At 31.1% G+C, this 72089-nt stretch overlaps 5 protein-coding genes and 1 pseudogene across 8 annotated transcripts in view; 2 read left to right on the top strand and 4 right to left on the bottom strand.

Annotated features, from left to right (window-relative positions):
• The window catches only part of LOC129306127 (succinate--CoA ligase [ADP-forming] subunit alpha-2, mitochondrial), a 5809-nt gene extending 353 nt beyond the window's left edge, over positions 1-5456 (bottom strand). The window contains exons 1-7 of the mRNA XM_054946511.1: positions 5117-5456; positions 3839-4048; positions 3154-3324; positions 2508-2631; positions 1428-1489; positions 842-923; positions 1-224 (exon numbers count right to left, since the gene is read on the bottom strand). The exon at positions 1-224 is cut by the window's left edge and continues 353 nt beyond it. Coding sequence (XP_054802486.1) covers positions 85-224; positions 842-923; positions 1428-1489; positions 2508-2631; positions 3154-3324; positions 3839-4048; positions 5117-5338 — 1011 coding nt within the window. The 5' untranslated portion in view covers positions 5339-5456 and the 3' untranslated portion in view covers positions 1-84. The remainder of the gene's footprint in view (positions 225-841; positions 924-1427; positions 1490-2507; positions 2632-3153; positions 3325-3838; positions 4049-5116) is intronic.
• Positions 5457-17896: 12440 nt separating this feature from the next.
• Positions 17897-20101, top strand: LOC129318495 (polyubiquitin). Its single transcript, XM_054963305.1, has 2 exons — positions 17897-18053; positions 18810-20101. The coding sequence occupies exon 2, from the start codon at positions 18810-18812 to the stop codon at positions 19953-19955; it is 1146 nt and encodes a 381-aa protein (XP_054819280.1). The 5' UTR covers positions 17897-18053; the 3' UTR covers positions 19956-20101.
• A 1878-nt stretch (positions 20102-21979) lies between these two features.
• LOC129318481 (plastid division protein CDP1, chloroplastic) lies at positions 21980-29042 on the bottom strand. 3 transcript variants are annotated; one of them, XM_054963283.1, is made up of 13 exons: positions 28485-29040; positions 27654-27767; positions 27382-27519; positions 27167-27271; positions 26950-27072; positions 25505-25873; positions 24699-24794; positions 24272-24385; positions 23936-24001; positions 23075-23851; positions 22577-22767; positions 22361-22422; positions 21980-22077 (listed from the first exon to the last, which is right to left on the bottom strand). In XM_054963283.1, exons 1-13 carry the CDS (start codon positions 28758-28760, stop codon positions 22064-22066), a joined length of 2445 nt encoding a protein of 814 aa, XP_054819258.1. In that variant the 5' UTR covers positions 28761-29040; the 3' UTR covers positions 21980-22063. The 3 variants fall into 3 exon arrangements, with proteins under 3 accessions (XP_054819258.1, XP_054819249.1, XP_054819268.1); XM_054963274.1 differs by having other exon boundaries at positions 21980-22422; XM_054963293.1 differs by lacking the exons at positions 21980-22077; positions 22361-22422 and having other exon boundaries at positions 22640-22776; positions 28485-29042.
• Positions 29043-37502: 8460 nt separating this feature from the next.
• Positions 37503-42725, top strand: LOC129307709 (DNA-binding protein RHL1-like). The gene is made up of 9 exons (XM_054948578.1): positions 37503-37928; positions 38410-38520; positions 39052-39138; positions 39281-39486; positions 40020-40118; positions 40282-40501; positions 40875-40916; positions 41074-41147; positions 42562-42725. The coding sequence occupies exons 1-8, from the start codon at positions 37602-37604 to the stop codon at positions 41107-41109; spliced, it is 1128 nt and encodes a 375-aa protein (XP_054804553.1). The 5' UTR covers positions 37503-37601; the 3' UTR covers positions 41110-41147; positions 42562-42725.
• On the bottom strand, positions 42304-44701 carry LOC129307700 (probable metal-nicotianamine transporter YSL7). 2 transcript variants are annotated; one of them, XM_054948563.1, is made up of 5 exons: positions 44638-44701; positions 44364-44461; positions 44118-44252; positions 43803-43992; positions 42304-43715 (listed from the first exon to the last, which is right to left on the bottom strand). In XM_054948563.1, exons 2-5 carry the CDS (start codon positions 44456-44458, stop codon positions 42612-42614), a joined length of 1524 nt encoding a protein of 507 aa, XP_054804538.1. In that variant the 5' UTR covers positions 44459-44461; positions 44638-44701; the 3' UTR covers positions 42304-42611. The 2 variants fall into 2 exon arrangements, with proteins under 2 accessions (XP_054804538.1, XP_054804542.1); XM_054948567.1 differs by lacking the exon at positions 44638-44701 and adding an exon at positions 44519-44633.
• A 7274-nt stretch (positions 44702-51975) lies between these two features.
• Positions 51976-55895, bottom strand: LOC129308212 (probable metal-nicotianamine transporter YSL5; annotated as a pseudogene).
• Between the last annotated feature and the right edge of the window lie 16194 nt (positions 55896-72089).

Genomic DNA, 72089 nt, shown 5'->3' with positions numbered 1-72089 from the left:
TTCACAAGAATCAAGTGTTTGAAACTTGCAGAAAAACCAAAGGTTTTGATGAAAGTAAATGAAGTTAGATGTCCAACAATTGAACTACTCAGCTAGGCCCCTCTGCTTGAAAATGTCTAGCATGGCAGCCCCAATTTTTGCAGGAGACTCTACCACTGTGACCCCAGCTTCCCTGAGAGTCTTAATCTTGTCTTGTGCAGTGCCCTTACCACCTGACACAATAGCTGCAAAAGGAAGCAAATTGTTGAAGTACAGTTACTATCGAACAGATACCAGCATAATTAAGAGCTGATGAAATTAATTTTGATCTGATAACTCTTTTCTAATACTCCTAATTTTGAACTGATAACTAAATTGTTTGCCTACATGGGTTCTGTTTGTCATGGCATGCCTTGTAAGTTCAACCACCAATTCAATCTATGACAATTGCAGAATGTTACCCAGTATAAGGGTTTGACAGTTTTGAATATTGCCTGTTTCCAAGAAAAAGTTTGACAAATTTAACCTTCATTGACCAAAGGTAAACCCCCAAAAAAACCAAAGAAAAATATAAAGGAGATTTAAATGAAGATAATGTAAAAATGGTTAGCAAAAATTGTGTAAGCTACACAAGTAGCATGTTTATGCAACTAAGGTTGCCTCATTTAAGAATAACCATAATTATAATTATCAGAAGGATGGTTAGTTAGGCTAGGCCAAATCTCTTCTTACAGACCAAAACAAAAAAGAAAAGGAAATATATATGAACTCGCTCATCACATATTTATCATGGCAAACAACATGCAGCAATGATATTTTGTATCAGATGTCATGAGAAACAAAACTTCACAAGAGAAATTACCTCCAGCATGACCCATACGACGACCAGGTGGAGCAGTTAATCCAGCAATGAATGCAACAATAGGCTTCTCAGTACCGCTTTCCTGTATTGTCATTCATAAAATCAATTTAAGAACTCATGTACCAATAATAAAATGACTATTTGATCAAAAAAATAATAAAAATAATGACTATGAGCAATGTGATGCTCTAACCTCTGAGTTAAGCAGGCTCACATAACAAATTGTGCATGCATAGGAATTTAATAAATTACTCTTCATTATTAACCATCTATTCTTAGCTATTTTATTCCTAGCTCTCTTTTCCAATAGAATAAAATGTAGAGCCATGTAGATCATCAAGTAACCCTCCAACCAAAGGAACATTTAAATTCTTGTCCAGAAGGAAGGGGGGGGGGAAAGCACATTTACAACATCGTTTCTGCTTCATAATTATATTTACAACCTTCACCAACAAAATTACATGTATCTCCAGAAGCATGATAGATGACTTATTTTCCTTTCATACAAGAAAGCTACGATATTTAAAACTTGTAAATTATGTTACACATCAAGAACACTTTATGCGCCAATGTAGTAAAATCAAACCTTAATTAACGCAGCAGCATCCTCTTCTGCAGTCCCTCCTATCTCTCCTATGAGAACGATACCTGAATAGAGGTAAAAAAAAGTAAATATGTCAAAAAAAAAAAAAAGTACAAACGGTAATACTTACAAAAAAAAAAACTGTTAAATTTGTTAGCATATTTACAAGGCATACTTACCATAGATAATCCAGTTGAAACAAGCTAAAAAAACTTACTCTTTCAAACAGTCATCAGCTTGAAAAGCATTACTGCCCAACCTTATTCCATATATATAAAAAAATTTCAATGCGATGAACATGGCCTTAAGTCGCCAGGCAAAATATGATTGATGTCCTTTCTCTTTTCCTATTTCCCAAAAGACAGTATATTTTTTTTGCCTTGATAAAAGATTGACTTCCAATCCAATGTAGTCTTTGGCAACAAGTTATCAAGAGGGATAAAATAAGATAATTTAACTGTCGACATGGCATAAGGGAAAATAAGAGTGGACAGCTGTCCTAAAATATTTGCCTTGGCTTTTGCAAGGAAGAACAAAAAGACTACTAGCCACTTCAGGGCACCATTTCTCCATGCATTTGCACATAAAATAGCTACAATTCAACACATGATCCTAAATACAAAAATCAAATATTTATAGTTAGATTTAGTAAACTATCATCCAAGCAGATCAAATTTTTACTACGCTTCCAAACCGCACTTCAATATTCAAATTAATATACCTTCAGTTAGTCACCTTCAATGGTCAAATTGTTCCTCCATTTGATTTTTTATAACAAATAAATAATTTGGAAAATCATCTCAGCCCAGGTTTTACAAGGGTGTGCTTTATTTACGTTTCTCAAGGCAATAACACATATAAAAAACTTATAACACTTGGGGATAAAGGACCACTTTTATGCATTATAACACCCCAAATCCTTATCAAATGGACTTATTTCATAAACAACAACAACAAGCCATTATCCCACTAGGTGGGGTCAGTTACATGGATTGCAAAACGTCATTGTGCTCTATCATAAAATGGACTTATTTCATACTCCATTTCAATTCATCACACAGCCAGCAACAAGTGACAAAGTACCTTCTGTCTGAGGATCTGCTAGGAACTTCTCCATGCAGTCAACAAAGTTTGTTCCATTGAAGGGATCTCCCCCGATACCCACACACGTGGATTGTCCAAGGCCAACAGCAGTCGTTTGGAAAACCTTAAAATTAAGAAAAAAATTACATGGTTGATGGTTTATGTTATTATCTATGGAAAACAGCATCACTGTAAGCATGCTAAGGTAAAAATGATAATAAAAAATCTAGGGAATAAGCCTATTATAGGATAACAAACAAGCATTCTTTGTTTTGGAAAAAGTTATATGATAGTTTGATTTTTCTTTTCAGGTGCACAATGTTCAGCAAGTAAAATAATCCAGTGAAGCCTAACATGTGAATTTTTATGCTTTAACTCTGCTGTCAGAGAAGCACGGCCAGATGTTAATAACAGAGCATTTTTTTAGCCTCCATAATACAGAACTGACTATTATAAAATGTGCTAATATCTTTAGCGTTAGATATAAGTGATTCGCCATCATCCATTAAAAAGAAAATCTACTAGAACCACCACAGGAAAACCATTCTCACAAAGTACTCCCACATCAATCTCTAAAGTACTGCAATGAAAACATCAGCTCCCTTAACTAGTAATCACAATTCCTGTAAACAAAAAAAGGGCTCACCGCTTCATATGTCAAGGTACCAGAGCGAGAAACAATTCCAACCCGTCCAGGCTTATGAATATAACCAGGCATAATTCCAATTTTACAATGCCCAGGCTTGATTATACCAGGGCAGTTTGGTCCTATCAATCGAGTTTTGGACTGCTTGTTAAGAGCAGCTTTTACTCGTACCTGAAATTACAAAGACATTTAGTTCAGTGCCACTCACATAAAGAACAGAAAGGATAAACTACAGTGCACTGTTCACCAAGTCTATGTAAAAGTTATAAAGATGCAACACATTAGTTGGTTATATAGATCAAATCAATCAAAAAATAAATAGAATCTCACCACAACTATGCAGTGGCCATCTAATCTCACATCACAACTCAAAAGACAGACTAATACACAAAAATATGCCCACCCAACCAGAATCATCCGAATGGAAAGATTGCAGGACCATACTTAAACATCAATTACATTAACAATTGTAATAATAAAAAATCACCAGAAAGAAGAAAAGATAAAACAATCAAAACTCCAAGTATGTGGTTTTCTTTTAACAAGCACCAAATAAAGTTTGCAGATGGATTCTTCACCCCCCCCCCCACAAAAAAGTTTTGCAGATGGATTCAGATATAATAATTCTCAATGCCATATGAAACTCAAACCCAAAATTTAACTTTTCATAACAAAAAGAAATTACCATATCATGCTGAGGAATTCCTTCGGTAATGCAGACAACAAGATCCAACTCTGCTTCCATTGCCTCCATAATGGCAGCTGCAGCAAATGGTGGAGGAACATAGATAACTGAAGCATTGGCCTTGGTTTCAGCTTTTGCTTCAGCAACAGTATTAAACACAGGAAGTCCCAAGTGTTCCGTTCCACCTTTCTTTGGTGTTACACCACCGACCTATTCAAGCAAAATTGCATCAATCCAATGATAGATGCCTGCTTATCCACAAGAAGACATGCAGCCAATAGATACATTATTTACACAACATCAACTTCTGAATTTGTTTGTGCCCAAAGTTGCAAGTGCAAGAAGAAAAAACCCAAGAATCTAATTATAGTAGTACAATAACTACATGTACATTCAGCAAGTTGGATCATTAGTTAAGAACAGATTCATACCTACACGACCCCAAATATCTTAGTGCTATACTGCTGTCCCAATGATGAAATTATTTCGACAATGTAACAAGGGTTGAAACTTGAAAGTTCCAGCATGCTAGCTATGTTCTTGTTGTGATCCGTTAGATTTGAGCTCCTTAGAGTCTTCTACAGAGCTAAAGCGATTATCTTTGTTTATTACTAGCATGTGACCCACTCCAATTTATATAGAAGAACAGATCAACCATATTAGGAAATAAGTAAAGGCACATCAATGTGTTCCTAAGAGTTCAAAATCAATAAGGTCCAAAACTAGAACTTGTGAGCAATGTCACAAATTTATGTTCATTGAAAACGTGGTGAAATTGAGTAACCAAGAAAGGTCCTAAACGTTCACACACAAAAAGGTATTTGAACGCTCAGACTTTCATGCCCAGAATCACAGTTTGATGCAAACGGGCTTTCTATTTGAGTCGTGATATAACGACTTATTCAGCTAAAGCCAAGCCACTAAACTTTTTAGAAAGTTCTGAAACGAGCTGGCTGCAATTACAATCAGATTCAGCAAGGGCTTGCATTTTACTCGAGCAAATAAACCATAATATTATATGGCAAAATTACTTAAGCCCAATGGAATAAAATGCATAGCAGTTCAATTTCCACGTAGAAATTGAGAAGGTCTTCGAATTCAGTAATGTGCTGAGCAGACATAACTAACAAACAGTAATTTTCCAAACGCAATAAATTCTATTAAAAGAACGACCTACATAGCCTACCAGACACAGGGGACAAGCAACCATAGGTCACAAGAATATTGAAACCGAACATAACGTAAAAGCTACACAAACATTCAGAGGAATTAAGGTACCATCTTGGTTCCGTATTCGATGGCTTGTTCGGTGTGGAAGGTTCCATTTTTTCCGGTGATGCCTTGACAAATGACGCGCGTGTTTTTGTCAACAAAGACGGCTGGAGGGGGTGGCGCAGCCGCCGTGTAATGGCGGATGTGAGACAGAGACAATGGTGGCGATGGAGAGGTTTTACGTGACAAAATGGAGCCGATCAACTGGACTACGGCTTGGCGACCCATCGTCCCCCGTGACGTGATTCGCCGTTTCAACACTTGCTAATGGTAGCTGCTGAAACGCATTAGTCGCCGTTCAAGACTCCATATTTTTCATTTTCTTGGCCAGCTTTTTATTTTAGGGCACACGAATTTTTGCAGAAAGAAAAATTTGGGGAACAAAATTCCAACAGCAAAAGCGAAAATGACATCCAATATTCCAAGTACCCAAAAAATTAAAAAATACATTCATTTTTTTGAACGAAAAAAAAACATTCATTATGTCACTAAAATTATTCTTCTTATTCTTCTTAGTTTTTCCAAAATATCTTCTAAAATTTCAAGAGCAGTTAAAAATGCGAGAAAAACAACAACACCCATAAAATCACTAAAAGGTAAAAAAATTGAAGGGGAAAGGTTGGAAAAATAATTATTAAAACGCCTCCTAAAATTTCAAGAGCATTTAAAAATGCAGGAAAAACTAAAAACACCCATGAAATCACTAAAAGGTAAAAAGATTAAAGGAGAAAGGTTGGAAAAATAACTAGTTATTTAGAGTAGAAATAATAATTACTTTAAATTTAAATACATCCATGAAATTACTAACGAAGTAGAAAGGTTGAAGGAGAAAGGTTAGAAAAATAGCTAGTTATGTGGAATAAAAATGATAATTACTTCAAATGGTTTTTTACCAATTGATCTACTGTAAGAGTCACTCCCTCCATTTAAAAATATAAGACATTTTTAATCAAATTTCACCCTAATAAAGTAGTTATTTACTTTCAAACTAACCTTTTTTTAATATTTACCCTTATTAAATACTCTACAATAAATATAAAATTATTCATCAATAGGGACACTTTTGAAAAAAAATATAATGATTACATGAAACGTTCTCACTCCACTAAACATGTTAACAAATAAAGCTCATAGTAATCGAGGGATTAGCTCCCCATAAAGTGATTACCTAAGTTTAATTCAAAAGGAAAGGATCCCAAGTTTTCTAAATAGAAATGAGTTAAAAATCGATCAAAATCTTTTATATCAGAGTAAAAATAAATTTCAAAAGCATGAGATACCTTAGAGGAGTGAAAGAAGTCAAAAACGGTTGAAAACAAATTATGTAAGCAATGCGTTGTAGCGGACGCACTCTGTGCCACAGCGTGTTGCACTAAATTTTCACTAGTTCTGCTGTCAATTTGATAGCAGAATCGAGAAACTTTCGGCTCGCCCAATTCTCCATCCGATATCCGAATGACATGATTTAGGTGTCTACAGAACGCTCTTTTTCTGTACTAGCTAATAGCATGGGTTTCACTTTTAAAACAAGTCACACTAGGAAGTTAAACACACAAACACAATTTAACCACTTTTCAACACTTTTATACAAAATGGGTGTCCAAAACCCTCAACAAGTGCCAAAAGCTTCTCCTAACACCTGGACCCTGTCTAATGAACCTAGGACTACCAGTACAACATGTCACAAGTACTGAAACATTATTATAATAAAAATTCACTCCTCGACCCCATTTTTACCAAAAATAATGGGGAAGGTAAAATAGTGTTGCATTTCGCTCAAATCATTCAAAACATACTCAAATCTTCATTTCTACACTTGCACTAGTATTTTGGCCCTACACACACACACACACACACATCTCAACATACACAAAAGCTAAGCGCTCAAAATATAATTTTAACATTTCCAATAACCAAAATAGTACAAGTATGGGGGTATGCATCCTAGAATTGGCAATTTATATGCTATTACATAAATACATCAAAACTAGAGGCATACAAGAAGGAATGTATTAATTCCCTGCCTCTTTAGTCTTCTCCCTCTCAACATCAGAACTAGAGCCTAAAAAGTATTAAATAAGAAGGGTGAGTTTAGCCACTCAGTAACCAAGGTTAAACCTACCCTATGTAGTTATATATTAATCATAAAATGAATACATGCACAAGGAAGTCAAATATATAAAACAAGTCCACATATACCACAAATTATCATTTATCACTCTATAGCTTATTTACTCACATAACTAGGTACATTATCACCATATTCTCACGATATGTGACATGACTCATACTTGTGCAACTTGCTGCGACTTAACACGTGTGACACGTTATATAATTACTTAGGCAATAATCAACTAACCTTATATCCTCTTTATTTTCTCAGACCGAAACCGTGGGCTATAACACTAATTAGGACTCCATACGTGTGAGTGGACTACCCAAGCTCACCAATCATGAGTGTGACCCGGTCAAAAATCACAGAACTCACTCTCAGACCACGGCTTCCTCCATTCTCGAATCTCTGGGGTGTCTCATACCTTAGGCTATTCTCCTCATTGAACCGGTGGAGATAGCTAGTTTTTAGTTCCTCGATAAACTATGAGACAATCGCTCGACAAATAGTAGGACAAGGCTATAGCCCTGATGCATTGGAAGGCAGCCTAAATACCGTATGGATTTTTTCTCCATTCCCAATCCTTAGGGTGTATTCTCATGCCATAAACCATATTTACTTGTTCTCACTTTTCACTTTCATATACTCACTATTACAACAATCACATTAGGCTCACGACCTTACGCTACCCAAGTGTGTATTCTCATCTTTTTCTCAAAATTCATTTCTTATTAACACAAAACTATTTCTACACATCATCACATTCATTTCTCAGAAAATATAGGCATATTCATAGTAAAATCTTCTTAACTTTGTACTTGCATTTTCAAGCCCAAAAATAGCTTTTTCATGCACTCAAAGAAGCTAATATATAGTTCTTACTTAAACAACCAATCCCATGCATGTAAGCATTCGCAATTTCACATTCACAACTAATTAACAATCAATTAACATATAACTACTTAAAGTAGAGTTTTTCCCCGGTTACCTCAAACCTTTGAGAGGTCAAAGGTTTACCTCTCAATCAATTAGCTTCCAAGCTTGAATTTCCACTCCAATAAGTTACCAAGAGCCAAAACTACAATCAACCAAGTTGAATTTTATCAACATAACAAACTCAAACATTTGAACCCTCAATCTCTACTTCTAAATTGCCCAACCTTTACTTTACAAGAGGTGGAGCCTAACCATTAGGTTTAATAGTTACCTTTAGCTCCCAATAGCATTAATGAGCCATTAAATCCCCATTAATAGCATCACAAACTTTCAACCACCCATAATAAATGGGATTTTTGGACATTTATGGTGCCCAATAACCCAAGACACCAAAACTCATCATATCTAAGTTTAAATATTATCTACCTGCATTAACTCCATTTGAGTCAACAAATTCAGACCTATAACCTATATGGACTGAAATCCCACTTTCACGATCAAACCTTAACCATAAACTCATAAATGTGGAAGGAAAGGGGAGATTAATGAGTATGATACTTACCTTGGGTGTTTGTAGCCTTCAAAATACTCTCAAAGTGGTTCCCAAGTAAACCCTAGCAGAGTATTAGCGTGCCTCTCCTTTCTCTCTTCTCTCTATTTCTATCTCAATTCGCGTCTGATAAAGTGTAAAAAATGGCCATGCACCGTGGTGCATGGTATAGAGAGGTACTTCTTTGCTTGGAAATGGTTGTGTGCCATGGCGGACAATCTACGCACCGCGATGTATGGCACAACAACTTCAACTTTTTCTTTTCTTCTCCTTTTGATGCTCAGGTGGCCCGCGTCAATATCGAACCCACAACTAGGGCAAAATACTATCAAATATAATTATTAGACCTCTTTAGCCACACACCACTTCAACTTACTTAATCACCCTAATTAGGTTTAGTTAATCAGGGAATTAAAACTTGGGATGTTACATTACATCTCGAAAGACTAAACATACCTCACATTTTTTTAACATTCAACTCTTTAAAAAATACCTTATATTTTTTAATAGAGAAGGTATAACTTATTCTCCCATTTCTTGCCTATTTTTTTAAATGTTTGCATTTGTAGGTTTGGATAGTTACAACCTATAGATATTATCTTTAATTTAAATTTTAAATATCAAGTGCTTATTATTAAAAAATTTAAAAAGTATCACTCATTCTCAAGTTCATTGTATGGTTATAGTTTTATATTGATAAAGACTATTAAAATCATATCCACCCACTCACCCATAGTTTTTAAATAAAGGGAGGAAAGAAACATATATCCTTACTCAAGGTTCCAACATGACATTTCTCTATTTATAGAAAGTGCAGATGGGTCATTGTGGCACTTGAGCCAGTGCCACTATCCATTACATATAGGTATCATTAGAATCTTACATAATTATTTGCTTAAATTGTTTTTAACCTTGTAGAATCAAGTTGAAGGTATCCATATTTTTCAAAAAACACTACTATAAAAATGATAATATTCAATGGCTATTACCTACTGAATAATCAGACGCTGAATATTCTCTAAGCCTTTATTCAACAATTTTTAACCGTTGAATATGTAAATTTTATTTAACGATTTTTTGACAAAAACCATTGAATATGTAAACTTTATTCAATGGTTCTTTTTTGGAAAAGAAAACCATTGATTATGTAAAATATGTTCAACGGTTTTTTTGACAAAAAACCGTTGAATATATGTCTACGGGAATATTTTTTGAATAGCAACAAGGTTAAACAATTTTTTATGAAAACCGTTGCATATTATTAAGATATTCAACAGTTATTGAAAAAAACTGTTGAATATACTATAATATTCAACAATTTCTCAATAAACTGTTGAATATGTCATGAATCATATTCAACAGTTTTATATCAAAATCATTGAATAGTTTAAGTCACTTTTTTACAATACATGCTTTACATTTCTAACAACCTTCTCCATTGAACATTTACAAATATAGTCCAGCACACCTAAAATAGAATTTCAACAGCTAACAATATTATATTATACATAAAATTTACATTATGTATTATTACACAAGCTATATACAATTTAAATTAGCTTAAATTAAATCAATAAGTGGCCAAAATAAAGCTCCAAATCTCAAAAAATTGGCCAAATAGGTATAACTATATGTGTATGTCAACTTTAAATATATATCAATATCATCTATTTCTTCACTGTTACTGGTTGTCATAGCTAAACCATGCTTGAAAAATGTTACGTGCCAACTCTTCAAGGACTTCTTCTATTTAAACCTTAGTAAATATATCACAGTATACGTCCTTATAGTATTGATTGCAAAAACAACAAATTAAAGCCATGTTAATTAATAAAACTATTATATAATAAAGAGAAGGTTGACAACATTTATACATTATCTGTAAGAGTCCTGACAAGAGCGTGTTGAATTATGTCCTTCATGTATTTCATGACAGCATACCCACAATCCTTACCTTTGTCATGTTGTTTCGGGCACTATAATCACACATTGGATAAAAAATCCAATCAGTTAATGACATGACATGACATGACTTCTATTTATGTTGTAAACACACAATTAATGATAAATACATATATCTTCATAATTGTCCATGATGTTGCTTTATCAAGGCAATCGCTACCCATTATTAGCTATCAAGATTGCTATCGACTTTAGTGTGATACATGACAATAGCTCTAATGTGCAACAAAAAAGTTGATGTAAGAAATATCTATACAGAAAGAACGAATTATATATATATATATATATATATGTATGTATGCACAAAACTTAGTGAACTTATTGATTTATCATCTCTACTATATGTGGTCTATTGGTGGGATTGCCACCTTTAATAAGGTTGAGGTACCATACTCTCCTTATAATTAGATTGATCACAAGTATCATCCAATGCCCCCTATGATAATAATTACAATTAGAAAGTGTCATAATTTAATTTCAAAGAAAGTAAAGTATCACAAAATGATTTGCCCTTCGCAATAAGGTGCTATGAATATTTTGTTCTTATTAGCGCCATGTTACTTGAAGTATTTAAAAAGCTTTTGAGCTATTTATAATACTTGCTTAGGACTCATTGTCTAGTGGCCATAAGGAGAGACCAAATAGGGACTAACGAGTATAACCCTCTCTGCTACATTTCTCCCAGCTAGCATGGTGATGTACAGGTTTCTTAAATGTCAACATAAGTTGATCAATAAATGACTAAAACATAGATATTGGTGAATATTTAATATAAAGTTTTAGAAACATACCTCATATATAAGTTACACAAAGTAATGGTCGCCTGTGCATGGTTGAATAAGTCAGTCAAGACCTTATTGTTGACATGATCGATAGACTCTAGATCTCCATACATTGCTACAAGGAAAGGGAGTATTACTCCTCCTTACATCTTTGCATAAGTCTTGAGCAACTTTTAGTGTTTGTCAGGCACAATTAGTTAATGTTGAGGTGTTGATTAAGAGGTTTTAGACATATAGGCTTGAGGGAGAGCCTTTGGTACATTCTTGAAAAATGTGATGGACTCCTTGAATTTGTCGATAGAGTTCTAATCATTTCCCCTATTTCACTTATTATTCGGCGATGCCTTCATAGCCTCTGGTGCTTTCTTGGCCACAGGTTTATCAACATGTTAGTTTTTCACATATATATAATTAGAGATCAACTATAAATAAATTTCAATTATGAGTTTAATTCTTATACTTTTGGATATGGCGCTAAAATACGTATAAGACGAATCAGCCATGCTACAAAACTTCCAATTGCATCTACTGTTGTTCTTACATATTTAGTAGGGTGAGGTAGATCATAATTAGGCTTTCCAACTGTCTTCAAAGAAACCTTGATTGTCCCTTCAAGAAGAATCTCATTGTGAAGCATGATTTGCCTTGTACATTCGTCCCAATGTAACCAAGTTGCTATCTTCTTCCACACAATCAACATCCACCTCACCCTAATAAGAGAAAATCATCATATAGCGTGAATAATATTAACATGAATAAAGCTAGAAAAATCAATAATATTACCTCAAGTAGGAGCTTAGATGGGACCGTGCAGCTGTCATTCACACTAGATTGATTATTTTAAAAATTTAGACAATTTTAGCAGTATAACGACTTAAATTCAGTGTTTGTCAAGCTTTATTCTCTATTTATACTAATTTGTTCAAACTAAATGTTAAACTACTTTAAAAAAAAGCTCAAACTTGTTCTAAATAATCATAAAATAAAAATTCAAAAAAATTTCAGTGGCATAATGGCATGAAATTGAGCACTTCCCAGGCTCAATGCCTTATTTTCACAAATCTAATATTAAAATAATAAAAATTTCAAATTAACATATTCATAGATCAATTTCACGTCAATTCAGAACAAAATACTAATACAACTAAAAGGTTAAGCAACCATGTAACATAATAACTATAAGCTATAAAGAAACAAGTCTAGTTTTCAAGCTCAATAGGGGGAAAAAAGAATCAAATAACTAGAAAAATACAATATTTAAGAACAAATTAAAAAGCATTGGGTAAAAGTGACAAGGAATATGTCTACTAAGTCAAGACATATATCTTTTTGTTAATAGAAAATTAATTTATCTTAATAAATTAAATAATCACAACCTAGCACATATTGAACCAAATATTTAATAATCACAAGCTAACCACATATTGAAAAAAAATTATTTTATTTTAAAAACATGTTTACTAAATTTTCTGCAAAACTAAATATCTTAAAAAATTAGTTTATTTTAATGAAAAACATGTTTACTAAAATTTATTCAAGGTTGCCCCACCACTTATTGAACCGAATTTAAATAATTACAAGCTAACCAAACACTCTAATCTTCTCTCTTGTCTTTCGTAGAAACAAATTATAAGGGGCATGAAACAATAAAATCAATCAACAAAATATCACAATTAAATCTCAATATAGCCCAGTAAATTATCACAAACTCAAACCAATCTAGTCAGCTAATATGAATTTTAAGTTCAAAATTAACATTATTAACCTCAATAGCTTCCTTTACACAATGAAATAGCAAATGAGATAGAGAAATACCTCAAAAATCATAAAGCAATAGTGTGAGGCTGCTCTTGATAAAAGAGAGGATGAGATAGTGGCAACTTCAAGGGTAGATGGCAGACCAGGAGGATAGAGGGCTGGTCGACAGTGAGAGCAAGAATAATGTAGCTCAGCTGCTCTCAAGAAGAGAAATAGGAAGAGTAAGAGGAAGAGCAAGACAAAGAGGACCTCGTGAGGAAGAGGAAGAGGAAGAGGGTTTGGCCAAAAATGGGTCTTAGAGGAAGAGGAAAATGGAGGAAATAGGTGGCAGCTATGACTGATGCTTAAAGGAAATGATTAAAAATGGCTCTCTGACTCTCTTTGCTTGTGATTGTGACTGATGCTCAGAGGAAATAAGTGTTGGCTGGATATAGATCTTGGAAGAAATGGGTTTACTTTGCTCTCGTCTCACTCCCGCATGTGTCCCTATGTGTTTGCTCACTGAGGAAGAAAGGGGTAATTAAAAGAATATATTCAACAGTTAGTAAATCTAATCGTTGAATATAATATACTTAACGATTACAATGAAATAACCATTGAGTATTGAATATTAATACTTAGCGGTTATTTCATATAACTGTTGGGTAATTTAAAACAAAATTAATAAAAAAATTAATTTTTAAATAATATATATAGTCGAATAATATATATATATATATATTATTTTGCTCAAAAAATTATATATATTTGAATAATATATATTTTCAAAAAAATATATATTCAAATATAATATGTATATATATATAATTTTGTTAAAAAATATAAATTCAAATAATATATATATATATATATATATAATATTATTTTTTTATATATATAACATTTAAATCTAGATAAATGTTGAGTATCAAGATATTAAAAAAATAAAAATTAATTGATTCAAATAGTATATATATTCAACTGCTTTAATTTTAGTAACTGTTTAATATTTAAATCAATACTCAATAGTTTTTAAATTTTAACTATTGAGTAAGAGTTTAAGTTTAATTTATTTATATACTCAACGGTTATATTAATAAACCGTTGAATATTATTACACAATATTAAATAATTTTTAAAATAACCATTTAATATGTAATTTTAACTTTTTCACCTCCCAATATATAACATTTTTAATGTTAAAAAATATAAACTCAAATAATATATATAATATATTATTTTTTCATATATATAACATTTAAATCTAGATAAATGTTGAATATCAAGATATTAAAAAAATAAAAATTAATTGATTCAAATAGTATATATATTCAACTGCTTTAATTTTAGTAACTGTTTAGTATTTAAATCAATACTCACTAGTTTTTAAATTTTAACTGTTGAGTAAGAGTTTAAGTTTAATTTGTTTATATACTCAACGGTTATATTAATAAATTGTTAAATATTATTACACAATATTAAATACTTTTTAAAATAACCATTTAATATGTAATTTTAACTTTTCCACCTCCCAATATATAACATTTTTAATTATAATTATTAAATAAATACTGTTATATATCTTAATTTTTATAGTAGTGAAATAAACAACTTTTTTAGAATAATAAAAAGAAGAGTCATTTTGAAAAAGAAAATAAGAAAAATACCACCTCAGAATTGTTGTAGCTTTTTAATAATATGAAAAAGCTTTATAATTCTTCTGAAATATCATTGCATCTCCCTGAAAACCTTACTCAAAATAAGATTAGGAAGAAAAGACATGTTTACCCCTATTAAGTGGACAAAAAAAAACACAACCAAACAAATGTCCACTTGTTATTAATGTATGATTAGTTGTTAATACTTAAATGATTCCTTATTTATTTAGTACTAATATTTATACAATTAAACATGTTTTCATTGTAAATAAATAACTATTTTGGCATTGACAAGTAATATGAGTAACGAGCACCCACTTTTTAATGAACAACTTAGAAAAAACTTTTAAGACATGTTTAACTATTCAAGTGTTAGTCCTAAATAAACAAGCAATCATTTAAATTTTGATAAGTATCTATGCATAAGTAACAAGCATCCATTTATTCATGAACAACTTAAAAAACTGATAGGATAGGTAATAACTATACAAGTGTATGTTGTTCTTAAATAAACAATCAATCTTCTAAATATTGACAAGTAACCATATATTAGTAATAAGTAGACATTTGTTTAGTTATATTTTCTCGTTCTACTCTATTTGTTGTTCACTTAAACAGGATAATCAAGTCTTTTTTTCCCTTAAATCTTATTTTCATGTAAGTCTCAAAAGGTGTAGTAATATTTTAGAATTATAGGGTTCTTATTTGCTATTAAAAAGCTATATGGATTATTAAGTGATATTTGCCAAATAATTTTGATGAGGAGAGTCACCAATAACAACGTTGTGCACTACTTCCTCAATCTTAAATTATAAGATAATTTGAAGGTATTTTATTGTTTTAAAATATAAGATAATTTAAAAAAATTAAAATTTCATTAATGATATTTTTTTAATATTATCTTTCAAGTGGAGAGAAAATAAAAATGATATTGTAGTGTAATGATTAAATTTTTAGGAGTATTTTAAAAATTTATAATTTTATTTTGAAAAACTAAGCTTGTAAAGTATCAATGTTAAGCTTTATTAATACGCATAATTTTATTTTAAATTATTTTATAATTTGGAATGCCGAGAATATTTTTTAACCATTGAAACATGCATGGGAGAAAATTTTTGCAAAATCCAATTCAGATTTTTTTTTCATGATTAGGTATGAGAATTCCTTTTTAGAAATACCCACTTTCACGCACAATTCGTTCGAAAATCTATAAATACTTATATGGTATGAAATTTATAGAAAGCAATATTTTTATAGAAATATTTTTTATACCTCATTCTATATACTTAAAGTAAATCAAAATATATGTATTTTTTATATATTTTTTATTCTATAACAAACTCTTCATATTAATATTATTGACAATTTAAAGCGCACTTGTTATGATTTGATTGAGAAAAAATATATTAAACATATAAAACTGAATACTTAAATATTTTTCTGTGGCAAAAAAAAAAAAGTAACAGCCTTTCTCTTTTTATAAGCAATGAAACATGAATAGAGTAACTTACCATATAAAGCATATAAGTCATAATTTAATTACGTTTAATCAACTTATATATATATATATACACACACATAGAAAGAGAGAAAATCAGTGCATGTGCTAAGAAAAATAAGTAAATTGTAAGTTCATATACATTATCAGTAATTCAGTAATATTCCTTGAATGCTCAAAAGCCGCTTTGAGATTAAAATTTTCAAAGGACAAATTTGGTTTATGGGCCTCTAGATGTCATTTTCCCCTAAGAAAGGGTGACCCTGCATAAATGATTGTCCCACGCAATGCGGAAAGGTTGATTTTCATTTAAAAAAAAATCAGTTCCAAATTAAATAATATGAAATTATATCCTTTTTTTTTTTATAGAATGAATTTATATCCTTTCATCCCAAATGAGATCAGAATTAGAAATATTAAACGGACGGATCTAGAGGTCGGCACCCACAAATATTTATCACTTTGTAAATGTTCGAAGTAATGTTTTAAAAATTAATTATAAAAAAATTCGTAGTTAAATCTTGCTCTTCTGAAGAAAATTTGGCCCCAAAAATATTCCTAGATCAATCATTTGGATGGAATAAAATCCTTGAAAACCTAATTAATAAACCATGCAGTTAAGAAAACGACAAAAAATGCATGAAAAAAAAATTCATTACTTTCTCTGCTCTTGACTTCTTATAATTTGATTTTGATAATTATTTTTATAATTTTTAAAAATTTAAACATTACTATTATTTATTGTTATTACTTTTGTCCTGATTCACATTCTGGAAGATTATGTATCCGTTTGGATAGCATTTTAATTGATTATTTGAGGCAAAAAATTAATTTTTACCAAAACTATTCAAACATCCAAAAAAAGAGGTAATAGATTTTTGGGTAAAAAATTTATTTTTTTTTGAAGTTGAGAAGCTGAGCGTTCTAGTAGAAGCTAGCCAAAAACGTTGGGGAAAATGACAAAGAAAGGCCCAGGTAAAAAATACAAATAAAGCACAAAATTTAATAAAATAAAAAACAAACTCTCTTCTTTCTCTTCTCTCTTTTTTTTCCTTAATAAAATTCAAATTTTGTATCCTCAAAAAATTAATATTTAGTATTTAAGAATTAAATTATATAATAATTTATATAGTTAAAATTGATTTTGATTAAATTATTCAAACATCTTCAATTCTATTAAAATTAATTTTAAAAAAACAGTATCCAAATATATTACATTATAATATAATTAATTATAATTAAAATTTATCACTTAATTAATTATTTTCATAACCTATTATATCTAATTAAAATACAAATAGACCTTAGATAAAGTTATTCAGACTGGACCCAGTCCGATATGATTTTTTATAGCTATAACAAAATATTATTTAAATATAGTGATAAGTGATAATATTTTTTTATATATATTTATTAAACCAAATGGCTAAAGCACCGCCGGTTTTTAAACCTATGACAAAACAGGGTTAAACTATAGATTTGTATTTTCATTTATATTTATTAAGCCAAATGGCTAAGGCAAAGTGCTGTACGTTCTCGAACATTCTAGCACGCGTACTCTCTGATTACGTGTCTGGGCACGAGGGTGCTCCGTCGATGAAGCCAAGTATTTTAGCTCTATAAATTAAGCACCACGATTCTCTTTTCCCATCACTTTTTCATCCGAACGTACTGGTGAAGCAATCAGGTCGTCTATACTCTTTCAAGGTACAACGTGTAGCCTAGGCTTTTTCCTGTTCTGTTCAAGGCCTTCCGTTTTAGTTTTATGTTTTGATATCCCTTCATTCTTTCGTAATTTCTTGATTTCTTGGTTGCTGAACAACGTATATAGTGTTTCTTTCGTGGATTCGCTGATATATTTTATGTTTCCCTCATTTGATTTGTTGTGCTTGTTGTTTTATTGTGAATTTAAATCATAGGATTTACTTCTGAGCAAGGATTTCGTCGAGGCCCCTAGGTCGATTTAGGGCTTTTGTCGTCTTTCATTATCTTGTTGGTTTTTATCTGTTTGGGATTATTCAAAGTTGATCGGAGTTATTAGGGTTTGTTGCTATACGTTCGCGCTGAAATTCTTTGACTTCTGGGTTTCTGGATTTTGTTTTCCTTCGTTGTGGTTTCTGTGTTACCGAATTGCGATCATGATTTGCTTCAAGTTAATAACTATTTCGTATCGTAAAGAGCTGTGTTTAGCTATTATTGATTTAAGTACTAGTTGATATGTTCTTGAAATTGGTTGCCTATTTTAATCGAATTTGAATTGTAAACTTATGGCTCTGTCAGATTCTTAATTTGTTCAGTGTTCATTTTACGTCTCGGTAATAGAAAACTCTTGAGTATTCTGTAGAGTTTGGCTTTGTCCCTAAAGTTCTTATTCTTATATCAGCGTTATGATTTTCATAATAATATTTGTTTTATTGGGATTTTGAGATCATCTTGTTGATTGTTTGCTGCATTTTATGTCAGATGCAAATCTTCGTGAAAACCCTCACAGGCAAGACCATCACCCTTGAAGTTGAAAGTTCCGATACCATAGATAATGTGAAGACAAAGATCCAAGACAAAGAAGGAATCCCGCCTGATCAGCAGCGTCTCATATTCGCTGGAAAGCAGCTTGAGGATGGGCGAACTTTAGCTGACTATAATATCCAGAAGGAGTCTACACTCCACCTTGTTCTTCGGCTTCGTGGGGGTATGCAAATTTTTGTAAAAACCCTTACAGGAAAGACCATTACCCTTGAGGTTGAGAGTTCAGACACCATTGACAATGTCAAGGCCAAGATTCAGGACAAGGAAGGCATTCCTCCGGACCAACAAAGGCTTATTTTTGCTGGTAAGCAGCTTGAAGATGGCCGAACCCTTGCTGACTATAATATTCAGAAGGAGTCTACGCTTCACCTGGTGTTGAGACTCCGTGGTGGGATGCAAATCTTTGTGAAGACCCTCACTGGTAAAACTATCACTTTGGAAGTTGAGAGCTCAGACACTATTGACAATGTTAAGACTAAGATTCAAGACAAAGAGGGAATCCCGCCTGATCAGCAAAGGTTGATATTTGCCGGAAAACAGTTGGAGGATGGAAGGACATTGGCAGATTACAACATTCAGAAGGAATCTACTCTTCACCTTGTGTTGCGTCTCCGTGGTGGGATGCAGATCTTTGTAAAAACCCTCACAGGTAAAACCATCACCTTGGAAGTCGAGAGCTCCGACACTATTGACAATGTAAAGGCAAAGATTCAAGACAAAGAGGGAATCCCACCTGATCAGCAAAGATTGATATTTGCTGGGAAACAGTTGGAGGATGGAAGGACACTGGCGGATTACAATATTCAGAAAGAATCCACTCTTCACCTGGTGCTGCGTCTCCGTGGTGGAATGCAAATCTTTGTGAAGACCCTCACCGGTAAAACAATCACTCTGGAAGTTGAGAGTTCAGACACTATCGACAATGTGAAGGCTAAAATCCAGGACAAAGAAGGGATCCCACCCGATCAGCAGAGGCTGATATTTGCAGGAAAGCAGCTGGAGGACGGCAGGACTCTGGCTGATTATAATATTCAAAAGGAGTCTACCCTTCACCTTGTTCTGCGTCTCCGCGGTGGCTTTTAGAGTTTGGCATTTCCAATTCCTTTTTGATGTTAATCTACGTACTACTACTGTGTGCTGTTTGGTCCTGTTAATGTTCATGTGAACAATTTCGGTAGGAAAGAATAAAAGCTTCATGAGCGTTTTATGCGTTCTGTTTGTTCTTGGGATGTCTATTGCGTTATTGCGTTATTATTGCAAGAAACATCTTTGTCGTAATCGCTGAAATCTGCATTGGGCATGGTATGCTATTATTGGCATCCGTGATTATATTTCTAGTTGTGAAATCTTATTTATATTATGAGTCCCTGGCTTAGTGCTGCTACCTTGATGCATTCGCTTCTGCAATAATGGTTCGCAAATCACAACACAGAATGAAATCGAGATTGATCGTGATTGTTTTCATTTAAAGGGGAAAAAATGTAGCTTTTGGTTTTTGTTAGGGGTGTTCAATATGGACCGTCTTGATTGATTTGGTATTGTTTCGATCATATTAAAACGGGTCTTGTTTCAGTCTGAAAATAATTGGAACGGGACAGGAAAGGAGTTCGAGACGGGATACGGGATTATCATCGGGACGTCCCGTCCCATCTTGAATGTTATATATATTATTTTTTATTTTAAATATATTAATTATATTAATATAATTTATATTTATATTAATTATATCAATTATAATTTTAATACTTACAATTTTTATTTAAAATTAAAGTTTTTTTATATTGATAATTTTAATAGTATGGAGTAAACATGGCGATATTTTTTTATAATATATTATATTAATATAATTTATTTTTATATTTATTTATTTAATAACTTTTATTTATAACATATTTTTTACTTATTTTTAGAAGAGTAATTAACTTAGTACATCTTTACTAAAATAGAAGAATAATTATTTGATGTTGTGTTTGACTTGCCTATTGTTGCTAATCTTATAGCATAAAGATCACTTGTATTTTTTATTATAATATGTAATTGTGATTAATATAATTCAATAATTAATTTTAAATTATTGTTATTTATGTACTTGTGTTATTTTGATTTTAAACTTAATAAATTATATAAATTAAAATTTTAATGAACATTATTATTCAGATTTTTTTTTAATATTATTTCATTTATCGGGACGGCGGGACGTCTTGATCTTGTCCCGGTCCCATCCCGACTCTTAACGGGATGGGACAACTTTTGGGACTGGATGGAACATAGGATCAAAATTCAATCTCGATTTTTTTTTCGGGACGGGGGTGTCCTGGTCCCGTCTTGTGAACACCCCTAGTTTTTGTATTTCGTTCACATTTTGTTTTTTATTTTTATTTTTTTTTGATATTTTAAGTTTTTTATATATTTGTTTTTGTTTTGTTTTTAATTTTTATATTTCTTTTTGATATTTTAAGTCTTTATGTATTTTTTTTTATTACGTTCAGTTCCTTTATAAATGAAGTATAAAAATCTTAAAGGAATTCAAAATAATAAAAAATAAAAATTTAAAAATTTAAAATATTGAAAAAAATTATAAAAACTTAAAAGCCAGCAAAATACAAACATTAAAAATTATGTTTTTTCATTTTAAAAAAATTGATAAAAAGGCATTTTATTTTAATTATTATAAAAGCACAGCAAAACAAGGGAAACATAAACAGATGGGAACGGTTAAATGCCAAACGGGTAGCCTAAATGAGAGCTTCGATGTTCCGTCAGTGTCAGTTACAGGTGAAGCTGGTGGCAATAAAGCCAGCAACTACATTCAAGCGCCCCGTCTTCTAAAGGGGAATTGGACAATAATAAATATAATCTATTATTATAACTTTAGAACGATAAATGAGTTCACGAAACAACGATGAAGTATGAGCATATGACAGATTTCGGTTCAAACTTGCTGGGGTAAATGATTTTTTATGGATATTTCTTACATTTCTCAGAATTATCTGCCTAGAATCAGACCAACGTTTGACATCTTAGCTATTGCCTAGAATCAAAATGCTGAAGATGGAGATCACTATAAACCAGGCTGGCCATAAAAAAAAAAAAAACAGAGAGAGAGAGAGAGGAAAAAAGAATCACTTTAAAGCAGACAATATGCCGAACACCCGGAAGCACAAAACTTCAATCCAATAACTTGTTTGTCATTACTTTGTTAACACTGCAGAAAAAATGAGTAGAAAATGACTCGTTAAACCTATGCAGATATCAATCAGCCCTTTACAATGGACGTTATGGGAAAAAAAGAGCGAGTGAATCAGTTTTCTACATGATATACAGAGGAGAAAAATGAAGATATTATCATCTGACTAAGATTGGATCAACTTCGAATTTTGTTGAAGACTCTATAAGTGACAATTTGGAAAAGAACCACGTTAGAAAAAACATCAACTATCTGGCGTGTCATAGGAATAGGCCTAGATATTAGGGCACTTCTATAGCACCTTCACAGAATTTCCATGTTCCATCATCTTGTCTCTTCAGCACATACTTAACTAGGTAGGTGCTGCAATCAAGAAAAACGGCGACAAAAAGAAACAGAAGGGCAAAATCCAATTAGAGGCACAAAAATTCAAGACATAATAAGAAACGTCCAGCCACAGACTTGGTGTTCAAGATTAATGTTTATCTGGGTATGGTATGATGCTCTTTCATCTTACCTATAGTAGTTAGGGTTATCTTCCTGAGAAGCATCAACAAGCTCGGCCGCTTCTTCTAAGAGGCTTTCAATCGTAGCCACTTCTGCTCCATTCCAATCTGATAAAATGTCAGCTCGCAGGACAGACACTTTAAGCAATATAATCCTCCAATAACAAGATCTTTCTCTTGCTGTATCAGCCAAAGCTTGCCACTGTCAAAGCTAGCAAAAATTAGTATCAACAATCAATTTTCTTCGCCCTTCCTTTCATTCATCTGTATCTCAGCCCTCTACTAAATGAAACAGAAATTTTAAGTATTTCCAAGCATTTTACACATTAGGCATGTCATCCGTTACAGACAAACAAGAAATCAGATGGATAATGAATACCACAAAAATGTAACAACAAAGTTGATCGTAACAAGGAGGGCCTAATCATTAAATAATAACACATTCAATAATGCTGAATATGAAAGGTAGCATCAATCAACTTCACAGTCAAAAGCACAACATGAATTACCTGAGCAAGCATGGATTCATCAAGAACTTGAGTTAGACTATGTACTAGATGGCTAGGTCCCAAAGCTTCAGCTTTGATAGTTTGCCATTGCTTAATTAGCGCTTCTGCTTCTTCGACAGGCATTGGCCTCTTGTGCATATTAAAATGGGGGGTTGGTGAGGTAGAAGCTGGCCATAAATCACGTTGATTTTCACCATCCGACAGATGCATAAACCTTATCATTGCTAGAAGTCTCTTTAGTCCGTCAGTAAATTTACTTTCCTTGACACAAGCAGAACCTACATTGTGGTCTACAGAAGAATCTGCAGTCCACACAATGTTACCACTGGCTCTAGTGGAAGCCCAACGAGAACTAGCTCTTTCCTTGCTTGAGTTCACTCCTAATACCTTGAAGGAAGCAAATACGATGCAACCTAGAACTGTAACATATGTTATTTTTCCAAATATGTGTGATGCATGAGTAGAGTAACTATCCCAAAACCCATTGCGATGATTGCCAAGGTTCCTTTTCAACTGGGCAGGTGCCTCGCTGAGGTTGCTTCCATTGTCCTTTTTGCCAGACAGCAGTGAACTCTGCAAATCAGTAGGAGTCAGCTGCTTAACAGCAAACCCTAGATGAGAAGAGGAGTTTGTATATGAATGAGGTTCTTCGAAGTCTCTGCGTTCTAAAGCTACAGAGGCGGAGAGAGGTCTATGACCTATTGTAGGCAAGGTTTCTGGACCTTCTTTATTTCTCTTGCTTCCAGAAGTTCTCTTTTCAGCATTAAAGAAATTGACCTGCAGAGATATACATCATCCATGAGGAGTCTTGTCAGAACCAAAGCTACTACGTTTTCTGTTGCCTGTGATGTGTGATCTCACCAGTGATGGAGAACAGTCTTGAGTATCTGGAAATGAAGCAAGCACATAACCCTTCAGCCACATTTCCTGGTCAAATTCAGCGTGCAGTGTCAGATTAGAAATACGAAAAACTAAAAGTTTATCACTAAAAGGTAAGAAATGGAGTAAAGGTCTTGAAGCATATAGCTCACCGTTATATCTTTCCTAGTGAAATAAAAACAATTGAACAATCCGAATGCAAGTGTAAATCAACTATGATTAGGAGTTTCATGCATCAAACATCCATACAGCATCAAATATATCCTCGATTGAGGCTAGACCCCACACAGAGAGAGAGACAAAAGGGGAGAGAGATACCAATGATAGATTAGTGGCAGACACATCTACTATAGCCTTCCTCGAGACTGAATTATTAGAATTTGAGTTCAGCTCTAGCTGCTTAAGTTGTTTAACCGCCTCAGCTTCTGTTCCCTAGAGATTAAAAGAACGTTATTAAACTTTTGTGCTGCAGATATTTAGGGAGAACGTGAAATTAAAGATAAAAGTAATCTGTGCTGGAAGTAAGATTCAAAGTGTTCAATTACGAAAAGAGAAGGGCTGCTTATCATTAGAATTAACAAGACACAGTACACCTTTTTTCTTTGCCAACAGAAACAACATTATATTTCAATAGACCTAATGTTTCAACAGAGCAACAAGACAATAAAGATAACAACAAAGTCCAGAAAGAAACCAACCACTAAGAACCAGACTCATCCAACTCCTCTTCCTCAGAAAAAATTACCTGACCAAGAAGGAAGAGGCAAAAAGCTTCTTCAAATTTCAAATCAATGCCTTCAGAAGCTGTTAAACATTCACATATATTTTTTGCTTCATTAATCTGCATGAAAATATTATAAATAATTAATTTACACCAAAACTAAGAAAACGGGAGGGTAAAAAGAATGCAAAATAATCACATACATATAATAGAAATTGTAAAAAAAGGGGGTAAATTACTTTATCCCATAAGGTTTGGGAAATCAATTTGTTCCCTTGCGGTGTAAAGTGTCTCATTCAACTCCCTTGTGGTTTTTAACAATTAACCACCATGGTATTTTCAATCTTAATATTTGAAGAAATGATCACATGAATGGTGAAAAATTACGTTTCATTGTTGGAAGTATGCTTCACTTACACCTTAAATAGTTTTACAGTCTTTTAAGGTTGATAATATATAAGGATGATATTTTGAAAACAAATTTGTCCACTGAATCCCAGCAATATCCCCAACACAATAAAAATGTCCTAGATAAAAGTGAAGAAGACATTTAACAATGAAGTAGTTCATTAGTTTACAATCACATGATTACTTTAGTTAAAACTTGAATTAAAAATACTACAGGGTGGTTAAGTGGCAATTGAACAAATCATAAGGCGCTGAATGGCACACTTTAAACAATAGAGAGCATACTGATTTTTGGCCAAGTTACAAGGGGTAAACTGTAATTCACCCGGGAGATTACTAACAAATGTATCCATGCTAGGATGGAGTAAAAGGGGAAGAGAAAGATATCTGAAGAAACATGAAGTTTCAGAAATGCATATTACCAAATCCTTTTGCTTGCTAGAAAATCCGAGTGCCACATGAGCTATAAAAGCCCTATAGAAACAGTTTGAATCAATTACAACCCTCTGGTTCTGTGATTCAAGTGTCTTCTTATTCTTCCTTGTTGCAGCTAAGTTATGCCAGGGAAGAAGATCAACCATCTCCATAGCCAGCAACCTGCTGAAGGCTTGGTTTAGGAATGAAGGCCAATCCTGAACTTGACACGAAGTTTCAACATCAAGACCCTGTCTAAGCAATTCACGCAAAGCTGCAATTGCTCCTTGTCTGCGGTGAGCATTTTCAGGGGTTTGTGGCATGCCCAGCAGTTCCAGGGTGCAAGCAGGTGCGAGCTCCTCAAGAGATTGTTCAATCTAGAGATTAAGCACAGAAGGGTTTAAAGAGGTAAAGACAACGGAGACCTTTACTAGCAATGAGAGGTGATGTGATTAAATGTTCATAATAATTACTCATAGATTTGTATTGATTTTATGCTCAAAATCATATACATAATGAATTAACTTCAAATATTAATATGAAGTATAAACATCTAACTAATGAATGGTTCGCAAGCACATTAGTACATATCAATTTATGTTCTAATTATATTTTATTTAACAATTAACAATTAAGATAACTAAATAATTTAGTGTTACATATTAAATCTTCTAGGATAAGAAAATAAGGTAATAATTATTTAATAATTTGCAACTTTCCACTGATTAATTCATAATGGTGATTAACATTGACATCATAATTTCTTATTTCTAGCTTTGAAATTTTTTATGGCGATGGATGGATATTCAAATCACACTCTTTTATCCGAACAAAACACCAAACAGCCCTGAACATATTATTATTCACAATCCTGATGATATTTTAAACCCATAATGTGGACAAGAAATGGAAGATCCATATAACAAAAAGAAAATTCTGCGACAAATATATTAACTTCAAATAAAATTAATGAACATTCTATCAGTGTTCGCATTATACATAGAAGCAAGTAGAGTATAGCAGAGAAGATTGACAATGATATGAGGGTAAAGATAATTAACAGCAATACAGTAGCATACAAATTTGAGAAGCACAGTAAAATGATGAATATATAATATATTAGGGATTCATGGAAGTGGCCCAAAGCATCAGGTATCAGACTCTCTTCTTGAATAGTTTTCAGCAAAATAACCCAACTTCAGTGTAAATATGCAATTTCTCTGCCAAGGAAATTATCCTTTTAGAAGTCAATGAATGTTCCACAGTTCCAGAAGCAAGAGCATGATGTCTTACAATTACATCAGAAGAGTCAACGATTGATTTCTTTTTCATCTTTTCTTGGGCATGGTGGTTAAAGCCAAGTCTTCGTCTTGTAATATAATCTTTATGTAGAACAACAAATCAACAGCTAAAAAATTTAAGCAAATAAATTTAACATAAAGAAGTGTCTTACCTGTGATAGCAGTGTCATTTTTGCCAGAGATGGTCTACTTCTTAGAAGACACTGAGCACGAGCAAGAGCTTCAAAACCTTGAGACACTTTGTTCTTCTCAAAGCCAATCTTTGCAATCGCACACTTCAAAAAAGCATATATGATTAGGAAGTGTGCATGACAATACGGCTATAAAATGCCAGAGCAAGTTCCCAACCTCCCTGTTGACATTGATTACCTCAGCTAGAGCCATAGAAAGAAGCAAATCATGTGCATATGGCTTGGCCTCTTGATGTTGGAGACTTACACGTCCAATGTCAAGCACAAGCTTTGATTCTCCAACCTGTATTGAAATAACAGAAAAACTAGCAGTCAAAAATCTTCAGATGGAAAAATTAGTGCACATGAAACATATTTAAGAACTGGACAAACTTGAACATATGTCATGTCTACCTCTTGAAGAAGGCAAAGAGCACCGGGAAACCAAGACCAAGGAATACGTAGCGAAGCTTTAGGGGGGATCTTTTCTTTCAGATTTCCAGCATATTCTGGTTCAAAAAGAAGCTTATCCCTAACATCCATAAGAAGATCCTGCAAATCAATTATAATAGCGTAAGAAGAAAAACAACACAGATGACTTCATACATGAGATTTAAAACTAAAATAGTGCAAAAGAAAAAAAAAAGAAAAAGATCACAAAATATAATTAACATTTATTTATCTACCTGGCGAGATACAACAACATCCATGGTGTAACCTTCTTCAATTTCTGATTTTTTCAAAGCCATAACTGACTTAACAATTTCATCTTTCTCAGCTTTATCAGGAACTCCAATTAGCTGCAACATAATATGAAGCAAGTCGAGTAAGAAACGTCTGAAGAGGAAGAAAGGATTGGCATGAATGGGCATTACAAGGTGGAGATTTGAATATTTAACAAATGCTTTAATTTAACGTTTAAACTTCAAATTTAAACTTGAAATCATACAACTCAACACAGCTATGGAAACCAATCATCCCCTGTACCCAACCCACAATCAATTTTACCATAAATGCAGATAACCATTACAGGGCCTGCAAATCCAATTTGAACAGCGGAATTAGGAACAAGATGAAAAGTCAAGAGATGCCAATGTGCGAAGAAGTATATTCTATTGTCATATTCTCTTACTCAACGAAGATATCTTTGTAGGTCCTGTGTCCAATAAAATCGGAAACTAACTTTCCAAGAAAGATTCCACGCAGGTGAACATGGCATTGGAAGAGGGAATACGATCCTAGTATGAGAACGTTACATAGTATTTACTATTACCATGAAATCGAAACTTCAAAGGTGCAATAACATGTTTGCGACTGCTTAGAGCGTAACAAGTCTTAAACTGGTTAGACAGAAACCGGGTAAGCCTTCTGTTTGCAATAAGTTAAGAATGAAGAAAACCAGAATTACCAAATAGGGGCTCCAAAATATGACTGAGCTAACTTCGTAATTTTATAAGAAAACGGGTCCATCATGAAAACAGAACCGTAAACACAAATAACAGAAAGAGGTTTATCACCTGGTAGCAGGAAACTGGGATTTCAATCGTGGATTTCGTCTGAATATTATCAACAATGCGAGTATCAACTGCATTCGTTCTCCTCTTCCCACTCGAGATATCAGTCCTCTTCGCATGGGACCCTACACAAAAAGTGGAACTGCAAAACCCAGAGCCAGGTTCTGCAGGGAAGCCCGAAAGAAAGACCTTGTGATCTTCTTGGCATCTGATATTACAATTGAATCGAGAAATGCAATACGAAGAGGGAGAAATCAGTGCAGCATTAGCAACAGCCATGAGCTCTCATCCCAGAACCAAAACCCTAAAGTAGCACTAGTAGCGATCAGCTTGAGTGTCGCTTTTTCGTTAATTGGGGTTCCCAGAAAAGCTTCATTGGCGAAATTTTGTGAACTTCTGATTTAGCAACCATAGAAGCTAGCGTAGACTGTGGATGAGAAGAACGACATAATCAAGGCAGAGATCGATCTAGTGAAGAAGCTCCAGGGGAATTATTAGTTATTACATGGGATTACATAGAACTATTTGATTAGCGGGGTTTGTTCTTTGCAGATTATACTCCAAAGGAGTTAGATACCGTTTTCTATGTTGGCTACTGAAAAAGAAAAAACCGTTTGCTAAAATATATTTTTTTAAATGGCTGAAAGCAAAAATCAACATTATATCATAAATAATTACTATTTCTATTTCCTTCATATTGTAAATGTAAATATGCCAATACAAAATTTAATGAATGATCTTAAAAATGAAACTATTTAAAATGTCTGAAAATATTAACTATGTCCAAAATGTAAGTTTATGACAAGAAAACTACTAAAAGTTTAGAAAATATTGACGATAATTTTTATAATACAATACTCTTGGAAGTTTTTTTTTTTATTTTAATGTTTCAAAGACTAAGTTGCTAATATTGAAAAGTTTGAGTTGTAACTTTTTTTTATATAAAAATTATTTGATTTATAGAGAGAGAGAGAAAAAAAAAAGAAGAGTTAAGCTTTTTCCTTAAATCTTGAAAAAACATGTAATTTTTTTAATGTGTATTATATTATTATTTATTTACGGGATAGTGAACATGTTACCAGTATTATTTTCTAATAAAGACAAAATATTTTTTGTCAAATCTGTTGATTTCTTCAATTTTGATTTTATTTATGGTTAAATGGTATTAAAATGTAATGAATATTGAAAAAAGAAAAACAAAGATTAATGAGCATCGTAAACTATAAACTATTGTGTGAATAATATCATGGTTTCTAAACTTTTAAAATGTGTGAAAAATCATCTCAACTTTTAAATTTTGAGTGTCTGAATTATCGCCATTAAGTTAAAAAAATGGCTGTTATTTTTGTAATTGTAGGACCTAGTTATATGCTGATATAACATTCATCTTAATCTTTAAAAATTTTTATCAACTCAACAGCAAGGTTTTAAGCACTTGAAATTTAAAAGTTGATAAATTTTTTTATATATTTTAAAAATTTAAGGTTCAATATGCTATACGCAGTAGTAGTTTAAAGTTTAAGATATTCATTAACTGAAAAAATAAAATAAAGATAACTTTTGCATTCAATTCACTAGTTGACTTTTTCTTTTGACCTGAAGTTCATTACTTGACTTGAAACACATAGTAACTTCCAACAATAATAATTATATATATATTAATTATAGAGTGTAATATATCACATCTTATAAATTTATTTATTTTTAATCTGAGTAACAGATATGTAATAATTTTAAAATATAGTAATTATATATATATATATATATATTAATTATGGAGTGTAATATATCACATCTTATAAATTTACTTATTTTTAATCTGAGAAACCGATAATAAATATATTAATTAAATAAGATAAGAAGTGGATTAGGACATAAGAAATTTATAAGACTTACAATAAGTTATAAGGTAACATTTATAGAGTTGATTAGAAGGCATGTTAGTTTAGGGAACAAGATGGTAAGTGATGGGGTAAAATTTTACAAAAACAAGCTGGTTTAGGGAATAAATTACTAAGTGGTAAGATAAGAATGATCCGAAGATATGTTGTTTTGTGTTTCTATAAACAAAATCACATAAATTAATAAGTATTTATTGTAATTTTTATAAATTGTCTCTTATAAACTCATAATTTTATTTACAAGAAACCATTAATGTAGCCTTATTTTGATTAAATACAAGAGTATTTGAGTCTAATTTTTTTAATTTATAAATACAATTATTATAGTTAATCAAAATTTTTTGTTGGTAACAAAAATAGTTAACCAATTTTTTTAAATTATATAATATAGTTATTTCTCTTGTGCATGAAAATGGAGGAAGTAAGTTAGCGAGTAATAAAATAAAGATGATAAGAAGACTTGGGGAATAAGTCAGTGAGTGATAAAATGAAATTTATGAACAGACTAGATTAATCCTTATCTTAGAATTTAAAACCTTTTTACTTTTTATACAAATAGTTATCTACCTTTAGTTATTATAAGTGGACAAAAGAAAATTGTAGTATGAACTATTAGGTAATTCAATATTTAAAAAGGTTTGACAATATCTTTCTAATATCTCCTATACCTATTTTTACTATGTTTTTTAAGGGTACTTATTTGTTATGGTTTTATGGTGCTCAGTGATAATGTGATGTTGTTCCACATTTTTTTTGTTTCTTTTTTTCCTTTCTAAAACCAATTATTATAATAATAAAAAATAAATATTATAAAATTATTATTATTATATTAAATAAATAAATTTAAATTTTGAAATTTAAATTGAATAGTTCAAATATAAATTTAACCTGAACATTTCATAACTATATTGAAAAAATTAACATTATAGTTAAAAATATTTTATAAAATATTTTTTAAATTTTATTGATGGTGCACAAGTGTCCATTTATTAAAAATAATTTTTTTTCTAAACACGATTAAATACTAAATATAGAAAACACTTTTAACAAGAATTCAAACATTGTTTGCCACATTAAGAGCAGCCAGCTCATTTTGTTAGACTTAATCCATGCTTTAAATTGCTCAGTAATTTTTTTTCTAGCTTTTCAGTGTAGTTCTAAACTATTCTTGTCAAATTTTATATATGAATTGTTGAGGTCAAAATTCAACAAATTAAATTTATTTATTAATATAATAAAAATAACTTTATAATGTTTATTTATTATTAGAATAATATTTTGATTTTAGAAGGAAAAAAGAATGAAAAAAACTCATAAAACGATGTTGTAGTTTGCTCATACTACGCACGACAGTGCTAATCTTAGGATGAATATTGAAATCGAATTCATCTATTACTACTAGTTCCTATTATACTTACTCATGTATGTTTTCTTTTTATATCAACGCGTGAGATACACACAACTCTGACAATGCTCATCTTTATTCATAATTGCATTGATAGAAATTTCTTCTAATGCACCTGCACAAACACACATACATTTGTTAAATCATTCTACTTTTATTTAAAATATCAGTTCTCTTTAATAATTATAATTTCAAGGAATTTGAAATTTAAGGAAACATTTAATTCTTTGAATTGATTTTTTTATATAGAAATGTCACCTTTAATATATATTTTAAAATTTTTATCCAATTAAATTTTATGGTCAAATTTATAGCATAACTTTCAAATGAATACATTTTTTAATTATTAACTTTTTTTATTCCTCAATTATCAATATAAGTAAGGGCTCATTGATCTATACTATGTTGGCTATACTTGAAATGACTTTGTTCTTTTTGATCCTCACAAGGGCACTAACACAACCTCTAACTAGTAGAAGAATCAGAACAATCATTAAACTCACATTTGATACAACTTATATACTTTTATGTAGCTATTATGGTCTTGTTACACCACAATCTATAGTAAAATAATAAATATCATTACCAAGTGGCAAATATTATAATGGTTTATGGAGCATTTTAAACTATCAATGGTGCAACATCGCCTTAGTTTGACATACATTTAGCACAAATGGCATTTATGATGAATAGGTATTTTTTTCAAGTAAATCATAGGGAGAAAAATCTTAAACCATTTTAAAATACTTATGATAGCTTGTTGGAAGTCAATAGATAAGGTTATACTATTAATATTTATTTTGTTATGGAGTTGTGGAAAACTATTGTTGGGGAACTAATAAAAATTTGGATAATATTTTACATTAGGTCGTGGCCTTCTTTTGCAAGGCTATGAACTGTATTGGAGAGTTGTAGATGATGAATAATGATTGGATGAGAAAGATGAATTATGAGTTGGCACCCTGTAAGGATAGGGGCAATATTAAAGAACTTGTACATTTCTAGAAAATATTAGTTGTATTAATTTCTCATGAAGTGTTTGGGGAAGGTATGTTTAGTTATCAATATAATTTTGTAGGAGAAAGTGTGTTGACCCCATTGAATTGGTTGACAAAGTTGGCAAATGTGGAGGAAGAGGATCAAAAAAAGAACAAATGGTTGAGAATAGAATTGCCATATTAGTATACCTTCTCAAAAAGAAACTTCTCTGGTAGCTCTTCTCCTTCCACTCTGAAATTTGTTCTTCCTTGTAGCAGCCAGAGGAGTAGGAGTCATTGCATCTCCCCTCTGTGGTCTCTCAGAGTTCAAGCATTGGGAAAGTTGAGCCTATTTGTGTCAAGCACATATATTTTCCTTTCTCATTTCACATCAATTGGTATAAGAGCTTGGTATCATGCTTGTTTTACATTGCACATTTAATGACTAGTATTTCTTGAATATTATCAAAGCTCAGATATAATTTTTAGATAGATTATTTTATTTTTTTTTAAATTAAATACTTCATTATCACAAAAGAAGTTGTCACTCGTTCGTCAATTTGCACTTGTAACTTACAAATTGATCATACCTTGTAAGATTTTGAATAATGGTTGTAAATATAATTGTTGACAATGTTTTATGAATTTTTGCACACAAATTTTGTGGTATTATTTTTTAAAATTTATAACAAATCATTCACACGAATACATTTTTTAATTATTATATTTTTTCTTAATAATTAATATAAGTAAAGGCTTATTAATCTATGTTCTATTGACTATATTTGAGATGGCCTTGTACCTTCTCATTCTTACTAAGGCACCGACACCTCCAACTAGTAGAAGAATCAAAACAATCATCAAACTCATATTTGATGCAACTTATATGTCCTTATGTAGTTATTATAGTTTTATCACACCACAATCTATGGTAACAAATTATCACTATTATTACCGAGTAGCAAAAATTATGATGATTTTTGTAGCATTTCGGGTCATTAATAATGCTATGATACCCTACTTTGACAATATGGTATCTACACTTAGCAATAACAACATTAGTGATGAAGGGCTATGCTTTTGAGTTAATCACGAGAAGAAAAATATTCAATTATTTTAGGATACTTATGATAGTCTATTGTATGTCAATTGATATCAAAGTCTGTTTCACATTAATTGATATTATAGCTTGGTATCAAAACCCATTTTACATCACAAATTCAATGACTTGAACTTCTTGAAAATTATCAAAGCTCATATCCTTCTTAAAGAAATTATTTTACATTTTTATTAAAATTGAACACTTCAACATCACAAAGAGAGTTGATACTTGTTAGTCAATTCACACTTGCAATTTACAAGTTAACCATAGCTTGTAATATTTTTTATGATATTTTTAAAAATAATTATCAATGGTATTTTATAAATTTTGGCACACAAATTTCATGGGATTACTTTTTAAATTTATAGCATATTATTGACACAAATATATTTTTTAATGATTATATTTTTTTCTTAATTACCAATAGAAGTAAAGACTTATCGATCTATGCTTTGTTAATTATAATCAAGATAGGTACGTTCTCATTCTCACTAGTGCATCGACACTTCTAACTAGTAAAAGAATTAGAAGAATAATTAGACTCACATTTGAAGCAACTTATATATTCTGATGTGGCTATTATGGTTTTGCTACATCTATGATAAAAAGTTATAATCAACATATATTGTTTTTTGAGCAAGTCATGAGGAGAAAAATCTCCAACAATTTTAGAATACTTACGGTATCCCATTTTTCTTTCCATTTTACATAAGTTGGAATTAAAACCTGGTTTCAAAGTTCGTTTTACATCAATTGATATAAGAGCTTGGTATCAGTACTTGTTTCACACTACACATTTCATAACTTGGAGTTAGTTGAATATTATCAAAGCTCAAATATCCTTTTTAAAGAAATTATTTTATATTTTTAAAGATTTAATACTTCAACATTACAAAAGAAATTTTCACTTGTTAGTCAATTTCCACTTACAACATACAAGTTGACTATACTTTGTAATATTTTGGGCAATAGTTGTGAACATGGTTGTAGATGATGTTTTATGAATTTTTACACGTAAGTTTTATGGTATTATTATTTTTAAAGTTATAGCATGTCATTCACACGAATACATTTTATAATTATTATCTTTTTTTTTTCAATTACCAATATAAGAAATAGCTTAGTGATCTTTGTTTTGTCGACTGTACTCAAGATGTCCTTGTACCTTCTCATCCTCACTAGAGCACCGACATTTTCAACTTGTAGAAGACTTAAAACAATCATCAGACTTATATTTGATGTAACTTATTACTTATATACTCTTATCCAGCTATAATGGTCTTGCTATACTACGATTTACCATAATGAATTATCATTATCATTACAAAGTGGTAGAAATTATAATGGTTTATGGAGTATTTTGGGCTGTCAATTATGTAATGACTTCCTAGTTTGACAAGGTGTGCTTACTCTTACTCCTAGCATAATAGCATCCGTAATGAATGGCTTTGTTTTTGAGTAGGTCATGGGGAGAAAAACCTTCAATCCTTTTAGGATACTTGCAATAGCCTATTTCAGATCAATTGATATCAGAGCCTGTTTCACACCACATATTTAATGACTTGAACTTTTTGATGATTATCAATGCTTATATTCTTTTTAAATAAATTATCTGTATTTTTTTTTAGAATGAATACTTCAACATCACAAAAGGCATTGTCACTTAGCTTGTTAGTCAATTTGCATTTGCAACTTACAAGTTGATTATACCTTTTAATTTTTTGCATGATAATTGTAAATATGCTTGTTGATGGTATTTTATGAACTTTTACATATAAATTTCATGGTATTATTCTTTTTTAATTTATACTCTCTCCGTTAAAAAATGTAAGGTATTTTTAACCAAATCTCACCTCCAATAAAGTAGTTACCTACTTTCCAACTAATTCTATCTTTTCATATTTATCCCTATTAAACACCCTAAAATAAACATAAAGTCATTATTAATAGGGGTACTTTTGAAAAAAGATAATGATTACACATCGAAAGATTAAAAATGCCTTACATTTTTGAACATTCAATTCCTCAAAAAATGCTTAATATTTTTGGATAGAGGGAGTAGCATATTATTCAAACGGATATAATTTCTAATTATTATCTTTTTTTGTCAATTACTGATATGAGCAAAGGCTTATTGATCCATATTGTGTTGGCTGTATTCAAGATGGCTTTGTTTTTTCTCATTCTCACTAGGACATCAACACTTCCTCCAACTAGTAGAAGAGTCAGGATAATGATCAAACTTATATTTGATGAAACTTACATTTTCTTGTGTGGTTGTTATGGTTTTTTTGTACCACAATCTATGTTGCGATTTAAGTGGCCAAATATTATATTTTTTTATACATTTAAATTATAGAAATAAACTTATTCATAAATATAATTATTACAATTTACGTGAACTTCTAAAAATAAGTTACATTTTTAATTACTTGTAATCTACATTAATTGTTCTGTGTATTCAGAATTGAGATCTCTAATCATTACAGTAATTTTTTATTTAAATATATTTTTATATTTATAAAAATAACTTTATTCATAAATATAGTTATTACAATCTACCTTAACTTTTAAAAATAAGTTACATCTTAATTACTTGTGATCTACATTATTTGTCCTATGCATTCAAAATTCAGGATATCTAATTATTGCAATGATTTTATTTATTTAAATATATTTTTATATTTATAGAAATAACTTTTTCATAGATATAGTTATTACAATTTACCTGAACTTTTAAAAGTAAGTTACATCTTGGGTACGTTATTTGTCCTATGTATTCAAAATTAATAATCTCTAATTATTGCAATGATTTTCTTTATATATATATATATATATATTATATTTACTATTTATATAGTTTATGTAATATGATGATGATAAATATTTATTAATCAAATAAAAATATAATTCTTAAATTTTTCCCAATGAATTAACTTTTATATTTTAAATAAAAAAATCTAAACTAGTTGTTTAAAATATAATTATATTTTAATTTTGATAAATACATAAAAGGTGAAGGGTGAAGGGTGAAAGTATATTTTTATTTTTAAACTGTTCTACGTGAAGCACCAAGTGTTCTACGTTATTTGTTATAGCAATTTTGTTTTTAAAATAATTAAATATAGCTCATTTGCCTTTAGCATTAAATATCCAACATTGATCGATAAAAAGTTGGCTATATTTAAGTTTGACTAAAAATGTTGCCTATTATATCAAGTAGATTTAATTTAAGATGTACTTTTATTACGTTTTAATTATTTTAAAGTTAAAATTGTTATGACACAAATAGTTTAGTTTATTAGGTGTTTCTTGAAAGTAATTCAATAAAAAAAGTACACTTTAGCTTGGATTCACTTAACATGACATATAGTATTTTTAGTGAAATTTTAAGTCGCAATCAGTATTTTTAATAGTGAATGTTGATATATTTAACATCAAGGGTAAAGATATTAAAAAATATTTTAGAGATAAAATTGCTGTGATGACTGTTGGTACTTCTCAGAAATCAAAATAATTTAAAAATAAAAATGAAGCTTAATCAATACCTAAGTAGCATCTAAATTTTTTTTTTTTTAATAAATAGTTGACTCGGGACTATTTCATCTAGTTAGTTTTCTCCGTCAACCAAAAAAAGCCGTTTCCCGCCTTTCAGCAGCAAAGAGAAGAGAGAGTGCCTTTCATCGTTGAGATCCCAGAACCGGAGACTTCTTCTGCAAATTCAGGAAACAAGAAATGGCAATCGGGCGCGGGAAGAAGAAGGGTGAAGTATGCAAGGAGCCAATACCAAATCCAGAAGCTGCAGAGCGCTTGAGGCTCAAAGGATTGGCCTTCTCTAATGGAATACTTTCTGGAACCCCAGCCAATGCCTCTCTTCGTCTCAATCCTTCAAACACTGTGCTTAAGCATCCCGGCAAAGACATTGTCAAGAAATTCCAGCGAAGGAACAAGTTCCTCTTCTCATTTCCAGGTCACATTGCTCCCATCGGCCGCGGCGGCAAGATCGGTGACCTCAAGGATTTGGAAAAAAAAAACCCCGTTCTCTACGTCGATTTCCCTCAGGTTTTTTCAGCTTTTTCCTTCAACGCATTTTGAAGTTTCAGTTAATTTATTTGCTGTGTTTTTGGTTCCCAAGCGTCATGAGAATTATGTCAAGGTTGGGGTATGATTATGAAAGCGGAAGTCGTAACATGGACATTAACTGGACTGCCAATTGTCTCATCCTTAAATTTGAATCACTATTATCGTTGCAAGTTTACAGTATGAACGCACCTGCTTTCTTATTTTCAAGCGCATGTTAAGATGGCCGTCGATTGATTTGTGCATGTTCCTATAAGCTTTTTTGGTTGGTCTAAGTCTCGGTGATGTTAGATGGAAACCAGAGTGTAAAAGAAGATATATGTTTTTCATTGATTATATTTTTTTTATAATTTTGGAGCATCTTGAGCACTCTATAAATCTGAGAAGTGCGAATTTTTGATTTTTTTTTATTTTTATTATTACAGTGGATCATCTGATCTGATGCGCATTTACATTTTTTCAGGGCCAAATGAAGTTATTTGGAACCATCTTATATCCAAAGAACAGATATCTAACTTTGCAGTTTTCTAGAGATGGAAAGAACGCAATGTGCGAGGATTATTTTGACAATATGGTTGGCTTATTTCCCTTCCTATACGCTTGTTTCTTCTTCACGGCTCTTTCTGTGCATGTGTCACTATTAACTCTATGAGCTCTGATTACGGAAGTTAATCAAAACAAGCTGAGCATTCTGATTTGGATTCAACATGAAAAAAAGGTTGTAAACCTGCTGCTGTAGACATGATTTATGCTTGCAACCATTAGTCGCCAGATTGCATCTTCTGCAATTTGCAGTTATCCCTCCCCAACACCCATCTCGGCAAGGGTTCATGAATGTAGTAATTAGGAATGCTTTTGAGAGTCTGATCGCTGATATCTTTTCCCTACCAAATCAGAAAGACATTATTTTTGTCAATTTTGTGATATGTATCCCAATTGCAGCTTTTATTCTTGTACCTTTTGGTACATATAGGTTTAATAACTATGCATTTTTTCTTTCCCCCATCCTCTTTTGACTTATTGTTCCTAAACTAAAAATGACGCGCTATCATTCCATGCAACCTCTTCACACCCATGTCCGTTATTCACAGTATCTAGATTTCAGATTGTATTTTCAGATGCATGGTGGATTGGGAGGAAAGATGAAAACCCTGAAGAAACCAGACTTGAGTTTCCAAAGGAACTGTACGAGGTAAACATTGTTGATCAATGACCGTTTCATGGCTTTGTAAGAACCAGCTTTTTGTTTATCTCGTTTGGAATAATGAATAATGGGAATAAGACCTTTTGGCCTGATTTTCTTTTTTTCTTTTTTATTTTTTTGCTGCTTCCAGGGACAGCAAACTGACTTTGAGTTTAAAGGTGGAGCTGGTGCAGCACCTGTAGTTATTCAACGTGCTGCCAAAATCAAGATGGAGCATGCAAAGAAACAAGAAACACCTACTGAAACTGGTCTGTCAGAGAGACAAAACATCTTGAAAGATACAATGGAGGTGGTTCCAGTTCATCATTCGGATAGAACCGCTGGAAAAGCTTACAAGTATTAGCCTTTTCTATATTAATTTACCTGATAAGAGATGATTTCCTGCAATGAATTAAGAGAAATTTATATTTCTGGAGGTAATAAGGCATTACTCACTTCGGTTATTATTATAAGACATCTTCAACTCTTTCACACATATCAAGAAAAGTTATTTTTTTTTTTCCTTTGATATCATAAAAAAGGAGGATGTACATTCAGTTTTACCTTCAACTTTGAATAATAATGTAACTACATTAAATACCTTCGCGCTAATCAAGAAAAGGTAAAATTTTTTTAAAAATCATTTAGTTATTACAAGATGTTCTGTATTTTGAACCAAAAATTATTTCTGAAATGTGTTTTATAAATAGGACTGGGGGAAATATGTCTTATATGCTGATTAAGTGATTGATCTAGTTTACCTATCAAAATACACCAATGTTATTTCTTTTTTTAGTGAGGCTTCTTAGTGATTAAACTGGTCTGGCTGGCTTAAGTTGAAATTTGTCATCTGAGACGGAAACACATATTCATTTTTTCTATCGCTTCAGATTTGCAGAAATTTCTTCTGGTTTGGACAGCCCTGATGTTTCTGTACACAAAAAAGCGGTGAAAGCTAAAACTGCTGTGAATAATCATAATAGTTTAAATATCCTTATAATTGATTTGATGGCTCTCTAACATTTTTCTCTTTTGGATTTTATTTTGAGCATTGATGTCTTTGCTTGCCAACTTACCTGGAACTTCAGAAATATACTCACATTCTGTGTTTTTGGTGCACCTCTATGTTATTAACCTTAATTCGTAGATACAGAAAGAAAATCCATATGCTCTTGCAGTTGATATTGATCATGATGTCACTTTAAGAGAAACTCAACTCCTCCAGAAGAATAGAAAGTATGCTTCAGGAACAAAGTCCAAGAAACTGTTTCAATGTTCTTTGATGACTCCATCTATAGAAGTCTTGTTCCGTAATCGCGGTTCACTTGTTCCGGCTACCATACCCGCATTGTTCAAGAAAGTGGAGGAACAGGTAAGCTTGCAGAATATTAACATGGATATCAAGTGCAAAGTAGCTGTGAGAAAAAATGTTAGGACGGTTCACATCTCTTGCATTTTTTTACGAATTTCTACTATTTTCATGTCAACGTTAAGTGAATCTTTAAGTACAAAACAACGCTATGGTAAATTTAAGTTAAAGATTTTCAGATTGTACGCACTGGGGCATCTAAGATCTATGATGTTTTAAGGTTTTAGTGGTTTAAATATCGGATGACCCAAAAAAAAAGGGGGGGGGTGTTAAATATCTGAAGGAAATAACTGACTTCTTTTTTGCCAATGGAAAAAGCTAACCTCTTGCGATGGTTTTCTGAGCCAGTAAGCTAACCTTGTACATTACAATGTAGGCCGACAATGATGACATTGAAGAATTTTCGAGTACTTCAAAGGTGAATATTGATTGTTGTTGAGATCTCGCATGCTAGCTCTCATACACATTCACCCTAGTGGCTACAAAACTATTTTTTCATAGTTGATAATTTACAGCAGTAGTCGACATTCTTAACCAGATATTTTACTGATTGCATTTATATTTGTTTTATATAGGAAACTGATGGAAGTGATGAAGACTGGGCTCATTGAGAGTGTGATGTCCCTTCCCTCGTTAAAATGGTTGAACTGTAATGACTTTCCTGAACATGCCTCGCTCTATCTTCATAAATATAATGGGGGGAAAATATGCCATTGTAATCAGGAGATAGAATGAATTTCTTGTAGGTAACGTTTATATTGGTCTATTTGGGTAGACATTTTAGATTTTAATTCTCACATTTATTTAAAATTCTTTATTTAAATAATATAACAAATTTTAAATTGAAAGATAATAGAAAAGGGAGTTGTGAAATGAAAATGGAAAGAGATGAGAGGATTAGAGTAGTTAAAATTTTAAATAATTAGAATGTAGGAGGAATTTGAATTCACGAAGGAATTATAATAAAATATGGATTTATATTTGGATCCAATTTAAATTCATAATTTTTTGTAAAGTTAAATAGTAGATTAGTTCACAGTTAAATCTCTATATATCCAAATGCAGCATTGACGTTTCCTTTGGTCGATATTACAAGAATTAAAGATTGAGAGACTTACTACATTTTGATTGAGGCACTTGGTCGTTATTACAAGAATTAATGAGGGATTTAGTCCTTTTTTAAAGGACACGTTCTTTTCTGCTACATATTTAGTGGAATTTGAGCTCGATTTCTTATGACTTAATTTTTGTTGAGAGATCTCTTGAGAAAATTTAGCTCGATTTAGTCCCCACTCTAGTTGTAATTCCAAAGAAAGATCAGATGAATATGAAATTAATCTGTGTGATTAGAGGATTAAAATGAAATTAACTTTACGCGCAAGATGATGAAAATGCTCTTTGCTTATTTAAATAAAACATCCTTCTATCAACAAGTTATAGTTTAAATTTTGACAAGTCAAAAATTTGAAAATGCTTAACTTTAAAAAACAATTTGTCAAGATTTGAATTACAGCTTGTTAAAGGTCAAATTATGACTTTCTGTCAAAGGACCAACAACTACTAAAGATGACAACTTGTCAAAATCTAAACTATAACTTGTTAAAATTTGTTGTTCAATGGGTGATTTTTTTTTAAATAAAAAAATGGTTTTTTCATTGGTTTGTGCATAAAGTTATTTCAGTAATTTCAGATTCTTTTAGTATTTTTTGAAATTAAATCCCTTGGTGGGATTTTGATGGAAATTTACTTTGTTGACTGGGAAATTATTGAAGTTGGTGACTGTCAATTTTCCCTTGGTGGAAGAAGATAGGCAAAAGCTAATCCGCAGCAATAATATCATATTCATCGACATTTATATCATGTTTAGAGAAAGCAAATTTGAAATCAAAGTCTTCTGGAAACCCCAAATCACAGAGTGCAACCTAAAACTAGTGTACATATGCTCTGATATATCTGCTTTATAACATTGTTTCATTCATCATGTTTTAGTTGCTTCACCTATATTGGTACCTGTAATATCTTTAAATTCAAAGTTCATAATTAAGAAAGGTGATGCCCTGCAGATTGACAGACAATGTTGCATAAGATGTTGATCCCAAGCCAAACTTTGCTTCTAGGAAACTAGAAACTTATCAACCCTTTCATTTGTTGCCCTGGACAAGAACTTCATGCAGATTGGGGGCTTAATCCCAGCAAGAGCAAGTATTGAAGCAGGCAGAGTCCATATTCCGTCCCCACATATCAAACCAGAAGCTACTGCTGGCCCGAAAGCATCTGCTTTGGCCTTGTTTACCTTTTGCCAAACGAACAATATCAGACTTCCTACACACATGCCAATGGCACAGAATGGCCCAATGTAGAAAGGTATGGCCATTGCAGTTGGAGATGGCATGAACCACCCTCTGTGTCCCATTAAATCTTTAGTCAAATTTATCAGAATGGCAGAGCCGAAGAATACACAACACAGCAGGAGACAGTTCTTTGGCAGAGTTGAGAAGCCGTCCGCACCTTCGATGGCCATGTTCCGGTACAAAATTGCATATGGAGTGGGGTATTCACTTTTAGGAGTCCCAATGTCATCCAATGCTTTGTAAAGCACCCAAAAGACACAAGGAGAGATTACACAACCCATTGTTGTGCCAATTATTTGGCTCACAAACATCGAGCGTGGAGAAGCCAGGGTCATGTACCCTGTTTTGAAATCCTGCATGAGGTCAGAGGCTGTGGAGACTATATTCATCATCACTCCACAGGCTTCTAGAACCGCAAGAACCCCACCATTTGATGCTCCGGCCCATGCTCCAATTATAAATATGGCAAGCTTTCCATAGGTGGATGCAAGTGACCAGTCTGTTAGTCCACAACCATAAGCATTACAGAATGATAAGGTTGGAGCTAGAAGGTAGATAACCAGCATGTGGTACCATTTTAGCTGGTGAAAGATGTATGGAAGAATGGCTACAGAGACAGCAGAAATTGAAACGTATCCTGCAACTGCACACCATGTGGGGATTTGATCTTTGAGAAAGAGTTGGGTGCGGCGTTGGAAATCAGAAGATTGATTAGGACTTGAACAAGAATTCTGATCTGCAACAGGAAGAACATTCTCTTTTTGTTTGCCTCGGATTTTTTGGTACGTGGCACAGAGGGCATGGCCTAGCACTTTGAGTAAGTTATATGAACCATCTCCCAGGATCATCGATATGGTTATGAATATCTGAAACCAAGGAAAAATACATGGCAGGTAAACAGAGGGGCAAGAGGGTATAAGCAGCAATTATATGCTTTACACCATGAGACTTACCTTGTAACCTTGAAGACCTCGAATGCTGCTGACTTCAAGGTCTGCGGGATACCAGTCACCCTTTTTGTTTTCTATGAGAGGCCACATTAGTCCCCAAGAAAGAATTCCTCCTGAGAGCATTGATATATTAATGATACGTGGGCAAATCATTCCCACTCCAATGTAGATTGTGGAGAAATCAAAGTAAAAGCTGCAAACGAGGAGCGGCTGGAATGAGCACTTCTGATGGTTTAAGATGGTGCTGAACTTTAATATTTGTCAATCTCAAATTAAATGTATGTGATCAGTAACAATGAAGGAGATGTGAGGACATACCGGTGCTTGTAAGCTTTGAGCCCCAGGGAAGGGAAGGCTTGAAATCCACAGTGATCAGAAGCTACATAGAACCATTGAAAGAAACCCCATAAGAAACTAAAAATGCAGAATTTACCCAACACTCTCACATGCTTCCTGGAGGAGCAGAAAAGAAACATTGAATTAGTTTGGATGTGTGACTTTTCGGGCGGTCAAACATAAAATTTCAGAGTCTTATTTTTTTTTTAAAAAAAAAACAGTGCACACTTGGCTAATTTGGCTCCTCGAGGAGTATGAAAGCTGTTGATTAGGTGAGCAGCTGCAGTGCCACTTGGATATGTCAAATTGAAGTCAACGATCATTATCTGCAATAAAAGGTAAAGGATGAAAATTAGCAATATTTGTAAGCCATAAAGCGTCACCTTTTTAACCCAATTTCCTTCGCCCAATTCAGGCCAGGTCTACAAGCTGCATGTGTAAATCTTGCAACAAACATTGAAAAGCAATAAGCGGAGAAGAGGTTTCTGGAGTTATCACAGACCTGCTTGGGCAGGCAAACCAAACTGAAGCTGGGCAAATTGATGGGTTCAGATTCCAATGTGAGCTTCAGGGATGACAAGGATGGAGGAGAAGATAAGGAAGGATGGGTTAATAATTTAAAGGGAAAATTAATCTTTTGTTTTTAACTCGCTTGAAAGTCCTTCAAGGATTTGAATTGAGAAAAATTGAATATGAAAAAAATTAATTAATAGAGTGTGACGATGTATGAATAATATTTTTTAAAATTGATTTTGATAATTTAAAAATGTTTGGAAAATATTTTCAGAATCAATTTTGAATACAAAAATTACAATAAAGGACATTCATTTTTATAATGAAATATTAATAAAATTAACCTATGTAAAAAATAAATCAATGTATTAACTTGAAGTAAATTTAGTTACATGTATACTAAATATCAATTATGATACTCTCGAAACATGATGGCACATAGCACTTAATTATGCTCCGAGATCTCAATGCTGCCCTTGGGTTCTAGAATTGATTCTAGAGATTATCCAAACAGGCTTCAAACATGATTTGGTGCAACTCCCTTCCTAAACTTTTGACTTGTCCCTAATCTTTTCATCATTTTACATTTTTGCTCCCGTCATCCAAAATTCATCTGAGTCATCTTATACAGCAAAAATTGTTAATAAAAGTGATAAAATTCCTGATCTATTCTTCCAACTTAATTCCTCACAGCTTTTTTAGTAAAACTTTAAAAAAATATTGCTGTCGAAGACAGTTGAAGTGGAAAAGGGGCGTAGGTTTCACCCGAGACAAACAAAGAAGAAAAGAGCATTACATGAGGAAAAGAATTAAAATAGTAAATTAACTCTTAAATTATAAATTTAAGAATATTTATGATCTTAAACTTATGTTTTATATAATATTTTCCTTTAATTTTTGAAAACAGTACAATTTAACCTCTATTATTAATAAAAATTAACTTTAACTATTAAATGATCAGAAAATGATAGAAAATAACTTTAAAAATTACAAAAAGAATCAAACTGATCCTTTTGTATAATTTTTGGGTCATTGCATATATTTTCTGTTATTCTTTTTTATAATTTTTAAAGTTTTTTTATGATCAAGTTAGGGACAAGATTGTATCACTTTTTTAAAGTTAAAGGAAACATTGTAAAAAAATAAATTTAGAATTTCAGATGCTCCCACTTCTATAATTTAGACAGGGAAAAATCTGAACTACAAAAAATGTGAGCAATGAACTCAGCACAGCTACAGAGACAAAAAGAAAAGCAGAACAAGGAAAAGACGCCGCTGCAAATAGGGCTCCTTTCAGTTCACATTCACATTAATTCACAATACATATAATATGTTAACCAATTTGTCATCATATGTGAGCATTCTCATAAGCTTCTTGAGCATCCCATGGGATTTTGGGATTCTGAATTCTGAACAACAAGATGAAGATGGAGAAGATTCACCATGAAAATGAAAAGTTTCTTTTTTTTTTTCAATTTATAAAACATTAGTTTCATTTCTTCTCTTCTTGATTGATTATTTGATGTGGCAATAATTCAGGGAATACAAGAATAAGCTTTTTTGAGGATGAAAATAAAAAAAGCAGGGACTTTTACGTGAGTTAATAGTCGGAACGAAGTTTTAACTTTAAAGTGAGTTACAAACATCAAAATGATTAATTTTCCATGATTTTAAATTATTTTGATATAAATTTTAATGAAAATAAATATTTTAGAATCTTAATAAAATGTTCTTGACAAAATCAAAACCAAAAAATATGTTAAGTTGTAACTTCTGAAAATAAAAGAAAAGTTGCTATAATTTCAGTGAGATTCAGGGGGTAACTATAAAGCCTAAAGCCACAAGGTGAATCTGCAGGTTTTCTTATTTCAGAAAAATATTTAAATTATTATAATAAGATATTATTAAAATAAATATATTATTAAAATAGTGATTCGATAATTATCAGTAACCGATCATGACTAGTTAAAATGATATTTTGGTGTTTTATATGGATAAGAAATAACAATTACCTCTTTAAATTTATTTATAATTTAAGAGATGTAATTGGTATTAATTTTCTTACAAAGTATTTATTTGTAATTTTTATCTTTTTTTTTGTAATTTTGATATCCTTTTGTATTATTCTTTGTCAATTAATAGTTAAAATTAATATTCATAAATAGTAAAATTACTCTATTTTCAAATGTTAAAGGCAAAACACAAAAGAATTTTAAGATATTGTATGCTTTTGGACTTATAGTTTAAAAATAAAATTCTCCTTTAACTCTTTAATTATGGGTAAAAGTATATTTTTTTCTAAAAATATTCTTCGAGGAGCATGTAATATCTTAAATTATTAATGAAAGCAATTTTGGCCCTAAAATAATTAAAACAAATTATTTTTGCCTTTGCAGTCAAATTCCCAACGCTAATCATTAGAAAATACTAGCTAAGACTCTCCAATGTTGACTATCAAAAAATTTAACAGTAAGGACAAAAATACTATATTTTAATTATTTTAAAAGTAAAATTACTCTCACCAATAATTATTGGATGCTCCTTATAGAATTATAGAATATAACAGAACCTAATCGTTATTAATGGTGATTGCACTGAATACATAGAAGGCAGTTGATACTCCAATCAAAAGTTTAAATCTTGTAGAGAGAAAAAAAAAAAAAATCATGTTGGGAGAGCTATTCTCAAATAACTCCACAATATTTGAAAATGCTATTATACTACCTTCATTTTTATTTGTATGAACGGTTTAAAAAAATTATTTAATTATATTAATTGTGTTTAAAAATAAAAAATTAAACTAAAATATCCTTTATTTAGGCCTTCATTAATTTTTTTTATGACTATGAATGATGAAATTATGAGATATAATTTAAGAAATTGGTAATAAATGCAAATTAAAAAATATAATTTTATTTATATAAAAAAACTAAAAGTATTAGTTTCTTCTGTAAATAAAACTGATGGAAGTACTATCATATACTATCAAATTATAGAAAAGTAAAGGAAAAAAAAACTGTTATGAATAATAATGGATGAGAAGAAAAGGGGAAGCAACCATCACACATTTTGTAGAGGCACGGCCGAGAAGAGGCCACGGAAGCTAACAGCAAAGAGAAATATACTTTCACTCACTTGTGTTCGAAGTTTTCTGGGCTATACTTTCACTCATTCCGATGAGATAACTCCCAAATCGTCCTGTTTCCACATTTTATATCACTTGTACATTGCCACATCAAACAACGTAATTAAAGAAACTTTTGAACAAATTCAATCATATATATTATGCTAATTAACAATAAAAAATATTTTATGGGACATGTTTTGATTGGATAATGTGATAATGGATACTTAAAAACCATTCCTCCCCCCCCCCATATTTATGGAAAAAGAGTTTAGGTTATTTGGGTTCTAAAACTTATCAGAATAGACCATGCTTTTAAGTTTAAAGAGATATTCTTTCTATTCTTATTTATAAGTTAATTTTATTATTTTCACTAAAATCAATGAAAAACTTAAATTTTATTAACCCTATCTAAAAATTCAGTAAGTTTCTAATTTTGTTCATATTAAATACACCTACTTTAAAAAATACATTGTTATTTAATAACTTTCCTAATATTTAACAGGAGCAAAATGATAAAAATTGATATAATAATCATTGAAGTATCTTATAAACAAGATAAAAATAAATATCTTATTTGTGCCTTTTAAATAGAACTAGAGGAATGTTTATAGATTGCTTACCAATATTTAGAGTTATGAGCCAAATCCTTACTAATTAAATCAATTAGTTTCAAATTTAATCGTTGTAGAAATGGAAAAAGTGCAAATCTATTCTAGCATGAGATTCGTTACTCATTTTGTATTCTAAGATCACTTTAGAAATCAAATAGATATGAAGAAATGAATATAATATTTGGCATGTAGAAAAGTATTTTTAAAAAAGGAAATGAAAAATCAACTCATTCTATTTTTTTTATAAATACATTTTTCATTTTTCATTTTTTTTAAAAAATACTTTTCTTCATACTCAACATAATCTAAAGCCTAAAGGTTATAAAAGAGAGATGCACACTGAGAGAAGTCATTACCACTAAAAGCTATGCCGGAGGAGGCAACCACACAGGTCTGGATGACAGTATTCTCCTGCCTTGTAAATGGCTGCCTTAACATGCCTGACTTATCCAACAACTTAGTCCAAGCGTTCACAAAAAGGAAACCCAACAGCCCAGCACAAACGTTCAGTGAAGGTATAATCCAATGGTGAGGTTCAGTTTCATCACTATGAAACAGAACAGTACACTCAGCGCAAAGCTCACCACAAAGGCCCTTATGGTTAACTGCTTTCTCCATGATGGCACCTCTTGATTCTGGAACACCTTCTCCACACAAAGCTCTTCTTTTTCTAATTCCATGCCCTTCTTCTTGTGATTCTGCTCTTCAGTTTGAGCCATCTCTGTGTGTGTGTGTGTGTGTGTGTGTGAGTGTTTAGAATCTTGAGATTGTATGAAGGGGTTTGGAATCTTTTTAGGGTATGAATCCTACTGAGAAGTTTAGTTAGAGTTGAAAGATAGTGCAAACGGTTCATTGACTATCTATTGAAGAATATCAACATCAACAAGTTGGAAGTGTGTTTGAATGGGACAAGAAATTGATGCCCCGTAAGACTCAGTCAATAGCACAATTGGAAAATTTTTAAGCGTCGTAATGGAATTGAAATATCCATATTTTCCAAGACCTTCAATCAATTTAAAAAAAAAAATGACAATATTTGAGTTGATTATTTGTTGATATTTGCCTATATCAAAGCGCGTAAATTGGTGGTTGAAATTTGTATCTGAGAAAAGCTGAGTGTTTGGCCTCCTTGGCTCTTTGTCAACATCAAAGAAAAGATAGAGGTTTATTGGAGAGAGAGTAATAATTATAGGTCTCAACAAATTAAATTAATAACATTTAAGTTTTCAATAAATATTATTATTTTTTATTCACGTAAAAAATCAAATTACAATTTTGACCAAATATTATTTTAAAAATTTAATTAATATTAATTTTTTATAGGGTCTTATTTGCAATTTTATGGGTCATTTTTTTTTATCATTTTTTATGTTCTATTTTTACAATTTTTCAAGTTAGTTAAACATCAAAGTTAATTTTCTTTAATGATAAGGTATTTAGTGCACCATTTTAAATTATTATAGAGAAAAATTTTTTAACTTGTAAATTAGGATAACAACACTCTTGAGTGAATAGTTGAAAAATAAAAATATTCTTTAACCTTTAAATAATTTCAAATATTTTCAAAAGTCATTTCAATCAATTAAATAAATGACAATATTTGAGTTGATTATTTATTAAATATGCTACATGCATCCATGAAAGCATGTAAATTGGTGTTGAACTTTAATTTGCGTTTGGAAAAAGCTGAGTATTTTCCTTCCTTGATTCTTTGTAATATTTATAGAGCACTGATACTTCATATTACCTCAATGTCTTTATCAATATCATATAAATTTTTGAATTTATATTTATAAAGTATCAAAATATTTTTTTAATTTAAGGAATTAATTTCTGTATGTATCAGATATTTTGAGATTATAGTTAATACATCAATGCTGATGCTTCAAGATTATTTTTAAGAAATTTAATTTTGTTAAACATTGCGATATTATTCTTTTTATACTTAAGATATCTAGGAAATAAGTTTTACATTTTCATAACTACAAGAAATAGGAATGTCATCTTTTGGCATATAAATCTTAAGTAGAGACCTATTATTAGGGATTAGATGGTAAGTAATTAGGCATAGATAGAATAAAAGTATAATTAATAATTATATTTTATTTGTTATTACTACAAAGGACTATATTAGTATATTATTTTGGATACTTTTTAAATTGAAATTATATTTTTAGTGTTTTTTTTTTATAAATATATATGTGTGTGTCTCGCGCGCGCGCTCGTATCACATACATATTGTACCCTACATTTTTTAAAAAAATTAATTTATTAATTTATCAGATACGCATCATATTTGATTTACATATCATATTTGTACAACATATACCAACATTAAAGATGAATGAGAAACATGTAGAGAGAATGATAGTTATAGGTATAGAAAATTAAATTAATAACAATTAGGTTTGCAATAAAAAAATTTTAAAATTGAATTGAAAATATAACGATTACAATTAAATAACAATACTTAAATTGATTATTGAAAGTCTTATGTAACATAACCTAAATTTTTGTCAAACACTTAGCTAACTATAGCTAACTACAATGATAATTAAAAAAAAAAGCTTAACAAAAGGATTATCATGATAAAAAAAATTTAAACTCAATGTACAAATATTAACCGAGAGAGAGAGAGAAACTATACACTTAAAAGTTTATTTTGTTTGAAAATGATACAAGTTATATTTAATAAGCATCAAATAATTCATCAAAGAAAAGCATCAAATAATCCTACATGATAGGAAACGATTTCCAAAAAATTACAATTCCTTTTGAATTTATGAATTGGATTTAGCACACATAGGGTAAAAACTCTGCATTTTTTCTTTCCCTCATCTTTCCCTCCCTCTACGTGATATTTTATTGAAGGAAATAACTTTTTTTTGCCGATAGAAGGAGAGAACTTCTCAGCCATGGTTTTTGGAGTCAGTAATCTAACAATGTACATTACATTGTAGGCTGAAAATGATGACGACATCTAAGAATTTTGGAGTACTTCAAAGGCAATTATAGACGAGATTTCACATGCTGGCTCTCATAGGCAATCACCCTAACGGCCACAACACTATCCCCCCCCCCCCCAACAGTCGATAGATTAACCGAAACGAAATGAAGGGAATACAATACCTAAGGGCAGGGAAGAGGAATGAGCATGTTGTGTGTGTTTGTGTTGGGAAGAGAGAAGCTGAGAGAGCGAGATAGGTTGAAGAAAACTGGAATCTCGTGCTGTCATGTCCGATACAGAACCATATAAGCAATTTTTTAACAGTATTCTTTATATTTTTTTGATCATTTAGGATGATTTAACGCTGACTCATGATAAATTAAGCATAGTAAAGATAAAATTATAAATAGTGAAAAGTTTAGGAACTAAATTATATGAAAGTTAAAAATTTAAAAATTAAATGTATCGAATTAAAGTTGGGGGACTTAATTTAAAGTGAGTCAAAATTTCAAGGTTAAAAAAATCACTTTTTTTCCTCCTTTATTAACCCTCCCTCCGAAGATGTGCTTGTTGACTAGGAAATTATTGAAGGGGGTGACTAAGTTCTCTTTTTTGGTGGAAGAAGATAGGCAAAAGCTAATCTGCAGCAATAATATCATCTTCATTGAAATTTATTCCAAGTTTAGAGAACGCATATTTGAAATTGAAGTCTTCTGCAATCTCCAAATCACAGAAAGCAATCTAAACTTGTAAATATATTATATATACTCCCTTTTTATGATATATCTGCTTTACAACTTAACATTTTTTTTTTTTGGCCATTCATCATGTTTTAGCTGCTTCACCTATATTGGTACCTGGGATATCTATAAATTCAAAGTTCATAATTAAGAAGGTGATGCCCAACAGATTGACAGACAGTGTCGCATAAGATGTTGATTCCAAGCCAAGCTTCGCATTAAGAACCTAAGAACTTATCAACCCTTTCATTTGTTGCCCTGGACAAGAACTTCATGCAAATTGGGGGCTTAATCCCAGCAAGAGCAAGTATTGAAGCAGGCACAGTCCATATTCCGTCCCCGCATATCAAACCAGAAGCTACTGCTGGCCCGAAAGCATCTGCTTTGGCCTTGTTTACCTTTTGCCAAACGAACAATATCAGACTTCCTACGCACATATCAATGGCAAAATATGGCCCTAAATAGAAAGGTATAGCCATTGCCATTGGAAATGGTATGAACCACCCTCTCTCACCCATCAGGTCTTTAATCAAATTTATCAGAATGGCAGAGCCGAAGAAGACATAACACAGCAGAAGGCAGTTCTTTGGTAGAGATGAGAAGCCCTCTACGCCAAGGATGGCCATGTTCCTGTACAATATTGCATATGGAGCAGGGTATTCACTTTTAGGAGTCCCAAGGTCATCAAATGCTTTGTAGAAAACCCAAAAGACGCAAGGAGAAATTACACATCCCATTGCTGTGCCAATTATTTGGCTCACAAACATGGAGCGTGGTGAAGCCAAGGTAAGGTAGCCTGTCTTGAAATCCTGTGTGAGGTCAGAAGCTGTGGAGACGATATTCATCATCACTCCACAAGCTGCGAGGCCTGCAAGAACCCCACCTTGTGATGCTCCAGCCCATGCTCCAATTGTAAATATGGCAAGCTTTCCATAGTTGGATGCAAGTGACCAGTCTGTTAGCCCACAACCATAAGCATTACAGAATGCTAAGGTTGGAGCTAGAAGGTAGATAACCAGCATGTGGTACCATTTTAGCTGGTGAAAGATGTGTGGAAGAGCTATTACTGATACAACAGCAATCAAAACATAGCCTGCAACTGCAACCCAGGTGGGAATTTGATCTTTGCAACAGGAAGAGCATTTTTTTGTTGTTTTCCCGGATTTGTTGATACATGCAGAGAGGGTATGGCCTAGCACCTTGAAGATATAAACCATCTCCCAGGATCATGGATATGGCTATAAATATCTGAATTCAAGGTCAATATATAGTTAGTAAACATAATGGCAAGAGCTGTTCAAAGCTTAGGCTGCCCATGAATATATTTGCATTTGGAACACCTATTAGTTGAAGGATTTTGGAAATTGTTCAATTGATCAAATTGAGCTGTCTAGATTTAATTTAGGCAATTTAGATTGATTTTTCCCCCTTCAGCTCACAATGAGGAAACTGTTTTTATTATGTGTTATGCTTCCCTTATATATATTCATCAACATAAATAAAGAAAAAAGATTGATTTTTCCCCCTTAAGCTCACTATGAGGAAACTGATTTTATTATGTGTTATGCTTCCCTTATAAATATTCATTAACATAAATAAAGAAAATTAATAATTTAGACCATCAATATCAAATCTGGACAGCTAAAATTATAAATTGAACAATTTACACAATCTATCAATGTAGAAGATCCTAGTTCAGGTACCGTTGGCCTTGTGTATGTGCAAATTTATATGGGCTTTGTTTATCATTGATCATACAAACTTTAATAATGAGCCAAAATTAAGATGCTTTACAATAGGAATAAGGAGCAATAAGATGCTTTTCATCAAGAAACTTACCTTGTAACCTTCAAGGCCTTGCAGGTCGTTTTCATCAAGGTCTGCAGGGTACCAGAGGCCCTTTTTGTTTTCTATGAGAGGCCACATTAGTCCCCAAGAAAGAATTCCTCCAAGGAGTAGAGATATATTAATGATATGCGGGCAAATCATTCCCACTCCAATGTAGATCGTAGAAAAATCAAAATAAAACCTGCAAATGACTAGAGGCTGAGATAAACTTTCCTAATAGACGAAGATGACGCTGGTCTGAACTTTACTTTTCTCCAATTAAATGAAAGTGAATGACAGAAAAGTGGTGACGTACTTGTACTTGTATGCTTTTAGCCCCAGTGAAGGCTAGAAATCCACAATCATCAGAAGCTGTATAGAACCACTGAAAGAAACCCAACAAGAAACTGAAAGTGAAGAACTTTCCCAATACTTTCACTTGCTTCCTGGAAGGAGTATAAAAGAAATATTGAATTAGTTTGGATGTTAACTTCTTCTGTCCAATCTTTTAATTTTGTAGTTTTTTTTTTTTGCAGTGCCTTACTTTGCTAGTTTGGCTCCTTGAGGAGTATGGAAACTATTGATTAGATGAGCAGTTGCAGTGCCACTTGGATAGGTCAATTTAAAGTCAATGATCATAATCTGCAACGAAGAACCAAAGATGGAGAATAAATAAATCTAGTGGTAAAGGCGTGAAACATCATACAGCTGAAATAACTATACAGAGACAAAAAGAATATGCAAGTTTTCTTATTTTAATTATAAGAAATACATATCTTTAGATCTATATATTTTGCTCATGTTTTGTTTTTGATTCCTGTACTTTTTTTCAATATTTTTAGTCTCTGTACTTTTGTTTTTCATTATTCTAGATCTTTATACTTTGTTCATGGAGAGGCGTAAAACAATAAAAAATAAAAGTGTAGAGACCAATAACAAAAAGCGAGCAAATTATAAGAACCTAAAGTTATACTTTCTCTTAATTATAATAGAATTGTTGATGGATTGTTCAGAAAAGAAAGATCGAGCATTCATCACACCTTCCTCAGAGGCAAAACTGAGAAGAGGCCAAGAAAGCTAACAACAAAGAGAAAACCAATTGTCCATCCTATTGCTGGGTTCTTGAAATCAATTCTGTTTGAGGATAGCTGGGCTACTCGTTCACTCATTCCAAAGAGGTAGCTCCCAAAAGCCTCCTGTAGATACTATCTATTTCATATATTGGCTTATTGTAGAACATATAAAGGAACTTTTGAACAAACTCAATCATATGATGCTGAACTGTCAAAGATGTTCACTTATCATGTTTTCATTTTGGAAGATATTATAGATACTTAAAAACTACATCTAAAACCTGTCATTATAGCATTTGAAGTAGTTCCAATCTAGACCTAGCTTGAGATTTACGATTCATTTGGCATTTTAAGATGAAGGGTCAGTCATCATCACTTATAAGGGACAAAGATACATGGTGAAGGAAGTCATTACCGCTGAAGGCTATGCCAGAGGAGGCAACACACAGGTCTGGATGACAGTATTCTCCTGCCTTGTAAATGGCTGCCTTAACATGCCTGACTTGTTCAAGAACTTAGTCCAAGTGTTCACAAAAAAGAAACCCAATAGCCCAGCTGAAACGTTCAGCGAAGGTATAATCCCAGTGGTGAGGTTCAGTTTCATCACTATGAAACAGAACACTACACTCAGCACAAAGCTCACCACAAAGGCCCTTATGGTTAACTGCTGTCTCCATGATGGAACTTCTTGATTCTGGAACACCTTCTCCACAGAAAGGTCTTCTTTTTCTAGTTCCATGTCCTTCTTCTTGTGACTCTGCTCTTCTGATTGAGCCATTTCGCTCTTCTCTTCGTAGGGAATATAGAATATGTAAGAATCTTGGGTTGAGAGATACTACAAACACGGTTCATTGAGTATTTGTCGAAGACTGTCAACGTCAGCAATTTGGAACAGAGGGCTTGAATGGGATAAGAAATTGATGCTCCATAATGTCTGAATGGTATTTTTTTTTGATGAAGAGTCTGAATGGTATTGAATGCTAACAAAGAATGACTTTATTTCTGAGATTTTGGCCCTTGCGGAGGACTCAGCGCTTCTGGGCCCGGGTTCACATTCTGTGCTTATCACTGATAAGCAATGGGTGCTCTTCAGGCTTTTGCTATTTCAGTTTCAATTAATTTATGTTATTTATTTTAAATTTATTTTTTTAAATATTTTTAAATTTATTATCAAAATAAAAATTAAAGACATATATAATTAATATATTATATAAATATTAAAATTTTTATATTTTATAAATTTTTATTTTAATAATACAAGATTAAAAATATTTAAAAAAATAAAATAAATAACAAAGACCAATTGAAAGCAAAATAAAGAATTCAAATCACGCAAAACTTTATGAGCACCATTAGTGGTGAGCATAAAATGCATACATTTCTAGGCCCATGAAGGGGGAGGTGTCTTTTTTATTTTTTAGCATCATTTTTTCTAAATTTTTAGTTATGATTATTGATATCACTGCATTAAATTATTTGTTTTACTCATAAATTTGATGAATGGTTAGCCTAAATAAGCTTTTACTAAATCAATAGTTTGGGTTATGTTAGATGCCTCAGCCTAAATAAATTCTAAAAATTGTTAAGATCAAGTTTGAAATTTTAGAAGAAAAAAAAATTTTGAGTTTTTTCACTCCACCCAAATAAGGTTCAAGAAATTCAAACCAAACTTAAACTTGAATAAGCTTGATCTAAATATTCAAATTCTTTTCATTTTTATTAAAAAAATAAAATAAACTTTCACTTTGCACTCATAAACCCTGTTTCAAACTTCTAATTCAGACTTTGTGCTTTTAAACAAAGTTTCAATGGCTTGATGATTTGTTTTGAATTTTTTGAAAATATTAAGAAAAAATAAATACAAGAATTTATTTCATATACTTTGAGTTTTTTTAGTTTTTTAAGGTAAAAATTGAACTCTTAATTAATAATATTTTTAAAAGCTTGATAAATGATAAAACATAATAAACTCGTACAATTCATATGTATAGTAGGTAATTTTGGCCAAACTCGATGGGCTAATCCAAACCTGATTGAAAAAAATTAGGGTCGAATTTAATTATATAAACTTTTTTAAAAAATTAAAATACTTTAAACTCAACTCAAATAAATTCAATTTATTTGAATTATTGACTTTAGTTAAGATAGGCTTATTATTCAAACATTTGAAGTCGGGAATTCTAACATGTGGAATGGCCTCCAGATAATTGGCTCTAATCACAACCCGTAAGTCAATGAAATACTTCTCTGCATTCGTTGGGAGAAAAGTATGCTAATAAATTATTGGATAGTAACATAGTTAGGACACCATGACTGACTGTATTGTGGAGATATTTTTACTATTTTTATATTATATTTCACTTTTAATTATTAATTATTCATTTGATTCATATCTCCTCCATCTCAAGTTGTAAAATATTTTTTAAAAAATTAATATTTTAAAATATAAAATATGTTACTAAAAAAATTTATAATAATACTTTTTTAATATTATTCTTCTCATATATTCTCTCTTTAATATTCGTTTATAAAGTGGAGTATTTAATAAAGAATATTTTTAAAGATTTATAATTTTTTTAAAAAAGTAAAATTATAAAGTGTACGTAATGAGTTTTATTAATAGATGTGATTTTGTTTAAAAATATTTTATAATTTGTGATAAAGGGAGTATAATGGTTAGATAGTATTCTCATTAGATTTAGTGAGATTTGAAAAATCATTAAAGTTAGCCAAAATAATAAGTAAAAGTAGTTTTTTTTAGAGAATAACAGTTAAGTCTCAAAATAGTGAATTAATACTAGTTAAGCTCCCAATAAATTTTTTTATAAAATAAATTATAAATATCAATTTAAACAGTTACAAATAAAAATTTTATTACAACTAAAAGTTGCATTTAATATTTAAATAGTTATCTATAATTGAAATTTTAAATTTGAAATAATTTGGATCATTAATTTCTACTTTTAAAAAAATTTGTTGGAGACTTAATTGATATTAATTAACTGTTTTAGGACCTACTCTCTCCGATCCTATTTATAAATCATTTCTATTAACTTTATCAATATCAATACAAAGAATAAAATTTTATAAAATATAAATATAACCCTCAAAAAGTAAATAAATTATATAATATTATTTTTCTGTTCTTTCTCTCTCTCTTACTTTTAAAGGGTAATTTAGATACTTTATTTAAAATAAAATATCACTATCAATTCAATGACTTATAAAGTGAATTAATTCACCTTTCTAAAAAATAACTTATAAAGTAAATTAGAGAGAGTAATTATCATTTTTCTTTTTCTTTTTGGGGCGTAAAAAAGTAGCTTTATTTTAAATGTTGTAAAAGCTTGTTTGGAATTGGAAAATGTTACCTCTACAGTTGTCCAAGGGATTAACTACCGATAACAAATAAGTTCCACTAATTCGCAAGTTATCACTTGAGCTTTATAAAATATCAACCTCTAATTTTGAAGTCAATTATTGAATTCTCAATCCAGTAAATAATAACAACAATAACAATAATCCCACCGAGAATTAAAGTATGTTCGTATTCCTGCAGCCAAGGAAGGTCAATTATTTGTTTTGGATGAAATTTGAATTAAAGAAAAACTAAATAGCGTCGCAAGTATAAAATATTACTGTCACTTGTATGTTCATAATTCTCACTGTTATTTTCTTATATATTTAACTGCATAAATCTTACAATGCTTTTTAATATATTGGTTTTGATTTTTTTTGGATAAAAAGGAATTATATTAATAAGTAGAAAGAAAATGCAGCTACAATAAATGTTGTTAAACTCATGGGTTTAAGTAAACTTATAACAGGAATGTAAACTCATATCATAAACTCATAAGAGTATGAGTTTACCTCTATTAATAAATAACTATTAAAATATGATTGTAATTTAAATATATTAAAAATATAAATTATTGAAATTAAACCCATTTACATTGCTAAATTATCATATACAAGACATTGAAATTTAAAATAGGGAAACTTATTTTTGGTATTTTGTTTTCTTTTTTATTAACTTTAGTTTTTGCATATCAAGTTTTTTTTCCTTTAAATCAGGTCTTATAACTTTTATGAATTGAATTCTTTATAGTACATACTTAACTCGCTCAACTCAAAAAAAAAAATTAATGAGCTTAATAAGTTTAACTAAGCTTGCATTTAGTCTGAGTTTACAAATTAGTTAACACAATTTTATTAGTTAAAAATGTAAAATCAGTAAATTTAAAGGTAAACTCATGAGTTTAATTGAGTTTGTATCTAATTTAAGTTTATGAATGAATTGACATGATTTTAGAAGCTAACTCAAGAGTTTGACAACTATGGCTAAAATGAAGATAACATTAAAATAGAATTAGCAAAACCGCTAGAAAAAGTAAAAGCAGAAAAAACATAATCAAGCTCTATTTATACATGAAGCAAAAAAAAAAAAAAAGAACATTATGCTGTTCATTGGTCTATCAATGGTAAAAATTGTATTAAAGTGATTTCTTGTCGATCTAAAACTTTTCATTACTTTCTATTTTTGAGTTTTCTTATTTTGAATTCATAATTTTTCTCAAAGGTTCTTTTAAGATCGATCAAATTTTGGAAAATTGCATGTTTGGTATAATAAGGAATCTGTTTCTGCCCTAAATTAACGAAATCACTTCTTTGATCAGATGTCCTCATGCTCTTATAAGATTTTAACGGCTATAAAACTTAGAAATGTGATCTCAATGTATTGGATTAGATTGGAAGGGTTTGAACTTTTTGACTTTTACTCGTATGTATAAACTAGTCTTGGGTGACTATAAATCTCAGTAAAATCTTAATCATAATAATGAATAAATTTATAGTATAGAACATTTAAAATGAAATGTGCTATTTATGACTTATAAACAATGGGTAGAAAATTCAAAATAAATTGTAACATTCTTCTCTTAATCATTATACTCGACAAGAGAAATAGTTGCAGTGGAAAATAAAAGAGTTTGAATCGTTCGAATTTCTTATTCATCGCATTAAATTATAAGGAACTTTGCATGGAAATTTTAGTGTCTGAGAGGTACAGAATCCTAACATCCAACGACTTTTTCTTTTTTGTTGAGATATTTGGCCCTTTGCCGAAAACGCAGCGCTTTTGGCCCCACGAAGTGAACGATTTCTTTTGTGAGAGAAGCTGCATTCTCCTGAGTAAAATTGTCATGAATGAATAGATTTTATTTATAATTTATTTTTAATATTTTTATTAAAATTAAAGAAAATTTTAAATTTTATTAATTTTATCTTAAAATTTAATAAATTTTAATTTTATTTTTATCAAATACCTATTTTAAAAATAAAATACTCTAATATTTAATAATTTCCTTACCATTGAATAGGGAAAAGAATAAAGATAAATATAATAATCATTGAAGTGCTTTATAAATAGAATTAAAATAAATATTCTTTCTCTACTTTATAAATAAAACTAAAGAAATATATTCTTATAATTTAAATAAGTAATTGAAAGTTCAAACTACCACTCTTGTTTTTTATATATAGTAAGTTAGTTGAGAGAATGTATCTACATTTGGTGCTCATCACAGTGATGAGCATCAAATGCTCATCAAGACCAAAAGCAATCATGGCCTTCTATTTCATCCTTATTAAATTTCTATCGTTCATTTTAATTAATTTTTAAATATTTTTAATATTATATTTATTAAAATAAAAATATAAAAATTTTAATATTAAATCTAGACTATTTAAAGTATATTTAAATGGTTAATTTATAAAATTTATAATATTAAATTAGGTTATTTAAATTATATCTAAACTATACAGAGTCTATCTGTATTGTCACATTTTATAATTTTTTAATATTATGTTGGACCGCTAGATTAAATCCATACTAGCTAGATTGGTAATGAACATATGTATTAAAATTTTAATTTTTTAGATTTTTATATTAATAAATGTAATATTAAAAATTAATTTAAATGAATAGTAGAGATCAATTTAGATTGAAATAGAGGGCTAGGGGCACCTAGCCTTGATGAGCATGTAGTGCTCATTGCAAGTGAGGAGCACCTAATGCAAGTCCTTGAGAGAATATATATACTGCTATTAGTACCTTGAGAGTAGAGGTGAAGTCAAAATTTTTAATTAAGGAAGTCGAGGTCACAAAGCTTATATTGTAACTGAAAAAAAAAAGAGAGATATATATATAACTAACATAAGTATTTTAACATACATATTCATATTAAATGTTACAAATATAGAACTAAAATAAATAAATGTCTCCATATTTAAAAATTTTCTTGTTCATTCTTCATGACATAAAAATCTTTAATTATCATGTATGTGGTAAACTCTTCACTAATCTCCTTCTCAATATAAACTATTATTATTAAGTTCACTAAAAACCTATCTTTTATTTGTTGTGAAGCTGTGAATTAATAATTTTTTTTCTTAGACATCTATATTTCACTCTTAAAAAATATAATTGTAAAATATATTATGCATAATATTAAAAGAATAAAAAACTAGAAAAAATCATAACACAAATTACACAATATATTAAATATATATTCCCTCCGTTTAAAAATGTAAGGTATTTTTTGAGGAGTTAGATATTCAAAAATATAAGGCATTTTTAATCTTTCAAGGTGTAATCATTGCTTTTTTTTTCAAAAGTGTCCCTATTAATAATAACTTTATATTTATTGTAGGATATTTAATAGAGGTAAATATGAAAAGATAGGGTTAGTTAAAGAGTATATAATTACTTTATTGAGGGTTAAAATTTAATTAAAAATATTTTATATTTTTGAATGGAAGGAACATAAGGTATGGCAAATTATAACACAAATTGCACAATAAAATAATAAACAATGAAACAGCAGGATATGGAGTTTGGAGTGGCTCTCTTTAACATTGTCATTTATGTTTACTTAATTAATATACTGCAAAGGCCATGAGATTGAAATTACGTCCAAGGTCATTGATTCAGCAAGGAGGAGATGAAAACAAAGAGAAAGGAAAGACCAAAGAAGAATTGCCTTATTAATTAATCAATTAAGTTAAGATCATCGCTTTATTAATAGTGAGATGTTGAGATTCCTTGAATATTTAATAATGGGGCAATGGCAATTTCAAGTCTTGTACACAGCATAGTATATGAAATATATTTGAGAGAATTACAGGTAGTTCCCACATAAGTAAATTAATTACTACAAAATTTATTGATAACTGAACTAAACTGCTTTGACAACACAATTTGTTAATGCAGTTTAGTTCAGTTGTCAATGAACTTTATAGTAATTAATTTTCTTGTGTGAGACTTTAATATAATTGTCTCAATATATTTCTCAACTCAAGGGAGGAAACTTACCTAATATAATATAATATAATATAATATAATATAATATATTTATATATAACGAAAACATATGTTTGATATATTATTTTTTAAAAAATTTTATATATTAGTTTATATTTATTAAAATGACATAAAATGATCATTTTACATCTAAGGTGTCCAATTTGCAAATAAAATATCGAATTAAGGTGAAACTTTGTTGTAATGTTTAAGTGGTGTGTTAAAATGACAAGTCCTATATTGCTCACATAAGAGAAGCTCCAAGGGAATAAGTACCAAGGATTAAAGGTGGCTAGTAAAAGGGCTTGGAAGAAAAGTAGCCTCACACGCGGCGCATGAGACAAGCCAACGTAGGGCAATCAAAGTTGAAAGCAGTTGATATAATTTGCCCCCTGTATATGAGTTAAGGCAGTATTGGGCACTTTTTACTAGATTATTTTTTAGGAAAATAAATAATTATTTATTTAAAATAGCTTATTAGAAAACTTTTTTATTTTGGCCGTTTGAAATTTGAATTTGAACTTCATCAATTTTTTGGACTTTAAATAAAATTCTCAAATGGATTTCATTAAGGTCAATTATCTTCTAACGGTTCCAGACAAGTGCTTAATGGTGGTTTATGTGCTTGTAACTGGTATGTTATAGTCTTTAATAAGGTGTTTTCTGTCCCAACGTTCATGTCCAGGTCGTGGCCTATATATATGCTTGCATGCAGATAGAACGAACATACCAGCCTTTGAGCTTTTGAGCAATCTTCTCTCCTCTCCTCCTCTCTTATGTTGTGTTGCATTCTTAAGTTAACTTACTTCTTAGTTTCTTCTATTATATGCCCCTAACTAACTGTGCATGAAGAGTTTGCTTAATCTTAGGAAGCTATCTTGCCACCGATCCGGTGTGGTAAAATAGCCCTTAAGGACAATGTCTTTCGAGCACAACTCAAACATGAAATTGTTACCTATTGCCAACAAACTTGTGTCATTAGTTATATTATAAAATAAACTACATGTGAAAGCTTGAATCACTTCAATCAAATCTTGTATATGAAAATGGAACATGTTGAAAGTTTATATCAGATGAACTATCATGATTGCATTTTTTCATCTTATGCAATGTGGCTCATGTATCCATGTCATATATGGCGCATGGCAAAGAACAAGGAGAATTTTTGCGGCATATGGCACACATGCTGCCACATATATGTTCTTTTAGGAAAAAATGATCTTTTTGCCCCTATTTTTTTATGTGAAGTGATTTTATATTCGTATTTGTTTTCACTATGCACAAATACCTAATATTTTGAGTTTAAACATATTTTCTATGGTTTTTGAAATTCCAACCATTTTCAAAGATCTATTTTATATATTTCTAGTTTTTATAAATTGTAGTAATTTAAGATATGAAGGACTCCTAATTACTTTTGTGTGTACTAAGCGTGGGTACAATTTGGTATGTCAATGCAAACATTATAATTTATATGTTTTGCAAAAAAAAAAGGAGCTAAAAGGGTCCAAAAATGCACCAAAGGATAAAGAATTGCATCTTTGTTATGTTCGATTGTGGATGAGGACAAGCTAAAAATGCCAGTATGTGCTTCAGTCATGGGTAGATGGAAGGATGGCACATGCTTCAACCGTGAGCAAATGAAATTACGTACAAAGGGCACAATCATGGGTGAATGAAAAATCAAAGACCGAAGCAATTGTAGGATTAATCTTGAATTAAAAGAATTAAAATAAAAGGGGTCAAGAGACTTAGGCTAATGAGCTTTTAGGTTTTTAGGGTGTGAAAATTATATTACAAACCTTGAAGAGCCTCATTTAGATCATCCAACTTCACATTTGAGAACTAAGAAGCAAAGCACGAAGTCTAGAAGAGTTCCTTTGAGCTAAGAGTTTTCCCTTTTCTTCATTCTCCTTATTCTATTTATGTTTTCTATTTAAATGTTTTGTATTGACTCTATGCATTGTTGCTCATAGTTAGGGTAGGGAGTAGCTTGGCTATGACAGATTTCCTCTTTTATTTAGTTGTTTTGTTTTCTCATTGAACATAATTTATTGTCTATGAGAATATATTGTTATTTTATATTTATATCTCTTGTTCTTTTTTCCTTATTATATATGTTGTCAGTATATTATATATCTATGCGTTGTTTGATAAATTGAATAATTGGGATACCTTAAAAATGATTATCACTATAAATAGAAGAAAGGAAACTTTAATTTAAAGTAAGCCATCCCAACTCCAGCATTTCTCTAAGTTTGACTTTGACTCCTGTAATACTTCAGATATTATTACTACATTGATTCTGTATACTTGCTAGAGCGATCATGAATCTATAAGTATCAAGTAAAAATTAAAAAGTTCCTTATAATAAATTAATGTCATGAATAAGAAATTCGAACGATTGAAACTCACATTTCCCTCTACAACTATATCTTTGGAATAATGATTAAGAGAAAATACGAGAAGAGGTACAATTTATTTTTAATTTTCTGCACATTATTTATAAGTCATAAACAAAAAAATTCATTTTAAATTTTCTACAAATATATTCTTAATAATAATTTAAGATTTTATTGAATTTTCTATTCATTATTTATATGTCATAGAAGAATTATATCACCAACAAGGGGTTGGTGCAGTAGAGGTGGACTGTGAACCTCAAAGAAGAGAACTCAAGTTTGATTCCTTAGAATGACCCTCTTAAGAGGTGGCAAGCTCTTCGCCCTCTCTACTACGTTACCGACTCAAGGATTAGTCCCATAATTAGCTCAAAGAGCCAAAGCCATGGGGACACCTTGGGGGTCTTTTTGGCTGCAAAGTAGCTGATTAGGATGTGGTACCAATAAAAGAAGAAGAAGAATTATATCCTTTATTTACTATTAAAATTCCTCTAACTAATAAAATAACTAATGAAAGGTCACTTATAAAATTTAAAAAAAAGTAATTGGGAATTTAAGATAGGCAATAATTCTTTTATGACATTTCATTTTCCAATAATTTATTAGCACTTTTCTCCAAAAGAAATGTAAAAAAGTATTTCATTGACTTATAAGTCGTGATAAGTGGTGATCACACGCTTCTGTGTTTTTTTTTGAAAGGTAATATCAAGAATAAAAAATAGGAAGAGTGATAATTAAGGAATTTTCAAGAGAATTAATCATAATGAAGGCACATGAATTTTGTATCAATATTGTTTTAATGAAAATAGGTATATATTGTTGTTAAAAGTTGAAATTTAACTTTTATTTTTTGTTAGAGTTTTCTTTGAAGTTTAACAAGTTAATATTTAGTTTTTAACAACGACATATGTATGTTTTCACAAGACAATATTCGATGCAAAATTGATGAGCTTTTATTACAATAAATTTTTTGGGAGGGCTTTAAATATTATTCTCCTAAGAAAATATCTGTCCCGAGCAGTGATGAAAACAAGATTAACCAACTTTTAAATTTTTCTTAACAAAACATAGGAGTTATATATTTTTGACCTCACCAAAATATATTTGTGTGCATTTAATACTAAACATAAGTCTACTTTTTTTTTTCCACATCCGAACACTTAAAACCATAACTTTATATCATTAGCCACCACTGGAGCCTCAACCGTTGTTAGGGCCTCAACCACATCCAATGGGACAAGATTCACCTGATTGAATAGTTATAACATCATTTGTATATTCACAATCAAATTTAGCCACTTATATGCCTTAATAATGATCAACATAAGGCCACAAATCTATTTACAAATATAGTCACTACTTGGCCAAATTTCAAGCATCACCACAATTTTAAAACATATGACCTTGTACTTATACCAGTATCTCAGCGTTCCTATCACATTTCACATTTTCACATATCACAACTAAGATACACACATATAGTCATACAAGTGCAATTTAAAATATGTATGTATTCCTATGACAACTTATAAACATTTATATATATAACTATACAAATTCACTACACAATTCAAAGTTAGGGTAATGTAGTGGTCCCACTACTCCCAACCCAAGTCTTTCCCCCTACTATTATCAACGTATGAACTAATAAAATAATAACCATGAGGTAAGATAGAGTCCCATTAATTAAAATAATTCAAAACTATCTTTTTACAAGTAAAACCATATACAAGTCAAACATTATTATAAATGACATTATAGTAAATACATAAATATATACATATATATATAATCCTTATCGCATGCATGACCACAATATCCAACCGAATCTCCGCATCTACCTTCAATTGAATCTGCAGGCTGCACACTGGACCAATTTTGTATAAACTAATTCAAGCTCACCTTTCATAGGATAACTACCTAATCAAAGGTGTTTTATCCCACTTTCATACTACAATTTTCCCCTATCACAGACACAATCAGGATGTCGTGTACTCCAATGCTATATCTCACAAATGCTAAGGGGCATAATTTCCAACATTGCACCCTTTTGGGCACTAAGGAGAGAAATTCTCCAACAGTGTACCCTTTCAGGAACTAAGGAGAGTATAAGGTGCACCTAATGTCTTAAGGTGTCAACAATGTCATATGGACTTTCACACTAATTCACCTAGAGTAAACTCCTACCCTCTATTATGATCATGCATTCACATGCACATAACACAATTTACCATATTCACATTTTACTTTCAATGTAACTTTCTAAACAAAAATACAATAGTAAATACATACTATATTACAAAATTGTTTCCTTGTTTATTAGTTCACAATCATGTATTCTAATTCACCCAACATGCAATGATATAGTTACTATTTGAAATCAACTTGCAAATCATTAAACAAGCTAATAAATAGAATGTATTATCCTATTACTCTAACCCTTCTGTTTCTAAAAGGGTTGCCCATGATACTCTTTGCCCTTTTTACTATCAGTTGCGCAAATTAGTAATGAGCCACGTCAATTTACATAATTAAGCACTATATGTTAATTTCAGATTGAACATAAGTATTTATTAGTACAATTACACTAATCTAAACTTCCAACTTCCATCCTAGAACAATCTTAAGCCCTAATCAACTTTCTTATATTTTCTACAACTCCTATACTACTAAAAAATATGGTATATATAATGCCTTATATTCAATGGTTATAAGCAAAAATGTTGAATAAAAAAGGCGGGATTCCAAAAAGCTAATATTCAGCTGTTAAAAAAATAATCATTGAATAACTTTTATATATATATATATATATATTCAATGGTTAAATATAAAAACCGTTGAATAAATTCCTAAAAAAAATGCATGATGACATTATTATATTATTCAACGGTTCACTAAAAGCAACCGTTGAATAAAGCATCAGAATAGTCAATGGTTAAAATAAACAATCATTGAGTAAATGATTCTAAAACTACCTTATAACATCATCTTATTATTCAACGGTTCCTTAACCAGAACTGTTGAATAAACATTTATAATATTTAACGGTTTTTGTTAAGGAACTATTGAATAATATTATTTAAATTGACTTTTCATTCTCACAAAGCTGTTACTCTTCAAACGCTCAAAACTTTATTTCTCTTTGCAAAACCAAATACCCATTATCGAATCTCCTTCCCCAAGCACTAAGTCCACATTTTTTGCCAGATCCTTCTATATTCTACTGTTAGAATGTCGTCGCTTGCCTTTATTGCCATTTTTGTCTTTTGTCTCGTGCTGTGCAAACACATAAGTGCTCTACATTCCGCTCCTTTTCTTCTTCCTCTTCCTCTCTCTCTCTCTCTTCCTAACTTCATCTTCCTCTTCCATTCTAGTTGCTGGGTTAGTTTTTTTTTAACAGATTGTATAAAATTTAAGTATTTTTATTTGAACATAGATTGAATGGGTTATGATTATTTAAAGTGGGGATGATTTCATATACAATGTGCTTGAGTTTTGGTTGAATGAAAATGATCTGTATCTAATACTAATTGTTAAATGTGATTGATTGAGTGATTTTTAATATGAATTTGTTGTTGTTTTAATGTTTAATTTGTTAAAAAAGGGCAGTAAGCCTGGGAAATGCTTAATTTTATGCCGTTATGCTGTTGAATTTATTAAAAAATTTTAGTCTTGCAAATATGACCATTGTTAAAGATGTTTTATGGTTTGGAGAGAGTTTAATTATACTTCTATCTTATTTCTTGAATTAGTTTAAAATTTTGTAGGTTAAAACAGTGTAAAGAAAGGGTATAATGCCTGGGCAATACTCATTTAAAATCGTTATGCTATTGATTTTTTTTAAATTTTAATTTTTCTCTTGAAAAGAACAAATATAAGGGTAGTTAAAGTTGTTTAAATAATTAAACTCATGACTCACTGAATGTTTCCCTATCTTTACTATCTTTCTTAAATAAGAACATTATGGATAAGGAGTGGATGTCTGCCAATCATCTATTTAAAGAATATTGGGATGGGGTGGCAGAATTTGTTAAGTTTGTGGTAAATAATGCAAAAAATCATGAGCGAATTGTTTGTCCTTATTTAAATTGTGGCAATGTGAAGTCAGTTTCTCCTGAGACATGTGAACTTCACTTGTTTAAGTATAAAATTGATCAAAGTTATAAGTATTGGGTAAAGTATAGGCAGACACCTGAAGATGTGAATAATAGTAGTTGAGGGTATATGAAAAGTTGTTCATCACCACCATCTTTTAACATAAATGCAAATAAGGCTGATTGTCTTGAAGAATTGGTTCATGTGATGGAAAAGGAACTCGAGAATTTTTCAAAGAAGTTAGAAAGGTTGAAAATTGATGTAGAGACACCTTTGTACGAGGGTTGTACTGAGTTTACTTTATTATCCACTGTGTTAGAATTGTACAACTTGAAAGCAACAAGTGGGTGAAGTGATACAAGTTTTTCAAGCTTGCTCTCTCTAATCAAACTAATGCAATCGAAGAATAATAAGCTTTCGGGTTGGCTATATGATGCAAAAAAGGTGTTACGCATAGTTGGCCTAAGCTATAAGAAGATGCATGCTTGTCCTAACGATTGTATTTTGTTTAGGAATGAATATGAAGAGCTAACCCACTATCCTAAATGTGATATATCACGTTATAAGCAAAATGAAAAGAGTACGAAGAAGAAAATATGATATTTTTCTATTATTCCAAGATTTAGGTGTTTGTATAGCATACGTCAAGAGACAAAGAATTTAACATGATATGCAAATAGAAGGATTAAAGATGATAAGATTTGGTATCCAGCTGATTCTCCTGAATAGACAAGGTTTAATCGAAAGTATCCTGAGTTCAGAAAAGAAGATAGGAACCTACGCCTTGCATTATCTACTGATGGGATGAACCCACATGGTATGCAGAGCAGTACCTATAGTACATGGCTTGTGATGATATTTATTTATAACCTTCCTCCCTGGCTTTGCATGAAGTAAAAGTATATGATACTATCCTTGCTAATATCGGGGCCCAAGTAACCCAGGAATGACATAGATGTTTACTTAGTACCATTGATTGAAGACTTGAAGCTATTGTGGGAGACAGGTGTGGAGGTGTATGATGCCTATAGAGAAGAGATGTTCAATTTGAGAGCCATGCTTTTTAGTACGATTAATGACTTTTCAGTGTATGGTAATCTATCAGGGTATAGTATTAAAGGAAAACTTAGATGTCCTATTTATGAAGAGGGAACACGTTCAATGGGATTGCAACATGGTATGAAGAACATGTACCTTAGGCATCGTAGATGGTTGGGTGACAAACATCGATATCGTCGATGGAAATAGTCTTTTGACGGAAAAACAGAAGAAGAAAGGCCACCAAAGAAATTAACTAGTAAGGAATTATTTGAAAACGTAAAAGACCTTGATATTGAACTTGGCAAATTGTTTGCGAATCATATTGGAACAAGCGGGTGGAAGAAAAGATCAATTTTTTTGAGTTTTCATATTGGAAGACCTTGAATGTGTGACACTACCTCAATTTGATGCATATTAAGAAAATGTGTGTGATAGTCTTGTTGGGACATTGCTTCATATTCCAGGAAAGATGAAGGATGGTGTCAATGCAAGGTTAGATATGGTTGAAATGGGCATAAGAGAAGAATTGACATCGTAGGAGAAGGGAACTCGAACATTTCTTTAAGCAGGAGCTCACACATTATTTAAAAAAGAAAAGAAAATTTTATGTGAGTTTCTTGCTACAATCAAGGTTCCAGATGGCTACTCTTCAAATATTAGAAACCTTGTCTCAATGAAGGACTTAAAGTTAAAGGTTTAAATAGGTAGTTATGTTATTATTGACTTATTAAAGAAAGTGCACGTGTTGTTATTATTTTTTTGATTTGTTTTTTAACTTATTCTTTTTTATTTATCTAATCTTGATTATTATTGCTTTCACGGGTAAATGGCTACTGAGCATAGTCATCTTGACACTAGCTCTAGATCTAGTAGTCCGCATAGGCAGCATGATGACCCAACTACGAAGAAGGCTAACCTTGATAGGCAGGAAGAACAATTGAGGAGAGGGTTGGTTGTGATGAAGGAAGTCACTAAAGCAAGAAATGAAAGAGAAAAATTTACTATCAAGTGGAATGATAAGAATCAAGTAGTTGACAGTTATAACTTCATCAGTTATATTAGCATGGTAATGAAGTCCTCAGTTCCTATTACTTTAAAATCTTGAAAGAATGCAACTCCAGGAATGAAGGATGTGGTGTGAAGAGCTTTAACAGTAAGATACTATCACTTTGCTTATTTTTTAAAACTTAATGTTTTGCAATTGTTTGTTTAAATTGACATGTTCATTTTGCAGTCAAGATTTGAGATCGAGGAGAGGCACAAGAAGTTTGTTCTATAGAAAGCTTGGATAGCCTTAAGATCTTTTAGAAGTTTTATTACCCGTAAATTTTTGGCGAATTCTTCCCTCATTTCAACAATTGTAAGTGAGGATGAATGGAAAACTTTTGTCAACTCACGCCGCAGTCTAAAGTTCAAGATAATATTAATATTATTTTATTTATGTGTTGTTGCTTTTATTGTCACCTCCTTTTTATATTAGTTGACTTGTTATGTTTTGTGTTTTTTCAAAGGCATTAAGTGCCAAAAATAAAGAGTTGGCAAAGAAGAATATACATATAAGGCTCGATGTAAGGGATATGCGGGAGTTGAAAAGGGCTTGATTGAGAAAGAGCAAGTGTTAAAGGGTTCTATATCCCGTGGCAGGATTTGGGCTGAGGCTCAAAAAAATAAAGTAGGCAATATTGATAACCCAAAAACAAAAGTGGTTGTCGAAACAATAGTAAGTATTAATGATATATTGATATAATGTTATTAGTTTTTACTTATTCACTTTGCTTTTTTTTTTTTTGCTTCACAAGCTTCACATGAGACTTTGACTCAGGAGGCATTAGCAGGCACTCAAACTGTTGATGAGGATATATTAGAGAAGGCGTTAGGGAATATTGACCATCTTGGTCGTGTTCGAGGTGTTGGCTTTGGAGTCACAAGAAAAGATTACTTTGGCGATGCATTCAAGTGCAATAAAAATGCTACTTCTTCTGCTAAGGTTCAAGAGTTGAGGCAAGAGCTAGCAGAACAAAAGCAACAGATAGTAGCACAGTCGCAATAAATACAAGAACAATCTAGACTCATCAACATGCTATTGAGTTGGCATAAGTTGGGGCTTCCACTAGGCGATAGTAGCCCTAGTGTGAACGATAGTTGCACAGTCCCATCTCAGCTCCTACCTGATGTATTATTATTCATTTTACTATAATCTTACACATAATACTACTTT

This window comes from Prosopis cineraria, unplaced genomic scaffold (genome assembly GCF_029017545.1).
Source record: "Prosopis cineraria cultivar Desert tree isolate PC_DT_omini unplaced genomic scaffold, ASM2901754v1 PC1, whole genome shotgun sequence".
Classification (NCBI taxonomy): domain Eukaryota; kingdom Viridiplantae; phylum Streptophyta; class Magnoliopsida; order Fabales; family Fabaceae; genus Prosopis; species Prosopis cineraria.
Note: the sequence above shows the minus strand (reverse complement) of the source record. Positions and strands in the feature narration are given on the sequence as shown.

What these genes read in the sequence shown, in the direction of transcription:
- LOC129318481 (XM_054963274.1), bottom strand. Translation starts at nt 28,760, where the DNA reads ATGGCTGTTGCTAATGCTGCACTGATTTCTCCCTCTTCGTATTGCATT. An exon ending in CTGCCACTAATCTATCATTG is followed by an intron (nt 24,002 to 24,271) that starts GTATCTCTCTCC and finishes GAATTTGACCAG; the next exon opens with GAAATGTGGCTGAAGGGTTA. An exon ending in GATAACCCTAACTACTATAG is followed by an intron (nt 22,423 to 22,576) that starts GTAAGATGAAAG and finishes TCTTGATTGCAG; the next exon opens with CACCTACCTAGTTAAGTATG.
- LOC129318495 (XM_054963305.1), top strand. Translation starts at nt 18,810, where the DNA reads ATGCAAATCTTCGTGAAAACCCTCACAGGCAAGACCATCACCCTTGAA.
- LOC129307709 (XM_054948578.1), top strand. Translation starts at nt 37,602, where the DNA reads ATGGCAATCGGGCGCGGGAAGAAGAAGGGTGAAGTATGCAAGGAGCCA. An exon ending in TTCCAAAGGAACTGTACGAG is followed by an intron (nt 39,139 to 39,280) that starts GTAAACATTGTT and finishes TGCTGCTTCCAG; the next exon opens with GGACAGCAAACTGACTTTGA. An exon ending in TCAAGAAAGTGGAGGAACAG is followed by an intron (nt 40,502 to 40,874) that starts GTAAGCTTGCAG and finishes ATTACAATGTAG; the next exon opens with GCCGACAATGATGACATTGA.
- LOC129307700 (XM_054948563.1), bottom strand. Translation starts at nt 44,458, where the DNA reads ATGATCGTTGACTTCAATTTGACATATCCAAGTGGCACTGCAGCTGCT. An exon ending in CGAGGAGCCAAATTAGCCAA is followed by an intron (nt 44,253 to 44,363) that starts GTGTGCACTGTT and finishes CTGCTCCTCCAG; the next exon opens with GAAGCATGTGAGAGTGTTGG. An exon ending in GAGGTCTTCAAGGTTACAAG is followed by an intron (nt 43,716 to 43,802) that starts GTAAGTCTCATG and finishes CCTTGGTTTCAG; the next exon opens with ATATTCATAACCATATCGAT.